Source organism: Periplaneta americana, chromosome 6 (genome assembly GCF_040183065.1).
Source record: "Periplaneta americana isolate PAMFEO1 chromosome 6, P.americana_PAMFEO1_priV1, whole genome shotgun sequence".
Lineage (NCBI taxonomy): Eukaryota > Metazoa > Arthropoda > Insecta > Blattodea > Blattidae > Periplaneta > Periplaneta americana.
Genome location: NC_091122.1, coordinates 106,280,249 through 106,352,337, shown reverse-complemented (window position 1 = coordinate 106,352,337; position 72,089 = coordinate 106,280,249). Strand labels below are relative to the sequence as shown.

The 72,089-nt window shown below is 36.1% G+C and overlaps 1 protein-coding gene across 1 annotated transcript; it reads right to left on the bottom strand.

Annotated features, from left to right (window-relative positions):
* Positions 1 to 24,944: 24,944 nt before the first annotated feature.
* On the bottom strand, positions 24,945 to 71,693 carry LOC138701633 (uncharacterized). Its single transcript, XM_069828734.1, has 3 exons — positions 71,608 to 71,693; positions 36,603 to 37,741; positions 24,945 to 29,258 (listed from the first exon to the last, which is right to left on the bottom strand). The coding sequence occupies exons 1-3, from the start codon at positions 71,690 to 71,692 to the stop codon at positions 28,431 to 28,433; spliced, it is 2,052 nt and encodes a 683-aa protein (XP_069684835.1). The 5' UTR covers position 71,693; the 3' UTR covers positions 24,945 to 28,430.
* Positions 71,694 to 72,089: the final 396 nt, after the last annotated feature.

Below are 72,089 nucleotides of genomic sequence, written 5' to 3'. Positions count from 1 at the left end.
TTCACTTCTCTAAGTGTTATTTACTCCTTTTTTAAGTATGTTGAAAAAAATCAGATACGAGGCGATATACATAAGTCTAACATGAAGATGTGAAAAATTACTATATCTGAAAACAAATATTTTTACTTATTTAACATAGCCAACTTTCAATTATGTACACTTAGCACAATGGTCTTATAGGCTAAACCTTTAAAAAATTGTTTTTGGTTTGCAAACATTCTTTCATATTTAGACCTACACATTACTGCTTCATTCCAAGGAAACATCCTCTTTTTTTTTTTAATACCGAATATGGAGTGTGGTCAATCATTTCGAAGTCGACTTCATCAATTTTCTGCAGCGCTATCAAGGACATTATTTGTGGACGAGTGCATTTCTTGCAAAAACATCATACTTTTGGCAATTTTACCACGCTATTTCACCACAATTCTTTTCAGAAGCTTAGTTAAATGGACAATAGTACGCTATCGTCACAGTTTTACCGTGTGCTATATATTCTGTCACAATTATTCCGTCTTTGTCCCAAAAACTGATGCGAGGATCTTTTCTGGAGATTTTTGAAACCAAACTTTTTGGTTTCCATTCTGTTGATTGATATTTTGTTTCTAGATCGTGATGCTAATGATGAATTCACGTTACAATACGATCCAAAATGTTAGAAGAATTGTTTTCAAAACGCGGTAGAGCGGCTTGAATATTGTTACTAAGACTTGTTTCTCATCAGCGTTCAGGTATATTTAGGGATCCATTTAGTAGATAATTTTCTCATGTGATGTGAAAGTCACGTTTATAGAAAATGTTCAAAATCTCTGTCGTATATTTGAGCCCATTCGTCGATCCTCCCAAAATCATATTATGCACGGCATCGATATTTTCTGGAGTGTTACTGAAACAGTCTTCCAGCACGGCATTCATCTTTCATCACCGATCCTCTCCTCACAAATTGCGCAACCTAAATTTTAGGTAGCACATAAGGACGACGATCTCGTAAAAATTTTGTTGCCTAATAACCCTTTTAAAAATAGGCACTTTTTCACCTACGAATTTATCAAAACTTAATATTTTTCTGACATCATTTCTTAAAAAGTTCACAATATAGAATCGGCTAAACTTTTTCACCAAACAAGGAGTAAATACTAGATGGTCCAAAAAATATCTACCGTTTTCAAATAGTAATATCATCCGCACTTTGGGATATAATGAGGTGAAACTTATACAATGTGTTTATGTTGCCCTGTTTTATTTCAATTTACCGAAGTGATCGTTATACCCTGGAACAACGTGTAGTCGCATCACAGAGCATTGCCAGCCAATTGAGTCCAATGTGGGTTCGAATATGATATTAAACAAAATTTCAAGTGACAACAGCACCTACCAGACACAACGCAACAACGCCGGTCACTAAAGGTACGGTCACACGTTGCTACTTTTGCTGCGCAACTTTTGTACTGCAGCTGCAAAAGTTGCGTGTCGTGTTCACACGTAAGCCAAAAGTAGCGCGCTGCACGCTACTTTTCGTGCTGCGCAACCTGAGCGCAGCAAAAGTTGCAACTGGAGGTTGCGAGTCTGTTCACACACAAGGCGCTACTTTTGCACCCGCACTCATGCTGCAGGTTTCCATCTCCGTGTTGCCTTCTCAATATACATTTTGTGGTTATGTTCGCATTATTAATAAACTCATGCGATAGTTTACTTATCTATTATTTTCTTTTCTGTCCTAACTAGTATTCAGAAATTTGCATTATTTTTACTATAAAGCTTTTAAAAACGCCTATACACTTAAATGATAACCAACAGCATATTCACATAATCAATGTTGGAAACCCTCCTGTTTGAAACTACGCTACAGAAAATTAAAAAAGTGAATTATATCGTCAGCAAATATGGTCAGACTGTGTTGTGCATTTAATAACTGTTACAAATAATTTATTTTCATCACATCTAACATTAAAATACATCCACACAATAAAAGTATCATTGGCACATTTGGGTGGCAACACTGGTCGCAACCGCAGCAAAAGTTTCAACAAAACCGATATCAAAAATGCTGCGGCTGCAACCCTGAAAACCCTGTTCACACGTCGCAACTTTTAAGCTGCGCGCAGCATGAAAAAGTAGCGAGCAGCAGGTTCGGCAGCCGCTACTTTTCGGATTGCACCGTTGTTCACACGTCGCAGTACGAGAGTTGAGCAGTTTTTTGTACTGCATCGCTGCAAAAGTAGCGACGTGTGATCGTACCTTAAGTCCCTCACAACAAGTTCTATTGCAGACGATGTTTCTCACCGTGGCATGCAGAAAGCAGAAAAAAAATATGGCACGGGTCCGGCAAAAAATTCAGAAAAGTCTTACCAAATCAACAAGGAATGCATCATAATACTTGCAGATCAAACGCACAAATGTACTGTACAGAACTACATGATGCTCTACACATGTTTCATGGCGACCTATAAGATTCAGATAGACAAATATAGGGACCAGAAGTGCATTTCCTGATATATTATTAGCCAAAATTGATAACGAGGAGTTTGAACCACGACTCATCTGGTTTTCAGACAAAGCACATTTCCAACTCGATAGTTTTGTCAACAAACAAACTGGCGCATATGGCGCATCAAACATTCTAACATTAGTGTCAGCTTATCTTCGCCCACAACGCGTCACTGTATGGTGAATTTCTCCTGCTCTTGGTGTGTATGGGCCTATTTCATTGATGAAGCTATAAATTCTCAGCGTTATCAGACAGTTGAATTGAATGGAATTGGAATGGAATTTACGGGAGGGGACACTATGTCCCAGCACTGCGACCTTTTACGATCTATTGCGCTAACTCTCGAGCTAAGCGCATTCCTAAACCCGCACCGACTGACTACAATCTTTTCGTTGTAAGAATAATCCTACAATAAACAATGGCACGTGACTGAAGTGAGGTTTGATTGGCCGCAGTTTGGCGCCAGAGATTCTCAGTAATTGATCCCGCCCACTGTTGTACATTCTGTTTCATGTTAAACATTTCCCATTACTCGTGAAAGTAGACCTAACCTCACTACTATGCATTCGTTTGCTTAGGAAACTAGGAAACTGTTACTTTATAATTAATTAATTGGATTCAACTCACTTAACTTACTATATACATTCAACACTATTTCTTTCTCTCTGCTTTTGAGAGGGTTTCCATTCTTATGTTTAGTAACCACACACATTTAGTATGTAGAAGCCATACTATCACGTGCTTACGAGAACAAGCAAGTGGCGCCAAAGCATTACAAGAACAGACTACCTTGGTATTACTCTTAGGATTCATTCGCTTACAACGTAAATAACAAAATATAAAAGTAGCTTTACTTTTACATAGCGTTATATACATGAGTGAAGTTATATGTTTAATCGTATTTAATAACTAGAATTCAATTTTTATTTTCAAATAATACAAGGTTATGATTTCCAAATACGGAATTATATTTTCCTGCGTCGTGTGAATGTTTCGACTGGTTGCCAACCACGGGTATGACAGTCACGTACTTCTGTTAGAAGTAAGAATTCTTGGTGTTTACATTAGGATTTTTCTTACAGCGAAAAGAATGCTGCGTAGCCAGGTTTCGAGTAAGCCACCCTACTCGTCCCTAGGTCAGTCCTCTCCGAGCGTCGCCAACTGACGATGCTATGGAATGATGACGAAATATAGAAATTCTGATGGAATGATGTAGATGCATAATATAGGGAAGAACCGCTGGAAAAAAAAAACAACTGCAACCTTGTCCGCCGTAAGTGTCAATGCGCGACAGACTGAATACCTGACCAATCAGCCACACCAGGAGTGTTATCAGACAGTAGTCGAAGACGAGTTTATTTCTTTCCTGTGTGGTGTTCTTTGTGAGGAAATGGAGCACCACGTGTTCATGCAAGGTGGCACCCGATCACACCGCACAAATTCTGTCTTCTGTGTATTGAATAAGCATTTTGGCAACCCTGTTCTTGCTCTACACTGTCATTGCCACTTCGGAGATGATATAGACTGGCCTTCAGTGTCCTCATGACTTCTTTCTATGGAGATATTTCAAAGACAAAGTGCATCGGTATCGACCAGCAACAACAGATGATCTAAGAAGTACAATTCAGTAAGAAATTTATACCATACTTTTTCGAAAAGTAGCCCCCAATTTTGCAAGATAGGCTACGGTAGCGTACACTGTACAGTGTTGCCAAACCAAGCATGTTAAATTTTGTACCTGTCTACATTAGAAGATGTGCGATGAAATGAAACCTATGTCCTAAGGGTAAAATGAGACGAAATGATTTATAACATCTCGTGTTTACGCAACAGCACATTAAGCGAAACGTGGCGTGAAAGATAATTTTTTACAGTACTAGCGTGTCGTGATAACGTATTGCGCATGTGCATAACTGCATTCTTGCTGAGAAAGCTTATGCTACATCTGTGGCCATATGGACTCAGAAACAAAAGGTTTTCTGCTTGCTTATCCAATGAGAAGTTCTGTTTCATTCAAACTGTCATTATAAGCGGTAATTATACGTTACAGTTTTGTTACCGTATGTATTAGTCAGTTTTTTAAACCCTCACCAAAACCAAATTCTGTCTTCACCACTGTCTTTATACATACATAGCGACAACTGACCGAAAAATAGGAGGTGAAGACTAGTGTGATGTATGTCCAATTACTACACAGCAACTTAACGTTGTTAGTATCATCTTGTTTTCGTGTAAGCCTATAGATCACCACAAATACTTAGGAAATGAACGAACAACTTCTGTATGCGAATGTGTGTATTTCGTATTATTTGTTCATTTCTTTGTTTATTTATATATTGTTGTAAAGTCAACTGTCCGAAGATAGGTTTGAACCTCATAAATGACATCAATAAGACATCACTCATGGGACAAGTAAGCCAGGAGATAATGGGGGTAGAGTGGCAGTTCCTTTTCCCCTTTCATTGCATATATCGCTGACTAGTAACATAATCTAATCAGACTTCAGATGTATATAAATTGTTCTTCCTCTGACATTTATCATCAAGTCGCATGTACTGCCTTATAATAGAATAGATGTATGTATACATATAAGTATGCATATATCAGCCAGGACCTCAATCAGATGTATGTTTATATGTTTTTATGAGATTACTGATTACACACTTTACGATCGGAAATTATTAGGGAAAATAGGAGATGAATTAATACGTAAAACATTATAACAAAAATAAATTATTATCAAGAAGACTGGCTAAACTTTATAGAATTACAGGTTTACGACAACGACAATATTGATAAAATTGTACACATATTTTCAAAGAGTTAAAATCTTAATATTTAAAAGGTTAAAACTATTTGACTATACACTATACATAAGTTATTACTTATTCTATAAATTATGAATGCTCTTATATAAAAACAGATTATGTTTCAATTGAAATACATTTCAAAAGTTGTATTTCAGTACTCCATATAGGATATATAATTATAGATCTAAAGGTATAAAATTAATTAGACGACCTACGAAACGATGAAAATATAATTTCATTTCTTAAATCTTGGAGACGGAACAGATTAAATAAATAAGCCATGATGTTATTAATGATTATTTATTTATTTTTATTTATTTATTTATTTATTTATTTATTTATTTATTTATTTATTTATTTATTTATTTATTTATTTATTTATTTATTTGGTTGGTTGATTGTTCGTTTATTTATTTATTTATTATTTGTTATTTATTTGTCTATTTGTTTGTTTGGTTGCTTGCTTGTTTGTTCATTTATTTATTTATTTAGTATTTTTTTATTTGTTTGTTTGTTTGTTTGTTTGGTTGCTTGCTTGTTTGTTCATTCGTTTGTTTATTTACTTATTTATTTATTTATTTATTTATTTATTTATTTATTTATTTAATGTGTTTGTTTCCAAAGAAGCAGGAAGTACATCTATTTATATTTTTTTATTCGGCGTCCTGCTGTAACCGGAGTCAATCTCTTATCATGAATTAATGGTCACCTGAAAATCCAAGAAAAATGACTAATAGACGACATGTTGGATAACCACTAAAATTTTTATGTTTTTATACTCCAGCTTGCGAACCAAACTCTGTAAATCACATCCCGCAAAACCAATTCTGGGCTTAAAATCCAATCCAACGAACATAATATTATGTTCCATATTTACCCAATAGTTACACGACTTTCCACAAGGGGGCAATATGTTATGGACTACAGTGCGATCTAGCGACAGATTTTGTAAATTCCAGAAGCAGTGGTTCTCAAAGCATGGTTCGTGTTCTTTATGAAAATGATCACGGGATTATTTTTAATTGATTAAAAATGACACGTTGTTCTTATACAGCATTAAGAAAACTGTTCTCAAACTAAGGCTATGATTTCGCTAAGGCGACCATCGCAGAGCGAATAACGTTGGCGATAATCGCTTAAAGTTCAACGTCAGCTAAGCGGTTTCTTTACAGAAAAACATAGCCCTCTTTGCTATCGAAAGTATAGGCCTATACCATGGATAAATTATATATTTATCCATGCCCATACCATCAGAAAATTTAATAGCACTAAGTTTCGAGGCAATAATTTTGTTGAATCATTTAGCGTTGGAGACAAGTTTAGGGCTTATTTTTCTAGAAGAGAAAGAAGAGCTAAATGGTATCAGTGAGATAAATTGTTGTACTTATGCCACTTTAAACAGAGATGTATATTTAATTATCTTCCGAGCAAGCGCTCTGTGACAAAAAAATTAATTACATTGTTCGTTATAAATTGTATTGTTTACAATATTGAAGCTATTTTTCAAGCTGTTCAACTTGGAACTAGTTATAAAACACATTTCATTAGAATTTTAAAATAATCTGAAGTAATTAATTACATTAATCGTCGTTATTACAAGTTGGCATTTCGGCAAAGATATTCCTTTGACATCCTATACAATACGTCTCTGCTCTAACAACACTAAATTCAGCTTTTTTTATATATATAATCACTATCTTTAAAAAGGCATTGTTTTAATTATCGTTTCTTTAATGTAGTACTGGAATATACATAGAATTAGTCTATGTTGAAATAAAGATATATGACTAATCTAACCTACAATTTCACAAACTTCCACAACATTTCCTTTTTATGGGTATATCTGTATTTTTTAAACTTATATCGTACACAGCAGGATGACTGGAAACATTATTAATTAGAGAAACATAATTTGTTTGTGAGAAATTGCTAACTACGCAGCCATATTGTGTTATCGTCAATCGTTTCTTTTCTAAATGAAAGACGATCTTCGTTATCAATTTGAAGCCAAGTCAATCCAGAGCGATGAACGCCAAGTTAGATTGCTACAGCCCACGCTGAACCTCGTAAAGAAACCAGCTCCATATACAGAGTGTAAGGGGTATAAGTGCCATTATTTTAACTGATGATTACTCATGTTATAAGGAAGAAAAAATGTCCTTATAATTTTTTCTAATTGCAATATTTAACTAATTGTTAAAGTTTACAATATTAGACGTTTTGCAAGTTGCTGGATGGGGAGGAGGGGGTTTACAAGTACACAGTACAGCTCAAGCGGATACAGACATACCGGTACAAAACAGAAGCTCTGTTCTAATGCTGAGCGGACCACAATAATACTGTTGTTTACATAAAACGAGCAGCAAATACAAACTTTCAATCTCATTAATAGAACATTATGGTAAATTTCCATTTTATGTAACAATATTGCTCCATTTTTATTGTACGTCTAAAAAATAAACAATAATGGTTTTCTACACAAATTCACAGGAACTTTTTTCTAACGCAAAATTTTAGTCTCTCCCGCTTCCGTAAAGCAGTATCATTTTTAAACAATTTCTGGTTGTGTGATTTTCGAAACGGGATAAGAAACTCCTAGTTTCTAAAAATTGTTGAAAAACTGCTACAAAAGTTCGCCGATTAGGTAACCTTCTTTGAGGAAAACGTCGACGGTACATCCGTCTTGTCTCACTTGAATTACGACGACTTTCTTCATAAATTAATAACATATGATATTCGGAAACTGTGAATGACATTGTAAGTTGTTTATCGAATACTCTGTACTGAGCTGTCATCCGCTCTGCAGTAGACCTATGGACAGGGAGCTTGAACTCAGCTGACATGTACGAACGTCTGTGAGGAGTACTGCCTGCTGAACACGTTGCCACGTCTCTCACGCCAGAATATTAACAAATTTAAGCATGCATTTTTATTTAATTTCACGAAAACTTAATAGAAAACACAACTATTTATTTAAACTAATCTTAACTCTTTGCTAGATATATCTACTGATGCAATTGTTTTCGTAATTTTACTAACTATATAAGCAGTATAACACAAATAAAATAAGAAAAGAAATATTTTTTTCTGGGAAAACTATCAAGTTTTGATCCTATGTTGTATGGACATTTTTTGATCCTGTAGACCGCCCCCAACGACTGTGAAAAGGACGGCATTTATACCCCTTTCACCCTGTATTTACACCTACAGTTAATCGGGAGGCATTGTTCACTTGGCGACGATCGCTATAGTAGAACCACAGCTTAAATACTCCAATACCGGACCAATAAGTCTATGGTAAGAAGGTTTAACAGCGCTTAAAGAAAGTTTCATACAGTCAAAAACTGTTTTCTTTAAAAACTTAAATATTAACAACATACGACGCAATATGTTTAAAATTATACATTTTACTGATGAACCCATCGCATATAAAGAATGTAACAAAAATGCGGGATAAAACTTCAGGATTGTGTAGAAAAAAAATATAATGTGGGACTTGAAATAATTTCTGAGTTATTAGACTCTCAAGTATTACCTCGACAAGCGGTGGAATCACGAATTTTCATGATCAGCACATGTAGGCAGTCATAACCAGACATCGGATTCTAGGGCAAATGCCTATTTTGTTTCTTTAGGAGAAAAGTAAAAATAATTATTAATATTTGCGTTTCATGGAAATTGAAAGGTATTCAAGGAGTTTTATAGTGCCCTAAAATGCCCTAAAACGGTTATTAGAGCCTAATTTGTTAATATTCGCCTAAAAATGCCTAACTCACTGTAAAGTTTCGCATTTTACTCCTACTTTTTATAATTTATACATGCATTCACTGCGAAATTTAAGGCATTTAAAAAGTGGAAAGTTTGCTTCACACCGGCCATGAAACCATTGATAAAGGAAACAAAATGTTTTGAATCTCACGACACTCGCAATAGATTTCACCGAATTTAACATGTTTGGGGGCATAAATGCCGACAATGAACCAACCTTAGTTTTGAAGCAGGCAACAATCACAACATGTGCTGCTACCGATTCAGAGATATACTATACTATACTATACTATACTATAAAAATGACCGATTAGCTGTACTGCCCTTCAGAGTGTCATAAAATCACAATTTTTGGAGGAAGAGTGTTCTTGAAATATTTATGAAAAGTCGTAAAACTGCGAATTAGTAGGGTAAACCGTTACAAAATATTTAAAAGAATGGCCCTCCTAGTGTTAATACTACCAGGAAATGCAACAATAAGTGGAACTTTGTATTTTTGTCCAATTCAATCTCAATAACAACGGTTCATTTGAATGCTCGTTAACAGTTGCTCTTTCCCTCACCTTATTTGTGTTGAGAAGTTTTGAGCGGTAGGACGTTTTCCTGTGAAGTTTAACGCGATAATGCCGAAAAATATAAGTGCAAAATCTACATTGATCCGGCAATGGCTAACAGAATATTCAGAATTCACTTATGATGGAAAAATAATATTCTGCAAAATTTGTAGCAAACAGGTATGTAACAATAGTTGAAATATATAAATTCTATTAATTTTAATGAGTAGGCCTATAATATTTATACATTGACTGAGCTATCCTGAGGTATAATTCTTTTTAAGACCACTACGCTTTAACCTTTTAAATTCCGATAGTTAAAGTATTTGCAGGTCATTAAAATTTTGATTGTTCGAACTCACTAACTTTGTGATGGAAATACGGCAATACAACAATTAGGATTTTATTTTAATTCAGTTTACTTTACATTTTTAGATTTCGCAAGAAAAGAAGTGCCACCTAAAGCAGCATGTGCAAGGAGCGGCTCATAAGGCTAAAGCTCAGCAGAAAAATCAACTGCAACAAACTTTACTAACACAGCCTACTTCATCCAATCTCAGCAGCAATTTCTATGCTGATTTAACCAGAGCGTTTGTTGCTGCTAACATTCCCTGGAATGCAATTGAAAATCCGGTTTTAAGACAGTTTTTACAAAAATACTGCAAACAAAATATCCCATCTGAGTTGACCCTAAGAAAAAATTACTTAGACAGAATATACAATGAAACTTTAGCTTCCATTCGGGAGGATATAGGTGATTCTTACATATGGGTCTCTGTGGATGAAACCTCAGATCCTATGAATAGAAATATGGTAGTAAGAAAACTTAGTCCTGATGGACCTTCGATTCCACACCTCGTATGTGTTAAGGAACTTTCGAAAGTGAATAGCCAAGCCATTGCTTATTTTGTAAATAAAGGCCTACAGTCTGTATACTCGGGTAATATAGACGATTCTAAAGTTCTGTTGTTTTGTACTGATGCTGCCTCATACATGGTTGCTGCAGCTCCACTTCTTAAAACATTTTATCCTAACCTCACGCATGTAACCTGTCTAGCACATGGCCTTCACAGGGTTTCTGAAACAATCCGGAATGAATTTCCTCTTGTCAATTCGTTTATTTCTAACACAAAAAAAAATGTTTTTGTAAAGCCCCACCCAGGATTTCAATATTCAGAGAGAACTTTCCAGATATCCCACTCCCACCTCAGCCGGTTGTTACACGATGGGGAACCTGGATTCAGTCAGTGGTGTATTATTCTAAGTATTTTAAAGAAGTTGTCACAGTTATTGATAAATTACCTGAAACTGATAGTGCAGTGTGTGTGAAAGCAGTGAAGGATTGTCTGAATGACTCACGAGTGAAAAACGATATTGCCTACATAACATCAAACTTTTCTTTCATACCTGCAAGCATTGAACAATTAGAACGTGAAAAACAATCTCTTTGTAGCCAAATAGCAATAGTAAAGGAAGCTCAAGTGAACATACATTCTGCTTTGGGTGAAACTGGGAAAAAGTTAAAAATAAGTGGGACAACGTATTAAATAAGAATGTAGGATTTTCATTGTTGGAAAAAGTATCAAGAGTGATATCGGGGGAAAGTGTAAATGTTCCAGTAAGTATTGATGTTTCTATTGTACCTAATTTAAAATTTGCGCCTCTCACATCAGTTCGGTTGAAAGAAGTTTTTCTGCTTTCAAAATGATTCTCAGTGACAAAAGGCAAAGGTTAACTGTGGAGAATTTAGAAAAAATTCTGGTGGTGTACTGTGCAGATAATTATAATAAAGTCTGAGCATGGAACTGAATTTCAATAACTTAAAATGAGTAATCTTGATATCAATAATCATTATTTCATTAGTTTCAATATATTAAATTTGTGCAGCTCTGTTTATAAATATAATATAGTATTCTTTTTTAATGTTTGAACATACGTTTTTGTGCGTATTTTAGTGTATAACTAAAAATTTCAGTGAAAGAAATAAGTATGATACCTTGATGTGCCTAAAATGCCTATTTTAATTAAAATAGAGCCTAATTTTACAAATTTTGAGCTTATTTTAGGCGCCTAAAACTGCAATTTTTAGTGCCTAAAAATCCGATGTCTAGACTCATAACTCCTAGTAAAATAGTTTAATCTTCTTACCAACAAATTTTCTTCATCAACATGTGGACCGGCTTACAGGGTGGAACTACAGAGATTTTTTGGGCTAATATACCTCCAGCAAATAGACATATTGATAACTCAGAAATTAAGCATTTTCCGATCCATGTTGTTATGATCTGTTTATTCTCTACATAGGGTAAAGGTTGGTAATATTGTGATACGAGTAATATTGTGATAGTTCTTTTTGAGAATTTATTACAATTTCATTGAGCTAGCAGAAACTTGTCCACGAACATTCCCTTAATACGTTGACGCAAAAAAACCGATCTTCCTTTCGCTCAGTAAAATTGTAATAAATTCTCAAAAAGAACTATCACAATATTACTAATATCACAATTTACCAACCTTTACCCTATCAGAAATAAAATTTCTGAATTTGTGCTCCGTACTTTGTTACTCCCTGTAAAATGTTTGTCATGTTTAGTAATAGCATAATTATTAAATTTAGATTAGTATTTGGGAAATAGTTCCTAAAAATTCGTCCATTAAGAAATATAAAAAATTCTTCAGACATTTAAAGACTAACTGATCGAAAAAAATAGGTTTTCCTTGATAGAGAATAGTGGACGAAAATCTAGATCCAAAATGTTTGAAAAGTTACAATTTTTTTTTATTCTATATTTTAGACGTTTTTCAAGGTTGAGAGAGGATTTGGTGTGTACAGTTAGAGTTAGTGCAAACTATAATAACTCACCGTCCCTCGTCGTTATAAATTATATTGGTTACAATATTCAAACTATTGTTCAAGCTATGCAACTTGAAATTAGTTCTAAAACCAGGGGCGTATTTTGCGGACTACAGGGGCTACCGGCGGTAGCCCAAGGAAATTACAAAAGAAAAAGTTTATAATATAACATAATGTAATAATTTTGTATTATTAGTTTTACCATAGTAATTAAAATTAAAGTAATTGTTAGATTTATATGCGCTCTCTGTTCTCGAAAAGAAACAAGTTGTCAAGGCGGCATCGCTGGAGAAACCGCTTGTTACGTGAGGTAGCCTGTGACCGTACCGCGCACGCTGTCCTGTCGCACAACTGCCCGTCCCCCCACCGGTCCCTTCCGTTACCATCGTGCTGTGTAGGCTGGGCGAGTTGCCGCTCTCGTGATCGGTTCTTCGCAGGCGCGAAGCAGCAATACGCTTAGTACGCTAGCAATTGAATGTGATTGTGTTCTTGCAGTGCATTATTTTAAATCTGTGATTTGTTCCAGTATCTAAGAGTTATATTAATTGTGAATTATTAAGTTTTTAATTTCCCAATTAAGTGATATTGTGAAAAATATGGCAGAACAAGTTTCTGGAGAGGTTTGTGTTGAAAATGACTGTGTAATAGAAGGTTTATTAAAAGTGCCTTTTAATCGTCGTACATAACAACGAGAAAGTTGAAATTGTGAAAATGGAAAGACCAAATCCTGAGCTAAATTTGTCCATGGACGTAAAAGAAAAACAGCGAGAGTACACACGCCATTTCACTTCAACATCATATGGTAAGTGGAATTGGTTGTGTGGTACTTCTAAACTGTCTAAACTATTTTGCTGGCCATGTTTGTTATTTAGCCGCGAAACTAATGTGTGGTCAAAAGAGGGGTTTTCTAATATGAACTCCCTTCGAACGGCAGTCCTAGAATACGACAAATCAAAAGCTCATATTTGTAGTAGCATGAACTTTGCAAACTTTGGGAAGACAAGAATTGATTTACAGCTAGATAAGCAAAAACCTCTACACATCAACCAACACAATGCTCTTGTGAAAAAAAAAAATCGGGAGATTTTACTGCATCTTATTAACGCAGTCTGCTTTCTAGGAAAACAAGAATTGGCTTTTCGGGGTCATAACGAGAGTGTGGGATCAGACAATAGAGGAAATTATATTGAATATTTAAGTTCCTTAAGTGAATTTGACCATTTACTGGCCAATCATCTTGAGAGTTCAACAGTATTTCGTGATACTTCTCTCGCAATTCAGAATGACTTAATATTTGCTGTAAGTGGAGTTATGATAAAGAATATAAAACCTTTTGTGGCCATTGTTGTTGATGAAACAAGTTACTGCTCTAATCAGAGTCAATTGTCCACTGTTTTAAGATACGTCGACAGTACTGCCAATGTTCAAGAACGGTTTATAGGATTCACAAATGTCAGTTCGGACAAAACGGCTGCTGCTTTGTTTCAACATGTGGAAGGTGTTATAGCAGAATACAATGTCGGCAATAAGTTAATTGCACAGACATACGATGGTGCTTCAGTTATGGCGGGAAATATTAATGGCTTAAAAACAAAAGTTCAAAAAAAGTATCCTCAAGCACTATTTGTCCATTGTTACAGCCATGTTCTCAATTTAGTTTTGCAACAAACTACTTCATCCATTCCAGAATGCCGCATTTTTTTCAAAACACTGTCGGGTTTAGCTGCATTTTTCTCATCATCTCCTAAAAGATCAGAAAACTCAAGGAATTTATGAACAAGAAACTCCCAAAAGTAGCACCAACTAGATTGAATTTTACATCTCGGCTTGTAAATACAGTAAAGGAATACAGAGAAAAACGGACTGCTTTCTTTAAAAATATCATTTGTAATGACTCTGAATAAAACTGGGATGATGCTGTAAATGTGCAGGCTCAAGGACATTTGAATTTTTTCTCACAGTTTCAGAATATATTTCTTCTTGAAGTCTATGCTAGAGTGTTCGCACATACAGATGTGCTCTACAATATTCTTCAGACAAAAAGTCTAGACATAGCATACTACTTGCAAGAGGTATCAAAGTTAAAAAAAAAAAAAAATACTATATCCGAGTTCAGACGTAGTGGGTTTCCGTCCATATGGAGTAATATGGAAAATGAAAATTCTTCAGCCAATACAATGGAATCACCATTAAAGCGAAGAAAAGGAGATGATGAATTGAAATACAGGCAGCTGTACTACAGCATACTAGATCGTATGCACATGGAAATTACTGACAGATTTTCTGATTATGGAAAGCTTCAGTTCACACATCTTCTAAATTCTCAAAAATTTTCTGCTTATAGAGAAAACTTCCCGAATGAGGCATTAAACAAATTATTTCAGTCCTATAACAGTCACTTTGATCAAGTACGTTTGAAAAATGAATTAAGTGTAATATATTCAGCGGAAGTCTTTGATTTTTCGAACAAATCTATCCATGAAATATTATCTGCCATATATGAAAACCAGCTGAACCAAGTTATTCCTGAAGTCCTTAAATTGGCAACATTAATTGTGACAATACCAGCTACGTCAGCATCGGTAGAAAGAACATTTTCTGCGTTGAAGAGAATAAAATTCTACTGTAGACCAACTCGTACACAAGAACGTTTATCCGGCTTGGCACTAATATCCATTGAAAAGTCATTTCTACAGAAACTTTGCTAGTGGCCCAACTGTAATTTCAAGGACGAAGTCATCAACGTATTTTCGTCCCAATCAAGACGTCTGGAATTCACATAAATATGTAAGGAATTTTATTATAGGGATTTTAAAATATATTTTGTGTAATAATAGGGTCAGTGGTAGCCCAAACCCTTTAACCAGTATACGCCACTGCCTAAAACACACTACAATGTTTTAGCACTTTTATACCTAGATGTGGATGAAATTGCGCGGGAGTGAGGCTCTTGTGATCCTTGAAAAGAGAAAGGACGAGGGTGGGGACGCTTCTGGTAGATGTTGCATGTTCTGCGGCGCGAAGACAAGCAGTTCTTTTTCAGAGTATTCTCTAGTGCGAAGTATAATTGATCTTCACTACAAATTTTATGTAATTTCTATTAATAATCGCCATCCCTAATACAGTAGACTATAACTGTTAAAATTAAATTGTTATTTTAATTATTTATGTGAATTAACTTAAAATATATTTTAGTAGGTAGCTTTTTAAAAGTGCATAATCTAATGCAGTTGCATATATTAAAAATAATAAGGAAATGGATTGTTTTATAAATAAGCCTAATCTGTATTTTGTAGAAGTATTAAATAATTATAAATATTTATATAGGCCTACACCTTCTTTCATAAGTCGTAAAACATTTTAGAAATTCAACTTATTGTAAATCTTATACCAATAGAACGAGAAACTCTTCTAGTTTTGTTAGGAAAAAGCCTGCATCGCATAGTTATCGTGGTTTGCCGCTAGAAGTAGTAATGAATTACATTTGTTAGGAAAAAGCCTGTATCGTATAGTTGCCGTAGTTTACTGCTAGGAGGAGTACGGTAGTAGTGAATTAATTGCTAAGAGACATTTTAATAGCAGTCAATATGGCATTAAATAAACGTGAGAAAGCATTTTGTGTGTTAGAATACGCGAGAACATCGTCCGTTGTGATTGTGCAGCGACGATTTCGAGCACAATTTAACAAAGAGCCGGATTTAAAGCCTTGCGATTTTTTTCTTATGGGGAATTGTGAAGGACATTGTTTTTGTACCCCCACTTCCAGCAAACCTTCAGGAATTTCGCGACCGTATCACCGCGGCTGTATTACTAATCGTTCGTGATATGCTGACAAGCGTGTGGAATGAAATGGATTATCGGCTAGATGTCTGCCTTATCAGCAAGGGTGGACACATTGAGCATTTGTGAGATATTTTAAAAAAACTTCGAGAATTTATCTATAGGCCTATTTCTGTGTAACAAAATGTACTATCCGTTGGTTAGTTTATTTGTGGCGAATTTCTCAAATGTTCCATGAACTTGTTGAAGACCCGGTATTATGTCTTTTGTTAAGTTTATTTATGTACGCTTTAACATCTGTTCAGGATCTATGGGTATGCCAGTAGGCCTATTTTACTGTTTTTGACTTCCTGTTTCTATTGTGTGTTGTAGATGGCTTGTGTTCATGTTACTGATTTAAATTTTGATTAATGCTTATGATATTGGTGATTGAGGCGGTGATGAATCATGGTATGTAAATTTCCAGTCTGGCCTTTTGTGACTGAGGGAAATCATGGTAAACCCTAGTGAGATTGGTCGGCCACGAGGTTTGAACCCGAGACCTCACGAATGGAAGTCTCAAACGTTGAAAAAAAAAAAAAACAAATATTTGCCGCAATATCACACTTGGTTGATCTTAAATTAGGACATAATACCGTATTCTTTGTATGTTACATGCATTAATCTAATAATAATAATAACAATAATAATCATCATCATCACTTGCAGCATCAGTATCATATCACGGCTTAGGCTCAAGAGGCCTGTTCACGCTTCACACTTCTCTTCTCATCTTCTTAGGGATTCCACATTTCTTTTTCCTATTGGCATGTACAATTTTTGGTACGGTAATCTTTATATTCCAGGCTTTCACTGATCTACAGCTATTATAGACTGATATTCTCTTCGCGTTAGAACCTATACTTCAGAGGCATATAGCTCACTAGGTATTGTCATTATCCTACTTTACAAAATTTAAGCTGATTTCTTCTTATGCTCATAATCTTCAAAAAGGAAATTTCAAGGAATACAAGTTTAATTACCTTCCACCTCTCATGAATGGTTACATCATAATTTGCATTGTATGATAATAGAGGACCACTGCAAGGACCTGAAATCATTTTATCCTTTCTCTCAAAAGTGATCTAGCAACCTCATTCTCGAGAGGTGTTCAGTGTGGATGGTGCTATTTATCAGTTCTTCACGTCTAAGACATAACATGTGGTCAGTGAAAGCATTGTCGACTGTAATTTTCATTTATACGTCATTAATTATAGTCTTAAAATATAAATAAATTATTCGTTGATATCGACATTTCCTGTTAAATTCTATATGAGATAAATATTCAGAAATAATGAATGACTATTACGCACCAGAAATTCAGTTGTATACTCCTACGCTTCAAATATTAAGGGGAAGGACCTACAGGAATGACCAAATATGTATCAAAATTAACATTTTCTTTTTTATTTTTAGCCTAAAAATATTTCGTAGCATCGACTTCATTTGAGCGAAATTTCAAGGTCGTTAGAAAGAAAATAATTGCTTTTACGCCATTTTTAAATAACTCCAGTCCCTTTACCCTGTGCTCAAACTTCTCCGTTGAATATCCGGAGTGTGTTTATTTTACATTTTTTCAACATTTAATATGTAATATCTCAGATAATAATAGAGATTTTTAGTGGGTTATTTTACGACGCTTTATCAACAGCTTAGGTTATTTAGCGTCTGAATGAGATGAAGGTGATAATGCCGGTGAAATGAGTCCGGGGTCCAACACCGAAAGTTACCCAGCATTTGCTCACATTGGGTCGAGGGAAAACCCCGGAAAAAACCTCAACCAGATAACTTGCCCCGACCGGGAATCGAACCCGGGCCACCTGGTTTCGCGGCCAAACGCGCTAACCGTTACTCCACAGGTGTGAACAATAATAGAGATAATTGAATAAAATTTTCAGGGCATATTCCCACAATATACATGAATAATTCTGTAAGAGGAAATTGTCAAGTTGCAAATTAAAAAATAAGTTAAAAATAGACGTGCAATTTTTCTTTCTGTTCATAAAAATGTAAAATAAAAATATAAAAATTAAAATTTCTAAAAATCATCGAACAAAATTGATTAGAAATCTTTCAGCTTCAATTTAAGACATGATTTGTGATTCTGTGGTACTCTTGATAGCAAATATATTTTCTTTATAATACTGCATTTTTTTAATTTTTTATGCCTGTGATTGTACCATAAAGGGCAAAAGTGAAAGTTTAAAAGTTTATTTAAAAGATTTCATACATCGACATGAAACTATGTCAGGGAAATAGAGTCTCTACTTAAAATAATATTTGAAAAGAGATTTCTTGTAGGTCCATCTCCTTAATCACATACAATTTTAGACTGAACTTCTAACATTCGCTTCGTCTATAGCGTTTGCATTCAATATGATATTGCAGAAACTTTATGCTAAGAATCATTACAACAAGTGTAAAAATGTATATAGAAGTTGGACGTGAAGTGGTTATAAATACCAGACTTACCCTGCATCTTTGGAAATTTCAAAGACATGCACACAATAATATAACAGGGGGCTTCATTAGCGACAGTTGCATTAACGGACAATCTGAGTCACGACATGATGAACAAAAATTAATTTATTTCCCAAAAACATTTAAATTTGGATGGTACATGTATTTCAACAATATGTCTATTATCATTACTTTATGCAAAAGTTGAACACATTTATGTTGTCAGTACAATGCAGAACATAATATTCACCTCACTTTTCATTCCAACAACAGTAACAACAGTAATAACAACAACATTTAATGGCCACTTATTTCTGAAAAGAAAAAATATATTTATATGTATATTTTTATATAATACCTGTGAAAAATACAATTTTATAAATTATTTTGCTTCTGCACAGTAACAAATGAAGCTCGCGAATAGGAACCACTGCGCTCACGACCAAGGGCTGGGGAGAGTGGATTTATTTTGCAGCAGTACTAACATCATATTGCCTGCCAAGAACACAATCAATTACACAAAGAATTCTTTTGTCCATTAAAAGAAAAACGAACGTTACTTTTTCCCTCTCATGTTATTTAGATAAGCTGGATCTACATACTTATTTTTTGTACCGTTGAAATACTTTTTAATTATACTATGTACTTAATCGCTCCTTGATTTTAGTACTTCGAGAACTCTATGCCAGACCCAATAATTTCAGAATCGAAAATGGTAGGCAATTTTTAACTAGCGGCATGTCAAAACGTTAGAAAACAAATACAGTTGGTACAATAATACAAGAAATTAGTACAACGATGAATAATGTCTTAAGAGTTCCATCTGATAAAATAAAAAAGAGACAACGATTATTTTCAATCATACGTTACGTTACAACGTTAAAGTTTTTAATACATTTCATTTTTATGTCCCTTTGCATCCTGCAATGGAGACAGCGTTCTGTGTTACAAATTTTTCTGCAGAAAGTGTACCACAGCTCTTCAAGTCTCTTCCTCTTGTTTGTTGCATAGTTAATCCCTTTACGTTTACAGAGTAATTCTTAATGAATAGCTCAGTTATTATCAGTTTCAATATGTTTTTCTTTATATTTCCTATATATAGGATAAAGAATGTTGAGAAAACAGCACGTTTATTTGACGACATAGATAAAGACGTAAAAACTGTAAACTTCATTACGCAAGATTAAATTCGACAGGCGTCTTAACTCGATTTATAACGCGACGACATCAGGTCATTATCAGTAGAATCAGAAATAGCCACTCAGAATTGACCCATTAGTACTTTCTTTTCAAAGATTATCTCCTAAAATATATTACATGCAACACCAGCCTTACCATTAAGCACATCATCACCGAATACACTCAAGATAACCGTAAGAAACCGAAGATCTCCCCAGAACCGTAAAAATGAATTTAATTTTTCAAAGCTATAAATTTGTATGATAAACTGTTGCAATCTATATCACAATATTCAGGAATTGTATTTAATCTCATCAAGTAGCAGCTATAAAACCATGCAGTTTTGCGACTATAAATAAATTATATTAAAAATTATAATTCGAGACAATTATTGCAATATATCATCACAGAATAAATTTCTGACATTTCGTTCTCCAAGTGGCACATCAAAATCCCTACGGTTTATACTCTTTCATGACGGTGATGATGATGACGATGATGATGATGATGGTGATGATGATGATGATGATGATGATGATGATGATGATGATGATGATGATGATGATGATGATGATGATGATGATGATGATGATGAAGAATTGGAAATGGTTTAAAAGTATGAGTTCGAGATCTAAGTTTTAGTTTTACCATTGCAACGAGTTGTTATTTCAAATTGAGAAAAGATATTTATATCAATTTAAAATATTATAGCTAAGCTAATTTAAGAATACACAAGTCCATAACTTGGAACAAAAAACGAAAACTTATTGGCAGGCATTATGAATATTACAATGATAAAGCTCGAAAAGAGCTATACACACACACATTCAAAGGGGAAAAGGATTGGGAAAGCACGGTCCTTCATTACATTTTCGTTCCTAAGCATTTTCTTTTCCGAGGAAATCAGAAGCCATGTTTCTCATTGAACACCAAGCAAGTACTAGATGGTCTTTACCTACTTACTGTAGAGATGAACGCAAGTCATTGCAATGACATCAGAATAAGGAAGAAATGTGCTCCTTCATGGGCATCTGCAAGGGTTAGAATGAGAGTGATTTACGTGAAAATATATATTATAATTTAAATAAAGCATTTTCTCATTCTAATTAAATTTGTTGATAACACATCACTTCTTTTGCTAAATAGTATGCAATATGATAAACAGAGTATAAAGAAAATAATATATTATACAATTTTACTTCTATGCTACAGTCTTCAACTTCATTTCTTTCTATTCAGCTGTCCTCGTCGTTTCTTTTTCTTTCTCAATGTTGTTGAAAAACATGGCTTCCTAAACATACATGTCGTTTTTAAAGTACGTACACACATATAAAATTTCTTAAGCGAATGATAACATGTTGTAAACTATTATTCATTGTAACAAATAAAATAAGTATATCTAAAGAGATAGTTAGATATTGAAAGTAAGTCTTTATATAAAATTTTCCCGTTTAACTTTACATGTAAAAATTACATGAATAAGTTTTTGCAGATGCCCATGTTTAGGTTTCATAATTAAGAATGATTGTCACCTAATCTGTAAGCATTAAAACCGGAAATAAATATTTTATCCGTATAACATACAAAAGCCCTTCAATCTGGAACATTTCTTTGTACTGTACCTGAACATAAGTTCACATAATGGACATATATTCCATCATTACCCTACCTCCAGGAAAGGATGACATTGCTCTTGTTACTATATTCTACATCTGAGCACTGAAATATTATTATTATTAGTATTATTATTATTCATTTTGAGCACTTCATTCATATCAGAATATTGGTGTGGACATCTTGCATATATTAATTGGCACATGCTTCACCATAGGATCAGTTTCAAAATAATATACCTTGCATAAAAGCCAACTCATACATAAAAAACTGTATACACATCACAAGACTTAGAACTTAATGTCAGACTGTTGATATTGTTCTTCAACTTCAGATCACTTCAAAAATATTTTAGGTTATTGTTTGTACAGAACATACGAGTATTATCTTGATCGTAAATCTTTCTCAAAGAAAACTGTAAAGGACTGCAAGCAACACAATCTAACAATAAACAAACAATTCTCAGACTTTAGAAATTCCTCCACGAACAGTTTGTAGTTTAAGAACAGGGAAATTATTTCGAGAAGCTAAAAATTGAGGCAAGCAAGGTTCTTCAGGTCTTTACCACAGTAAGGAAGACATGTGATGTACTTCTTAGTTTTGACTTAAAGATAATGGTCAAGTCCGAAACTAGATTACGCAGCAGAAAACGTTCATAAAGGTTATTTAACTATAAATATAATGGGCAATGCAAACAAGATGATGTTCATGAAGTGCTGGAATACTTTTGTTGACTTCTTTTTGTTATAGAACAGTCTTTTTCTCTGTGAAGATTTTTGGAAATGTTCGCCGAGTCCAATCTAATATTGTTCATTTGTTCGTCCCAGTGATCTTACAACTTTGGACTATTGTTATAGTACAATAATACAAAATCATAATAAGAAGTGAATTATAAAATGTCCGTACATGCCTAACGCTAGTTCATATTTTGCTGATTAAAAATTTCGCAGCAGTGCAGTGATAGTACCAACATTACACTCAGCACTTTGATACTGAAAGCACTTGAGCTATTAAAATTCTTTGCTACGGTTCAAACTACTCGTACCTAGTCTATACGGTTTTTCAGGGAAACAGAAGAGAGGTAATAAAGATATTAATAGATTTCAACTACGTGTTATAAATGTCATTCTAACAAATTAAATTAACGAAATAATACATTATTTACAACTGTCTGTCAGAAGGTATCAATTAATGTCAGACACTTTGTGTTAGTTTCTACAAATTGTAATTGTGTTAAAAACAGGTCTTCCTGTAAGTGCTTTAAGTAATATTGATAATCCAAAAAAATAACTAAATGTTCAACGAAACGAATAATTTTGGTCCCTGTTAATTTATTATATTACCTTTTGCTTCATTGAAATGAATTATCTTACCACCAACAAAAATTAGTCATAAGATAATTTTGAGTACCGATACTGGTATCTGAATATTTATTCCGAAATTTGGAGACAATTTACTTTCGAAGTGGTGCGGCCAGAAGATACGTAGGTACGTACAGTTCCAAAAAATAAATGGACTCCCCGAAGTTCCAGATACAAAGCATTTGATGTGCAGTAAACAAGAGCGTCTGTATACAGGGTGGACATGAAATAACCCTGCAGAATTTCAGAATGAATAGCTCATGTTACATGTAACAAAAAAGTATAACACAATATTGGTGGAAAGTTCATAATTTTCTCAGAATTTTTTTGATGTTTAACACCCCTTATTCTGTAACTATTGCGAGTAGGATCGTGATTTTTGTCCATATCGATAGAAAATCTAATAAAGCATCATTTATCCCTCTGACGTATTTCAATAGCGTGGACAGTTTTCGTACAATTTAACTTAAAAATAACTAATTTCGAGGCATTGAACAATACGAGGAGATTACAATGTCGCAGTGAGAGAGGGGGGCTCGCTTACAAGGACAGACCTGAGTTCATTGACCTCTTACATCTTTATGACGAGAAGAAAGACAACATGTTAGCGGCAATGTTGCTAACTTAATTTTCTAATTATCTGTACATTTATTCACGAAATTTAATATAGATTTTCTATTCCTTTAAGGGTACCCTATCGTCTCTTTCAATCTGTAGGGTTATTTCACTTCCACCCTGTATATGCCTACACACAGTAAGTCTGCCATCAAGACTCGGCCCATTACTTTTCTCTGGGACTGTACATACAGAATTTATTGGCCTTTTAACTTACAGAAGCTGTTTGAAAAACTCTTTCCAAGATAATGAGTGATGGTTAAATAAAAGTGATAGGTGAGATTACAATTTCGTTTACTGTAAACTCACTGCATCTGTCATGGATTGAACCCACATCCCTTCGAAGTCGCTAATCAATTAATAGGAGAAAGAAAAAAAAGGGGGGTTTGAGCATTAGTGATAATACTTCTAAGAAACGTATTATTTATATTTTTCTAAACATAAATTATATTATTTTTCTTCGTGAACCATTTCCTTCATACTCTAATTACAAATTTAAGAAAAATAATGAATGCTAATATAATAAATAGACGATCATAAGAAATTTATTATCAGCATTTGATCCGCCATATTTCATATAAAGTAAGTAATTGGATCAAAATTTTTAGCCACTCCTACTACATAACATCGGCAGTGAAAAGTTTAGGGCCTATGCGTTTGTTTCTGAACCCTACTACGAAGTCAGTTAATTGTATCTTCAGTCCTAAAAAAAATTAGAAATGTAAACGGAGTTTAACCGCTAAAGTAATAAGTTAGCAGATTTTACTTGTTCTACACATTTCTTGCAGGTTAGAAGACATTCGTGGGCTTCTTAGAAGACTCAGTTTACTAGTTGACATTGTCTTTTTGATGTGAAATACTGCAGAGAGAACCAATAAACGAAAGTGAGAACGTGAAATATAGCAGGAATTTATGACAGCTTGGGCAAACTTCTTTTGGAAAGTATAATTATTTTTCTTCAGGATCGCGTATTTATGAGGGAATGTAGAACTTTGCTCGAGAGCTTAACACCCTGAATTTGGATTAAGAATCAGTCTGCTTTGTTTTTCAGCAATTGCAGATATGAACTCTACCATGCAGTAGTCTCTGTAATTGTATTAGCAGCTGCAGCGCAATGTAGAACCCTTTATTTTTGCGGACGAAGAATGAACTAGTGGTTATACCGTCAGGTAGGGCTATACACTATACAGTAGGGTGCTACTTGTTTCACCGAAAAAAAGAAAATAATTAATTTCTAAGGAGGCACCCGGTCATTATTTTCTACCTTGTGAGAAAGTAATGCAGTATTTGTTTCTTATCTTCACTTGCATTTTAAGGTTCGTTACCAGATATAACGAATAGCCACTGGAGATGAAACTTGGATCCATCACTTTGAACCTGATAGCAAACACCAGAGCAAGGAATGGAAACACCCCGGATCTCCAGTCAAAAAGAAATTCAAGAGTCATCCCTTCGCAGGAAAAGTGATGTTCACACTTTTCAAGGACTCGCAAGAACCAATACTGTAATATTACTTGGAGAAGGGCTCAACAATAAACAGTGCACATTACAGTGAGATACTGAGCAACGAGCTGAAACCTGCAATTCGAGCCAAATGCCAGGACCTGTTGTCGGAAGTAGTTAATTTGTTTCACGACAATGCTCGCGCACACTGCTCAAATTAATGAGAAACTGGGTTTCGAGGTGTTGGAGCATCCTGCATACAGTCACGATCTCCCCTCATCAGACTTCCATCTTTTTGGTCCACTTAAAGATCCCTTAAGGAGCCGTCTATTCACCACAGACCAATAAGTGAAGGAAACGGTAAATACGTGACTTGCAGCTCAGCCCTAAAACGTTTCTCTGAGGGTTTCAGGAAGCTTGTGCAACTATGGACCAAGTGCATTGAGAAGCAAGGGAACTCTGTCGAAAAATGAGATAATTTATTGTAAGTTTTCTATTGTTGTTGTAATAAATTACGTATAAGAAGAGAGTGTGGATACCTATTAACTTACCCTCGTACTCCAAGCATTTCTGATTCTTTTAAATATATCTCTGGCTCGGCTCAAAACCCAGTCCCGTAAACAGCTATCGTTTCTAACAAGATCTTCATGATGTGATGACGACGGCAACCATAATATTATATATTTCCCCATTTTTTAGTTGGTTATTTAACGACGCTGTGTCAACTACGAGGTTATTTAGTGTCGATGGAATTGATGATAACGAGATGATATTTGGCGAAATGAGGCCGAAAATTCGCCATAGATTACCTGACATTTGCCTTACGGTAAAAAACAACCAGGTAATCAGCCCATGCGGGAATCGAACCCACGCCCGAGCGCAACTCCTGATCGGCAGGCAAGCACCTTAGCCGACTGAGCTACGTCGGTGGTCCCATCTTTTGTTCAAGTAGAATACAAGCTCCCCTCCTTAATAGAGTATTTACTGCAGGATTGTCGACGATCATGCATTTTAGTTGGTCTTAAATTTCCCATCGTAATGCAATTTCATAAACAGTCAAAGCTGCCGATTCTCGCGTTCCAGAAATGACTTTTGAAACAGCAAGAAGTTGATTAATCTTTTTACCAGACATCAGAATTTGAAGACGACCTACAGATTCATGTCCAGTGATTATCTTCTATAATAATTGTTCTATCCCAGTGACGAGCGGTCTACTACTGTCGACAACCGGCGTATTGTAGATTGCATAGAAGGAAGGTAACGGGAAGAGCCAATAGCAAATGACATTCGATAGGGGTAGGGAAGCCATGGTACAGAGTCACCAAGCATTCCTTATCTCGGGTTCTGAGAGGAACTAGCGAATGTCTTCGCATCCAGTTAAAATAATATTTCATTTGTAACTATGATGTACGGTAGCGACCTCTGAAACTTAATAAAATGTGATGAAATTATAGCCAGCGCTTTTTCTCAAGTTAGATAACAAAATGACAGGGTGCCAAAATAACATTTTAAAAGCTGGATTTTAAGAAGAACCGTACTATACAGTATCTTCATATTGTAAGTTGTCTTGGTGTGCAGAGTGAACGCGTCGCCTACTGTGGTGTTTAGTGCAACGCAAAGTGATGGGTAAGACAAGGCCTACTGGTGGAAGAGCGAGACGGCTTTTTTATATAAAGTTATTAAATTCTATGAACGGGAGAATACACTGAATGCAAGTACCATTAAGTAATGTTACACATCGTGTGTATGTGTGTGATGTTACAGTTGTCTAAATGTTCAGATGCAAAAATTCGTAAAGAAGGAGGAGAATCTGAATAAAAAGGCCTTCAGATTTTGACACCAATAACAACAACAATGCCTCATAGCAAAATACTATGTGGTGATATGGATAAAGATATAATATTCGTCCAGAGATTCAAAAACGTTATGAAGTTGGTAAACAAACACCCATTTTACAAAAATTAAACTATTTTAAAGCGGAAATTAATTTGAAGTGTATCAAGTATAACCAGTACACTCAGAAGACTGATAGGATTCAGATTTGAACCCTGCAAAAACAAACGTAGTATCCTTATAGGATGACCAGACATTGTTGCTGAAAGTGCAAACTTCAGATTTATGAGAAATTCCCATAGCTAAAAAGTGACAAGTTACCTGTTGTTTACATTCACCGAACAGATGATTAGGCACGAGTTATTAAACAGTAAAGATTGGCGAACATTGTTGGAGAAGATATGGTCTAATAGAACAAGAGATAGATCGTACTGTAATCAGTGTTGGTATTGATAGCAGTGTCCAATCTTATGACGAAGAAACCTCAGCAGGTTCCTTTCATCAAGAAGAGAAAATGCCAACTTTTGGTACTGAATCTGTGGACAGTTCTGCTACTGAATTTACAGGTGAAACAGCGGGATCATTGGCTTGTGGGTGGAGTTGCTATGAATATAAATAAGTGTTCCACCTTTTATTTACTACTGACTGTACTTGTTTACTATATCTATCACACACCGTAAAGTGGTGCACTCCTATGTGGTCCTACATTTCGCTGCAACGGCTAATACAAGGTTGGAAAATAATGCGATTTTAGAGGACAATATAGCTTTCTTTTGTTTCTGAGAATGACTGCTAGCTTGGTTTCTACCAGGAGGATTAGGGAAAAATTTCTATCCAGCAGTTAAAAGTGTTCCAAATAGACGTTGGTCAGTGCAGCCACTGGAGCCGTTGTCTACAGTGTAATTATTATATAATGAAAAGCAAATATTAATTTAAAACTGGAACTATTTACTTATGTATATTAATGTTCTAGCATGGAAGATAGCCTAAATATGTCATAATTATGATTTATAAGAGTGTGTATCAGGTCTTGACGATTGTGCTGGAATATATATAGGCCTACATACAAGTACTCCAAATATGAGGTGGTCTTATGCGACTTTATTGACACGATCTTGAACTATGCAATATCTCTACTCGAAGTCAAATTTACCGATTTCGTACGATAATGTAGTCTATGTACCATGTAATGTACGTAGGTTTGTCGCATAAGTATGCAGCCATCTCCCCTTTACTAAGCTACTGTCGGTTGTTAAATGAGGGAAGAAATACGAGTATTTCCTGCGTCCTGAATTCAGACAGTTCTTTACATCTGATCACGAGATTACAATGACCGGTTATCATGAGTATTTGTTATAGTTACATGTTTCGTGGAAAAAAATTAGTGCTAGATACAGTTGAAAAGGCTTTGAGTGAGATGCAGTTGCATTTTCAAGCAGCAGGAACGGACCCACGAACACCAACAATAGCTTTCCTGTCACTTTATTCTAGATCATCCTGGTTGTTCTGGCACTGATTCGCCTGTCAACTGTATTGTTAGTTCTCCTCTGAGTCCCAGCCCTTGTACACACACCTGGATTCCGAGTCGCTGGACTGTGGGTACACACACTGCCGCCTGATAGGCTCGCATCGCTACGCGACAGGATAAGCCAGATCGTCGGGTATTACACTATATCGGATAACAGGCGGTGTTGTCTTGCTACCGTCGTCTCCACGCAAAGGCCACGACTGAGGGGGACATGTGACACAGCGCCTCACAAACACGGCCATGCCAAATATCGCAAAAATAGAGAGAGAGAACGCGAAGAACACCAAAGCCTTGATGCCATCCTGCGGCTGGTGATGCTGTAGGATTGGGCCGGTGACTTCGGAGTGGTTCTTCATGTCAAGTGTATGCAGCTCCTCCTTTATAAGACCCGATCCAGAGGTGCTCTCGCCGTGGTCCGTAAGTCGAATAATGAATCTTCCCCTCTCCTGAGGCCAGTACTCGGTGACTTGCCTCGGATTTGGCAAGAGCCATGACTGTCCTGCCATTTGGAGGTTGTAGAATGGGGCATCGAAGCCGCGGAACCACTTGAGAGCACTGCCCCGCCAGATGTTCTCGACAGGTAGGAAGCACGCGTGATCTCCGGTGCGGTCCAGCACCCACAAGTCGAGTAATTTGTCGTAGGCGACTAGCAGTAGCGTCCTGTTGCTGTCGGCCTCCACCGCCTGCAGGACAGTCCGCGTCTCGTCCGCCCACTTGACGTCCCCGTCTCTATACCCGAATACCACGTTCAGCTGCAGTTGCCCTAGTGCTTGCAACGTCGCGTTTCCGGCGTCTATTCGGTACACGAGGCGCGTCGATGTGGCGTTAGTTACTTCGTAAGGAGGGCACAGTATGTATACGGTACTACCGGTGGACGCGTACCGCACGTTGGGCGAACATCCGGGCCACAGTGTGCCTTCCTCTATCTCCACCTGGAAAATACATACATCGTGTTAACATAGAAAGTGATCCCTTAACGAGCTTCTTCAAAGAAAACAAACGGGCTCTTTACACTTTAGGAATCTCTGCGAATAAATAAAGATTCACACCAGTTGCCAGTTATTGACAACATTGGTCAGGATGTATTGATAGTAATTTATCTTGTCTAATTAAACTAAAAAAAACTTTCTATAAAGATATATTTTTAAAATACATTGCCCGCAAAATCAACAGACACATATGAAACAATGTTCGTAAATACATCCTTTGGAATCAATGTCAATACTTTGTAACGAAGTCAGTGTGTATCGAATTAATTGATATCAATTTTCAATTTGTGAGCCTCATCTTACCCGACCATTCTGTCTGTGGAACGGCAGTTGCTTATACTAATACACAGCGCGCCGCTGTTACGTCACCTGTGCAGTACGACCGCTCTCTTATTCTAGTCATAGACTATGTCAGAGTAACAACATAGGATCGCAGCGCCGCTGTTTACATTCCACATATGCAAGATGGTCATCTAATACATGTATGTTGCTGCCCATCGTTAAACGGACGAGGACATTCACCAGTAAAACTTCGAATCGACATAGTATTCCCACTCTCTCCTACCATAGGTTTTTCACAATCGTTATCATGGTAAGTAAGTAATTTAACTGCCATTATGCAGATAGAGTGGACATGGAATATAAATAAGATACAATAATTATACAATCTGACTGAGGATATGTAGCCTACATCTATTATCAGACAATACATCTCACTTGACGATATGTGTCGCAGGAAGAACAATTTTTTGTATGCAACTGAAGTGTGACCCTAGTGTAATATGTAGTTAGTCAGGGATGTATGCAATGGAGGGGGAAAGGAACTGGCCACCCTACTCCATTATCTCCTGGCCTAGTTGCCTCAAAAGTGGTGCCTTCTTGGTATCACTTGTGAGGTTCAGACCTGTCTTCGGACAGTTGACTAAACAATATACTGGAATTGGTGTGGGAAGGAACTGGCCACCCTACCCCATTATCTCCTAGCCTAATTGTCTTATGAGTGATGCCTTATTGGTGTTACTTATGGGGTTCAAACCTGTCTTCAGACAGTTGACTAAACAACAACAACAACAACAACAATAATATACTGGAAGTGGACGGCTTGAAATACTTGGGGTGTAGTATTAGTAGTAACACGAGTTGCCGCCAGGAAATCGAGAGAACAGCAATGGCAAAGGAAGCTTTTAATAGAAGAAAGGAGCATCTTCTGCGGACCTCTGGAGGAAGAAATATGGAAGAGTCTAGTGAAATGCTTTGTGTGGAGTGTGACACTGTATAGGGGAAGAAACATGGACATTACGACAAAGTGAAGAGGAACGATTAGAAGCATTTGAAACATCGATATGAAGAAGAATGGAGCCTGTGAAATGGACATATAGAATGAGAAACGAAGCTGTGCTGGAAAAAATGGATGAAGAAAGAATAAAATGCTGAAATTGATCAGAAAGGAAAAAGGAATTGATGGGACACTGGTTGAGAAGAAAGTATATACTGAAAGGAATGGTGAACGGCAGAAACGTTAGGGACAGAAGAAAATATCAGATGACAGACAATATTACGAAACATGGATCGTATGCGGAGACCAAGTGGAAGGCTGAAAATAGGAAAGTTTTTTATTGGGTTATTTTACGACGCTTTTTCAACATCTAGGTTATTTAGCGTCTGAATGAAATGAAGTTGATAATGTCGGTGAAATGAGTCCGGGGTCCAGCACCGAAAGTTACCCAGCATTTGCTCGTATTGGGTTGAGGGAAAACCCCGGAAAGAACCTCAACCAGGTAACTTGCCCCGACCGGGATTCGAGCCCGGGCCACCTGGTTTCGCAGCCAGACAGAAAGATTGGAGAATGAACTAAAGAATGAATGAATATACTAGAAATAATTTATACATCATAATTAGAAACAAATTAGAATAGAAATACAATCGGCTTTTTAGATGTTTATGAGCAATTGTGAAGTGAGTTAAAAGTTAATAAATAATGTGTACAAGTTGAGTACAATATTTAGATTGTAAACGTAACAGCAATTTGAAGTACAAATAAATGTTTAAAATAATTTAAATAACAAATTACAAGGTAACTAAAGTTATCAGTAATAGAACATACGAATGTTTAAAATAAATATCAAATTAAAGACTAATTATAATTAACAACAACAGTGCAAATAATGAATTTTTAAAATAAGTAGCAAATCATAAGCTAACTAAAATTAATAGTAATAGTACATATGAATGTTTAAAATAAATAGCAAAATCACAAGGCAATCATAATTAAAACAACAATGCAAATAAATTTTTAAAATAAATAGCAAATCACAAGCTAATTATAATTAACAACAGTGTAAATGGATTTTTAAAATAAATAGCAAATCACAAGCTAATTATAATTAACAAAGTGTAAATGGATTTTTAAAATAAATAGCAAATCGCAAGCTAATTATAATTAACAACAATGTAAATGGATTTAAAAAAAATAGCAAATCAGAAGCTAATTATAATTAACAACAGTGTAAATGGATTTTAAAAATAAATAGCAAATCACAAGCTAATTATAATTCACAACAATGTAAATGGATTTTTTAAATAAATAGCAAGTCATAAAATAACTAAAATTAACAGTAATAGTAGGTCTACATGAATGTTTAAAATAAACAACAAATCACAAGCTAACTAAAATTAACAACAGTACAAATTAATGTTTCAAATTAATAGAAATTTACAAGCTAACTAAAATTAACAACAGTACAAATTAATGTTTAAAATTAATAGAAATTTACAAGCTAACTAAAATTAACAACAGTACAAATTAATGTTTTAAATTAATAGAAATTTACAAGCTAACTAAAATTAACAATAGTTAAGACTAGTACTCGTGTATTGTAACACAATTGCGGAAAGGACTCTATTGTAAAACGGCTATGAAAGAATTTTGCCATTGCCATTTCTGCAAGTGTGTTACACTCTATTTCTTCTACAAACGTGACAATTAAGTAGAGGAAGGAAAAATTTATAATACATGTTAAAATGATAGTTTTCAAATTTTATTTCGAAACGCGTATATTGTAATAGTACATTATGCAACGATAGTAATTAAGAAGCGAGTATGCATGTTTATGAAACGAGCGCAAGCGAGTTTCATAATTTTCATACGAGCTACTTAATTACCATTAAAGGCGAGTTTCATATGACTTTTTATGCTCGACCATATTTCTAACTTGAAATTATTCAGATGTATACATTTTATTTGTATCTGACAAGATCGGAAGTGACCTTGTTCTAGGTCGTGAATTGTGAGATGTGCGCAGACGCGAAAGTATTGATTTTTTCCGAGGAACAATAATGTCATTGACCTTGATGTAATCCCGTTAAACTTGGTATAGCCTTGATTATTGAATTCGACATTGAAAAGCGAGATGACAAATTGAATTTATTTGAATATTATTTACAATTAACGCTAATTATTATAGTAAAAGAACATAGAACGTGGACAGGCATATGAGGGAGTACGGTATTCGAAGTGCGCCACATACAGGACGACCACGTGTGCATGTAGAGGACAATGTTTTGGACATGGTAGATCAAGATCCAGCCGTAAGTACTAAGGCAATTAGTGCAGCACTAGGAATTCCGCAAAGTACTGTATGGCGCATGTTTCGGAGACAATTTCACCTGCAGAAAGTACAAGAGTTGACACCTGCAGATCATCAGCATCGTCGACAGTTCTGCCAGTGGTTACTACAGCGCAAGTTCCACGCGAAATGGCGTTAACTCTGGAATTAAAGGTTTTAGTCTTAGTTTCACCTCTACATTACGCACACAAAGTCTTTACATGTAATAATGAATCACCCTGTATATGTTCATATCAGCCAGAACCTCAATCGGAGGTGCTTTTGTATTTAGCTATTCATTATTATTTTCTTTGTAAAAACGAAGGCTCAGAATCACATAATCATGTAAATGATGTTGCTACCAATACGACAATACAAATGTGATACGTTTCCTATATCTATTCGACTGTAAATTTCACAAAATGTAATGGTAAACTGGATTTATAAAATCATTTCATGGCACAAGACTGCCACTCTATATCCATCTACTGTGTTAATAGATTGTAGATAAACCTTCAACGCGACAACTCGGTTCTCGGTCGAGCCCGAAATTTCCGGTTACACAGACAGTTTGCTATGCAGAGCAGTGTCGGTAATTAGACACATCACAATAAAATTAAACAATTAATGAAAACATTACTAAATATAAGCAGTTAAACCATAATTTACTAATCCAAATCAAGAAAGGAGATGTTGAAACTGTCATCTTGTTTCAAACATTTATCGTACTTATTTAAGAAGCATCGCATAACTCGCGACAGTTGCCGTTGAGAAATCGAAGCGTTCTTTCCGGATGATGTTTTTCAGTTCTTACAGCGCATGTTAATTTATACACACTTTGTCTTTTATTAGAATTCTCAGAAATAAAAGTCGGGGAACGAAGGATCACATATCCCTGGTGATAATTATTGTATCCTCGAATGTCACAAGAGATCTGAGATTTGCTGATAAATCCATGAGCGAAACGAGAGGATTTATTTGGGAAATCTCAAACCTCGAGTGACATTTATTAGAACTATTTCGTGAATAAAGTAAAAATGTAAATAATATATCCCTAAAATTCGCTCACAAAATGTTAATAATTGTATATTTATGAATACTTAACGTATTCAGACATTGCGAAGTCTAAATAGATGAATAACAATTTATTGCAATAAAGAAATTAAATGTTATTCAGTAATGCCAATTGAGAAAAGCGAAATACATATTTAAAAATGTTAATTACATGTACTGCGCTTTTCTCTTGTTATTATAACAGAAATACTTTTTCATTATCTGCTGAAATCATAATTTAATTTAACCACTTTATAGTATAATTACAAATAACCTGATTAATACATTAATTAAATGAACAATTGTTATGAAGAAGTGTCATTTTCTTTAGATACAATGGACATGGAATTAGAAGACGAAAATGTAGATGTGGAAATAGGATTTCGCACTTTATTTAGTACAATGGATTCATGCTCATCGGTTTACGTGAAAGCAGTTGGCGACAATGACTAAACAAATGAACGACCATGCGATAAATTGATAGTGATAAATCGAGCTGCAGAAATTATAGCAATGTAAGACTGTGATTGGTTGGAATTCAGAATTTCATTACACTTCATTGGCCGAAAATGGAATGACGTCATATAAACGGAATAGTCTATGAAGTTCGTTCATAGAATAGTCTGCTTTATGTGGTTTCGCAGACTCGTATCGGAAAAGGCAAAATCACTATTCCTCTCCTACAGGATTCTGCGACAGCACATACAGCCGAATGAACTTCATAGAGTATTCGAGGATACAATTCAGCAAGAATGTGGTTATCTCGATCCCCGGCCTACCCTTTTGCTAATTTTATCTCTGGGGAACTCTTGAAAGACAAATTGTACAAAAATAATCCATATACCTAAAAGAACTGAAAGACAGCGTCAGGGGAAACGTTGCCTTCGTTTCACATCGGGAACTACAGCGATTGTTGCATTACTTTTTAAATAAGTGTGACAAATGTTTGGATCAAGAAGACAGATAGTTTCACCATCTCCTTTCCTAATTTTGATGAGTAAATTATGTTTTAAGTGCTTATATTTAGTAATATTTTACATTATAGTTTGTGGTGTGTCGAATTACCGGTGCTGCGTTGCGTGACTGAAGATTGCCGAGAAAAGATGCTGCCGCGTTGCGGTTTCTCACCCAGTAGTGTAGTTCAAAAGATAGATATAGGCTACAATAAACAAAGAAATTTTAAGTCGGCTATTTAACGACGCTGTACCAACTACTAGGTTACTTAGCATCAATGAAATTGGCAATAGGGTCCTTCCATGCAAAAAAAGTATGTTTTTGAACCATGATGTCTCAAAAGTTAAAAATATTGTAGTAGGTTATTTTATATGTTCTAAATATGAATTTCAAGCAATACTATATTTATATCTTTCATAGTTTGGCAGCAATCAGAATTTAAAATATTGGTTTAACAAAGAATACGGTTTCATTCATTAAAGTTTTCTTACTATGTAAAGGAAGATGGAAAAATCATTTCAATGCAATTCAAAAAAGGAGAGCCTTGTTTATAAATGCCCTTAAAATGAAAAAAAAAAAAATATTTTTTTTTAATAGTTACCCACCGTAAAATAATTTTAAAAAATATAGAACACAAAATGCAATTCATTTTTATAGATGAAAAAAAAAAAAAACATATGTTTAATTCTTTAGGGTATATTGATTCCACTGTGAAATTTGCAGAATGTTGACTTAAATAACATGTCAGATTTTAATAAAAATAACTCACCGGAACAAAGGAGCTCAGCAGGTAGGCTCTCCCGTTGTACAGAATGTTGCGCGATCAAGGTCAGGGAGACGGACGTTTGAGATTACTCATCGTTATGAAGTCTCGCGAACCCTGCGACCGCCACACATAGCAAGCGATTTTCAACCGTTGAAATAAAAATTAATAATTTTATTAATTTAATTATTCACAGTTTTTTTTAGATAAATTCATAAAACTTGGGAGATGGATTAGGAATAAGATTTTCTTTAATACGAATGAAATTCGCAGGAATTTAACTTGTTGCATTCGAATATAAAACTATTTATTTTTTCAATGAGGTGTTTTTATGAGTATGCCTTAATATTATTTGGATTAGTCTTTAAGGTATTAAAATATGGTTATTCAGGTTTACAATGGCGTCTGTTTAGTTTCGATGACACTTCATAGAGGGTGTCTAGAATATTTTAAATTATGGATAACATGTAACTGCCACGCATTTTTCAGTCATCCGCATGACTAAAATATTAACGATATGGCGGTCATAGTTGGCAGTTTAATTTATTTTCATAACATTATTATATTAAAAGCCCAAAAAAAAATTCATGACATCGTTGGCATATTCTTAAAATTTTGTATGGAATGACCCAATAACGAAATGGTATTTGGCGATGACGTCAAGGATTCGACATATGATTACCTGATAGTTGTCTTACAGCTGGGGAAAACCTCCACAAAACTCCAACCAGGTAATCTACCCAAGCGGGTATCGAACCCACGCCTAAGCACAAATCCGTGCGCTACAACCTGAACTACGCCGGTGGTCCCAATACCAGAATACAATAATGGAAATTCTCATTGTTGTCGTTAAGTAATACGTGTCCACTTATGAAGGGTATTGTCAAAGGCCACAATAAACTGAGTAGTCACCTTCTGTTGCGCCCAATGCGAGGTCCTGAGGTCGAATTGCCAGAGAGTAAGTGGTAGGGCCCTGAGGTCCAGGGCCACGAGCAGCTCCTTGGTAGTGTCGCACCAGGCCACGGGCTGTCCCTTGGCCCTGCCGTTTCCACCTGCCTCGAAATCAGGACAGAACGCCTGGGTTGCAGAATCGTTGGTTGGCACATTCGTTTCCGTTGCCGTTTGCTTGAAGTCCCTCTCCTGAACACTTCGCCTGCTGTGGCTGTCACTAGCCTCGCTGCGATTCGAGATATCATTGACGGCCCCGTCGGCATTAGGAAGACACTGTTTGCCTTGATCTAGAGACGAGTCGGTGTTTCTCACCCCAGTACTTGAGATATTATGGAAGGTACTATTGTCCCTGCCCTGTTCAGGTTGTGAGAGGGTGACATTACTTTCGTTCACTATGTTATCCACGTGATCATTGTTGTCCTTGTCTGAGAGCAGATTGTTTGGCTTTCCAATATCGTGCTTCGTCGCGCTCTGCTCTGCGATGCCATCACTGATGCTGCTTGTCTTACTATCGTCTGCAACGCGCATGCTTCCATGGACAACGGTGTAGTTTCTGACGACACTGCTCTCGTTCCGAAGGGTACCGGTGGGCATGGCGCTGCTGTCCTTGGGACTCGGCCCCGTGCTATCGCAGCAGCACACATACGCAGTCCACTGCTTGTCCTTGAGTTCGAGCTGCCAGACAGTGTCGCTGCGTGAGCTCCGCGGGCCATACACGGCCAGCGAGCGTTCGTCGAGCCTCTTGCCCTCGCTGCGGCCGCACAGGACCACGCCGGGGCTCCGCACCGTCCCCGAACTCTTCCTCGTGTGTCCGTCACTGAACAGGTTCGTCCGCAGCAGGATCATGCCTCCCACATTGGACCTGAGCTTGTCGTTAGGGAAGACGCGACTCCACCTCCTCGTGTTGGTGTCGTAGCGCCAGAGGTCAGTGTAGATTTTCAGTTTCGTGGAGTTTGACGGTAACTGGCGCCCGCCGAACAGCCACCAGCTGCTGGCCAAACTGTCGAACCAGAGCGACGAGCCCATGCGGGCCCCAGGGCTGCGAGTGGCGTTCTTGTTGTCAGACATCACCTGCTGAGGCCATCGTTCCCACTGCCACTCTGCAACAGAATAGGGTTGTCAACCGCTATATTGACTTTTTTACTTTCTGATTGTATGAAGTAATTATTGTGATGCTCCAAAAATATATTACAGGTTTTTACGAAATTACATATTTACAGCATTCTTGATATCGAAAAAGCGGTTTTGGCATACCGTCTGTCTATCAGTCCCCATAAAGTTTTTTCTCCTATTCTACTTTAGTTTTATTCAGTACCTAGAATCAATTAATTCGGGAAGTGTGCACATAAAATATTAATGTAAACTTGAAATTATTTGATTATTATTCATGTTCCATTTACTATTGTCCACCGTTGTGGCTGAGGGATTAGCGAGTCTAACTCCGAATCCAGCGGTCCCGGGTTCGATTCTCGGTGAGGACGAGTTGTCTGGGTGAGGTTTTTTCGGGGTTTTTCCCTCACCCCTATGGATGAATACCAGGTAACTTTATCAGGCGATTGGAACCTCACTCATCTTCGCCACTTCCTTTCCTCCCCCATCATCCTTTCCTCATCATCCCGTTTCTGGTTTTTCAGATCACTCTACAGGCGGGCTCCCGGAACTATTGGCTCTCTCGACCGGCCTAAGCTAAGCTAAGCTAAGCGACGTTGGATGGCTTCTGCAACGAGCACCCGAGGCGGACCTACTCGGGGGAAGAGTTTCGCCTCGGACCGACAGGGGGCCTTGGGGGATTTTTCCGAAGCAGGAATGATATATGGATTCTGTCGGCTGTAGGGACCGGTCGTTAAGACGAGACGATAAAAGTCACCCTCGGCTCTCTTTTTGCGCATGCGCCATCGGTGTAGTATTTCCGCTTCCGGTGTGATGCTGGGCCTCGTTGTAAGCATAAAAATTGTTTTATTCACCGCATTCTAGATTCACCTTCGTCACGATCATATATTATTTACATTTCGGTGATACAAGTTACGTAATTATAATAATAGTGCATTGATAGATTTCACAATTATTACTTCAGCTCCTGTTATCCAAGTCAAACGTTATTTTCGTATAATTGTATTCCAGAATATTTCCTCATAAGTCTTGATAGGCTATATGTATTAAGAGTTAATTTCTGGTGGTAGTATTGATATTAAACTTGGCTAACACAATATTCCATCTACAACTTCAGAGGGGCGGCAAGAACTAGCGCTGAGGTAGTTCTGGATATTTCAACTGTAAACCAACTTACGAATCTCGTGATATGCAAATAAATATCACCAAACGTAGGTGCCAACTTCAGAGGGGCTGCAAGACACTTTGTGTCCAAATTTATAAAACCAGAGGCATCACATCCAGTAAAATTAAGAGTGATCTCAACCTTGTTAACAATTCGAAGAGATATTCCTATGTAAATAAAGCGGCGAAACTAGCGCTGAAGTAGTTCTGGTGATTTCGGAAGTGAAAATTGTTGAATTTATAAGGGTTTCTTTTTATGTAGACACAGTTGATCGTATATGCATCATAGACAAATATATGCATGGCGTAACAAAACCCTAAACTAACCAAATCTAACCTGTCACAGATTCGTATATGCAACATGTATATAAGCGGGGAACTACTTCAGCACTAGTTTAGCCAAAAATTGAATTAATTTGTTTGAAAGATGAAGTAGGTTATAGGCCAAAGATTATTATTTGAACTCTATTGAGAGTAGTGGTTTGGTTCGACTGGAACATCTCGGAAAAAAGAAGATATATATATTTTTTTTATTATTACCGGTATAGACCTATATTCATTATTATTTATTATTCCACAGTTTAGTAACAAAATGGACAAGGAACCATCCAAAAGAACAAATCGGGACACCCTTAGAACAATAGCATTTTAAATATCATGGTAAATTAGGAAACATACCACTAACTTTATGAGTTCCTGTAGGCCCTAAATGTTTTTATCCATCTAAATCACTGATAGAGGAGGTCAGCTGTCGAACATGTTAGTAAAGCAATTCACAATGCCGCTATCTTTCCTGAATTTGAGATCGGTGAATCTTCACACATGCAACAGAGTGACTCCACTTCTCTATCCATGATCCACATTTTTGTAGTTCAGTTCAAATGTATGAACTATTGGGATCGAACAGTAATGGTCCTAAGTCTTACCAAGCGGAAATAACACAGAGCTAACAGTTAATTAACAGTGTATGGTAATTATGGTAATTATATCGGCCAGGCCTCCATATTCTCGCAATAGAGGTCCAGGGCACCTTCGTTATCATATGTATTTTCTTTTATTAAATTTCGTTTGTATATGATTAACTTGTCATCCAGTATCCACTTTACACCCTGGATCTCTGTTGTAGTAAGATGATGGCCTGGCCGATATGACCTGTCGATGGTTTGTTTCTACACAATTATTAAAATATATGTATATACTTGGTAATGTATCTATCCTGGATCTCTATTACGGGAAGATGACCTGGCTGATGATTACTACTTAATTACCCAAAATTTAAAACTAACCATTATCAACACTCGTTTTTAGGTTGATTTTTTTTGTTATGATCGTCGTCGTAGGTGTGTGCTCGTTAATTGATTAGCAACGGCTATATAACTACTGATAATGGATAAATGCTTAATAAAGAAAATTGTCCCCACTGAAAGTGCAGTGAACGGGAATACAATGATAAATTGGGTTATATTAATGACAGTGAAACTAATGGCCCATCGTCCGGTGGCGATCAAAACCTTGTAATTCCAAAACTGGAAATTTTACAAGAGAAAGATATAATATTACTGATACTATATCATGTTCACGTGCTCTATTTTATGTACAAGTCTTAAATGTCTGTTTAAATTCGACTGTTTACTAAATATGGTACTGCAATGTTTGCATACCACAGGCATTATTACAGAAGTTTGAAAACTAATCCATCAATCTCAAATGAAAGTAAAAGAAATCCAGTTCACAATTACTGCGGTAAATAAAACATTTTTATGCTTACAACGGGGCTCAGCGTCACACCGGAAACGGAATTTCTTCACCGATAGCGTATGCGCAATAAAGGGAGCCGAGGGTGACTTTTATCGTCTCGTGTTGTTAAGGGAGTCATGTGGTTAGGGCGGTGCGCGTAGGGGATCTGTGGCACGCAACTCATTCCATATGGAGGATTAGCGCAATAGAGCTCAATAGGTCGCAGTGCTGGGCCATCCGTGCCCCCCTCAGTTAAATTCCATTCCATTTACTATTGCTCCAATAGATCCTGTTAAGTGTCGTCTTTGTTCTACTACTCTTACATGGGAAGGAACAATTGAGTGTTTTTTTATTAACTAACTTCTCTACAATATAAAGTTCAAAGGTTGTGAAGTCCGCCGTCATGGATATGTAGATAGCTCATGCGATTTTCGACCAAGCGATTCGAGGTTCGATTTATAGCGTGGACAATAGAAGAAATGTATCTTCCGTACATGGGACTGAGTCTTGTGATTGTCCTGTGATGCCTCAGCGATGGCCCTGCGTCATACCAGTGAGGCCCTCATTTGTGAGATATCCAGAGCAGGGATTTCAAAACGCCTGTATTATGTGCTCGTACTACGAGCTATACAAATCCAACAGGTTCACTTATCAGCAAGATTAACTACAATCATCGTTCTTAAGGAAATGTTGTGCGGGTTCTTGAGAGCACGCTTTGGCTCCCTGGTCTAGAGTATGATTAAATGAATCTCCCTCTCTACCCGTAAGTCAGATAAAAGGGAAAGTTAGGAAGAAGACTATTCTGAAGAGCTTTTTAGTTGATTATTTGAAAACGCCGTATCAACTAGTTATGACGGTTCTTTAGCATCGATTGAATTGATGATGGTAAGATGGGATTTGATGAGATGAGGCCGAGGATTGACGAAGAATTACGTAACATTCACGTTACAGTTGGAAAAAACCTCTGAAAAAGTCCAATCAGGTAATCGGTCCAAGCGGGAATCGAATCCACGCTCGAGAAGAGCTCCGGATCAGCAGGAAAACGCGCTACCACCTGAGCTACGCCGGTCGCTATGAAGAGTTTAATTCAATAATATAGCTAATGGAATTTTTATATCAATTAATGCTCTCATGTTAACGACAGATCTATCTTATAGTGCTAATAGTAAATATGCTATTGATCGCATGATCGCATCCTAGCCTGATTATGGATATTTCTAGACAGGCAATTGAGTACAGCTCTTTCTGTGTGATGTTCATCACGACCACGTCGATCGGAGAAGCCAGGTTGAGATCCGATTTCTCTCTCTGGAGTTTGGAAGTAAAACTTCTATCTCTGTGGTATCTGTAGGGCTGCAAACTCACCGAGTTCTCTGACCTCAGTCGTGGATTCCTATGGCATGGATATTTGTTCGTTGCCAGTGTGATATTTGGTATATGCAGTGGTGTATTTCGAAACTGAATAGTGCCCTGGCCCTAGTACTTCGGTAGTACCGGCAGTAATACGGTACTTGTTTTCTTCGTCGCCGTCTTCTACTTCATCATCATTACAATTTCCGCCGCAATACTTATGAAATGTCAGACGAAAGTGCATGGGTTCGAATCTAGATAAAGAAGTTGTTAGATCTGCAGAGCAGATCTCACTATGAAATTGTTTAAATATGAATAAAATATGACTTTTTATAAATGTAAATTTGACGATAATACGAAAATCGGAAAAATGCCCTGGCGCCGCTTGGCCTCGAAAAATAGTAGGCCTCTACCTTGGCGCCCCCAGGGTCCGCCAGCCCTGAAATACACTCCTAGGTATTGTGTAGAATCGTATTGATTCTACGTTATTGAAATCTAGCTATTTGGTCGTCTAAAAACAATAGACAACTATGGACTTAGGCTAGATTCTTCGAGAATTGGAAGCTCCATTGAAAGAAAAGTATAGTACATTAAAATCATTGTTGACAAAACGCATCGTTATCCACTCAGGCGCTTTCCTTGTGAATAGTGTGGGGCCAGTCAAAATCAACATTGCCAAATCTCGTAGGTAGAGCGCGCAGTGGTCTGTTTATAATGATAGTTGAAATTACTCTCTTCGACAACAGTTTGTGCAGTGCACTACTGAACTTTTAAAATATTATAATTATGCACTATTTCGAAGAAACAAGCTCGCATTAAAAACAAAAGAGTAAAATTGCGTGGGATGACAAAATCTAAGGCATTAAATTCGGCAGCAAGGTATTACGAAGACGCAAAAACTTTACCGTTTTTGACCTGGACTGTTCATAATCAGGCGATCACCAAAATTCAGATATCAAATATGAATGGTCCCAATTTAGAAACCTCACCTAATCACAAACAAAAAGAAATAAAATTATCTAATTCACTTTCGAAAATCGATTATGGGTCTACATCCGAGCTGTTTATATGTAATTCCTCCAATGTTTTATCTATTTTACCTATTGTGAGATAATTATTAGCATTTCATACTTCACTTCAGATAATACAAACCCTAGAACTACATCATTTGCATATTGAATTTAGACATTACACATGACAGTACTTCAAGTGACTATCGCTTTAAGCGCTGTTTCGGTTCACAACTGAGGATTTTGAAAGGTTTCGCGCGGGTCTGAGTTCAAGCAACAGGAACGGACCCTAATGTGATTGCTGTCTCTATGGCGACGCGACGCAATCGTGTGAGTCACAAGGCATTTCCCAGCGAACTGTTCAAGATGGCACAGCACATCTCGGCCTCCTAATTGAGCTTTAACCTACAATTTGTTTTACAAATAGTCAGCATTATATATGTCTTCTGTCGACTGGATTTACAAGTCGTCCCGGTTGCATAAAACTCGAGATATCTATTGTTCCATAACTTTATGGAAGAAATTATTCGATTTTTAAAAGAGTTTAGTTATGGAAATATACTTTGCACAATTTGCACTTTTCTGTTCTCATATTTCAAGAATTATTATTAGGAGAAGGTTGTATTCTGTTAATAAAGTTTAAGTTTCTATGTACTTACAGTATATTATCAGATTTGACGATACTTGAATAAATATAGGAACAAAAAGAGCTGACAAAAATATATGAACTATAAAAGACTTCAGTGATACCGAGAAAGAAAATAATTAGAAGGAAAAGAGTAGGAACGGCGCGTACTCTATCCAATAACCTCTCACTGGGGTTTTAAACACGTTATCCAATAGGCTACGGAAATGTTCAGGGTTACAATCCCTTACGCAGCGTCTTATACTATTATAGGGTTGAGGATATAATTCGAAAGTTAAAATCTTGAAAACTGACGCCAATTCGACAGGGTTTTCGGGTGAATATTGAATTTGCTGTATATCTAAAAGTGAAACTCGGTTTATTTTAAGATACTTTCTTATAATATCATGGAGGAATATAATAATTATTGTTTTCCGACATTATTCTCCTATGGTATCGAAATTATAATTAACCTTATGTAATTATTATCACAGTTCAACATAAATACGAAAAATGCTATTTTGCTCCTTAACAAAAATATGTATTAATAGTTCCCCAAGCTGCATTCTCTTGGACATCATCAATTTGTATAACATCAACATTTGGCTGTTCAGTCGCCATATTGAATGTTTTTATGTAGGGGAGAGTGGGGGAATACCGCGCACTTAACAAAAATTTCTAAGTTTTCGACAAGAATTTAAAGTGAAATTTAAAAAAAATATGTATGGCTATTCTCTATCCATTAGGCATCAAATATACATAGACAGAATTCCTCAAAACTGAATGAAACGCGAATAAATTAAATGTAAGGAGAAATGTGTAAATGCGCGGTATTCCCCACCCAGTGGGGTAATTTCGCGCATGGTGCTGAGTGAATGCGGGCAGTGTATTTAATAAATTTTAAACTAGAAACAAAACACAATATATTGAGCAAATGAACAGAAGCATTATTTACTAAATATAAATACAAAATTCACTATTAATACCCCATTATAATTGCATATTTAGTCTCATTAGAAGTTCATGTTATTTTTTCATACACGAGTCACACTGATATCCGTCAGGAAAATCCCACCCACTGTAGACTGCATGAGACCAATATCCACAGGAAGTACACCTGTACCAAAGTTCCCCTTCTTGTCCAAACTCGTCACAAACTAGACATTTGTCACCATTTTCTCCATCCAAACTGTGCATTGCATCATCATCACATAAGTCCATAACTTCATAGTCAGATTCATCGGTTTCTTCAGGCACAATTCTTCGTGATTTCTTTGGCTTTGTTCCCTTCCCAGGCTTCTTTGTATCTCGATTCATGTTCAGTTTCTTTTTTGCGTTCATCATTTCCTTTTTCTTCAACATAGCTTCTCTCTTTTCCTTTTTTTTCCCTCTAATCTTTTCTTTACTGGTGTGCTGGTTAAAATTTCTGAATGCTACTTCCTGTGTTTAGCTCTTTCTACTCGATTCTTCACACTGTGACTCGGAACTGGTGCAATATCAGCCACACTCACATGAGATGAAGTTGAGGGTGTAGGCTCTCCCTCGGGATCTTTCTCCACAACATGAGACGAATTTGGAGAGAAGCCAGAAGTCAATCTTCCGTCAGTAGAAGCATTAGCTTGGTTTGAAGACTCTGAAGTTGAAGGTGTAGTCTCTGCTTCTTGATCTTCTTCCACAATTAGATTACGGAACTCTTGAGCAGGTGCAAAGTCCTCAGCAGAAAATTTATCAGGATTTAGGGGTACAATTCCTGCAGATCTGAAGCCAGAGACTGCCTTTTCCATTGTTGCCACTTTAACATAGGCCTTGTTCAAGAGTTCTGCGATATCAGACATGGTGATTCGTTCATGAGCATGATTAATCATAAACAAATCATACTCTCTGAACAGAGCATTCTTCAGAGGCCCGAAGAAAGTGAGATCGAGCGGTTGAAGACGATGGGATGTATGAGGTGGTAGAATCACCATGGTGATGTGATTGTCTCTACAGAAATTGAAGACTTCCAGTGAAATGTGGCTGGCGTGATTATCACACACGAGGAGCATTGGATCGTCTTCTGTTGCCTTCACGTGCTGTTGGAAGTGCTTCAACCACACAAGAAATAACGTCTCGTTAATCCAGCCATTATCGGAGCAACTATAAACAGCTCTGATTGGACCATCCTTCTGAAGATGGGCTGCCATTCTCTTCCGAGGATAAATTATCATAGGAGGAACATATCCTCCTGCTGCACTCATACAACAAACTACTGTGTTGTTTTTTCCTCGCTCAGCAGAAATGGCAACATCTACTTTCTTCTCACCTTTCGCAGCATAGCCTTTTCCAGATTTCTTTTGTACAGTGGTAATTCCTGTCTCGTCTTGGTTGAAGACTCTTTCAGGAGGGAAGACATGCTTGGAAAAGATTGTCTCCAGATTGGAAAAGAATAGTTTCACTTCCACTTCATTGAAAGAACTTGTCCTGTTAATGCTGGTTCCCTCTGGCTGCCGTAAACTAATGTCTGGATTCCGTTTCAAGTACAAATAAAGCCAGTCTTTACCAGCTAACTTTGTTTCGCTGTTGAACGTATGAGGAATATTGTTCTTTGAAGCAAATTCAAAAGCTATACGCCTCAGCTGAAGTGGCGTTACTCCATAGAACAATTTCGCCAATTTAATAATGTGTTGGCTAAGCTCTCTTTCTTGATCCCTATTAAATACTGGGTTTCTTCCGAGGGAGGATTCTCCACCACTCTTCTTTCTTTGGTCTCTAAGTGTCGACTCCGGAATTCCATACCGCCTGGCTGCTTCTCTTATTTTCAAACCTTCTTTAATAGCTTTTAAAGGTGTTTCTACGTGTTCTTGGGTCAAATTCTTACGCTCCGTTACTCTTTTGTAATGTCTTGGCATCTACAAGGGCAGAGTAAATATGACATTGCTGTCATTAAGAAGAATAGGGGGGAATACCGCGCAGTGTGCGCGCCATTACCCCGCTCATACATGCACAAATATATTCATTTCCTGAGCTACCAAATTATGAGTGAAAGTGATAACAACTTCAGTAAACGAATTATCAAATACGATTTGCATACCTTATAAAGATGAAATCAGTCACAGTTGTCGAACAGCTCACTTAATACCTCCTTCCTTGGCACTTCAGCTTATAAGCAAGATCCACTATACACAACTTTCCACAATAGTTTCTCAATACAGACTGACTGGCGGTTTTCAAACGACTACAGAACTTTGCTTTCTGATCACTATGTGGCAGCAGTAGACGGAAAACGTATTAAGGTTTTCTTTTAGTAAAAACTGGTGTGCGCGGTATTACCCCCTGCGCGGCTTTCCCCCACTCACCCCTAGTCGATAACTGCTATCCGACATTTCAGAAACTCTTATGAAACAAATAGACCTAGTGCTATGGAATAGATACCTGGCGTTTCAGAAACCGGCTAAATCATCACCATGGTGCCATGCAGAATCAACTTCAGTTGGGTCATCACGAACGAAGTCGAAAGTGATCTACAGCTTCATACATTAGTTCTTGAAGTGGACGCTTCCATTAGGTAAAAATAATTAATTACATTTCAGTCACACAATGAAATCGATTATTCCTAGCCTCTAGCAAGAGGGCAATCATGGAAGAAACTGAACTGAGACATACTAAACCTGATGTGAAACATAAGGTTTGTTCCAGCAAACAATTCAGAACGTGTTACGAACTAGTACTAATTCGGAATTTTATATAATACTGAACACAAGGACGAAATATGTAGAAGAGTTATATGAGACAGGGAATTGTCCAGATAAATTAGCCATAGAAGACGAAGCAACCGTATCAGAAGACGTAAAAGGATTTCCTATTTTAAGAGAAGAAGTTGAACTAGCCCTTAGGGAAATGAATGATTTGATTTGATTTATTGATATAGTTCACAGGTACAAGACTTAATAATATAACAAAAGATCTATAAACAAATGTAGTTCTACATACTAAATATACAATTTCATAGACTCATTATTTTATCGCAAATCTCAATAATTTATTGGTTCAAACTTGCACTTACATCTGGTTTTAGTGCATGTTTAAACCAATCGTGATAACCATTAAGACATTAAACCTTATTTTATCTGCTCCTTTTCACAATATAATTGTAATTATTTAGGTCTTATTTTAATAATAACTTATTATTTCAATTAGGTGATCAGATGTCGACATACTGTAAGTCATGAACCTGAATTAGCTGACTCGATACATTCTATATGTAGGTTGTCTTTATTTCTTACAATATTTCCTTGTCAGCAGAAACGTTTGCGTAATTTCAATGAAGACTACCGCATACCTGCTTAAAAGCAAACTTGACAAGTTGCTTACATAATCAACCTCAATTTAGTTTCATTATTGTGTCGCATGTACTCATTATCAATTCATTACTATTATAATGCCTACTAAATTTATTATAAATGCATTATTATTGGAATTAAGACATATTAGTAAAGCAATTTATAAAGTCAAAATCATCTTCTGATAGAGAAATGAATGAGAAAGCAACAGGAGTTGATGGAATCCCCATTGAGTTAGTGAAATGCTTGGATGAAGACAAGAAGGAAATTCTATCATTATGTAACGAAATATATGAGAAAGGCAAATGGGCTGAAGAGTTTATAGATACAGTGTTACTGCCAATACCGAAGAAAAATAACGCCAAGAAATGTAGAGAGTTCAAGACTATCAGTCTGATATCGCACTCGGCGAAGATTCTCCTGCGAATACTGAATCGACGTTTATATTCTAAGATGGAAGGACAGTTGGAAGAAAAGCAGTTTGGCTTCAGAAGATAAAAAGTTACAAGGGATGCAATTGGACTACAATTACAATAGAGAAGAATAAAGAAGTGTATATAGTATTTGTGGACCTAGAAAAGGCGTTTGACAAAGTGGATTGGAACAAATTGATTGACATCCTGAAGAAAATAAGTGTAGATTGGAAAGACAGGAGGCTGTTCAGTAACCTATATATGAAACAACGAGTCAAAGCCAGGATAGGAGAAGAAATTTCTGAAGGAAGTTAAATAGGGAGAGAAGTACAAGAACGTCCTTTTTCATCTATCCTGTTCAACATCTACTTGGAGGACTTGGTGAAGAACTATTTTCAGAACATGGAAGGGATAAAAGTAGAAGGAAGAAGAATAAAGTGCATAAGATTTGTTGATTATATGGCGTTGTTAGCAGAAAAGGAGACGATCTCAAGGGATATGCTACTAGAGCTAAATGACAGTTGTGATCAGTATGGGATGCAAACAAGACGAAGATCATGGTCATAGGAAGAAAAATAAAGAAGGTAAACTTGCGAATTCTAAATGAGGCAGTAGAGCAAGTCAACAGCTTCAAATACTTGGGATGTAGTATAAGCAGTAGCATGAGCTGCTGCCAAGAAATCAAAAGGAATATAACAATGGCAAAGGAAGCTTTTAATAGAAAAAGGAGCATCTTCTGCGGACCTCTGGAAAAAGAATTAAGGAGAGACTAGTGAAGTGCTTTGTGTGGAGTGTGGCATTGTATGGGGTAGAAACATGGACATTACGACGAAATGAAAAGAAAGAAATAGAAGCATTTGAAATGTGGATATGGAGAAGAGTGGATCGTGTGAAATGGACAGACAGAATAATAAGTGTAGTTGTGCTGGGTCACTGGCTGAGAAGAAACTGCTTACTGAAGGATGCACTGGAAGGAATGGTGAATGGTAGAAGAGTTCGGGTCAGACCAAGATATCAGATGATAGATGACATTAAGATATGTGGATCATATGCGGAAACTGAAAGAAAGGCAGAAAATAGGAAAGAATAGAGAATGCTGGGTTTGCAGAACACGTATGTATGTATGTATGCATGCATGTACAGTATGTATGTATGTATGTATGTATGTATGTTGAAACGTTTCCTGAACTGTTCTTTCACGGCCTTCGGAGTTTCTTCTCATATTAAAGTTATATTTATTTTTTGAACTTAATTCTTCGTAAAAATATATCACTATCACCTTCCAAATCACTCATGATCGATTTTTTTTTTAATTTTAACCTGCCCAGCCTCGAACGGGATCAACAGAGAGGTGCAGATGGCTGTTACACATTGGTTCCGACCCCAGGCGGCAGACACAAATACAAAAGTTGATCCCATCCCGCGGTATGACAATGGGGAATATGTTGAAAAATAGCTCAGCAATTGCTTTATTTATTCCAATAAATCTTTCCATGAAATTGGGTTTTTTGTATGAAAACTTACTTTCTCGATGGCCTTCGTAATTTCGCTCGAGTGGCCAAAATTTGTATAAGCACTTCTTTAGGTATTGTTGACATGGTGGAAGAAAAAAATCAACTTTTTTATGTCCCCATAAGAATGTTTGCTTGTGAGAGACGGCTCTTGTACCATTCCTTTTTTATTGTGGATTAATTAAGAACTTTGAAGAAATTGGCTCACTTCATAATAAAATTAAATAGGGGAGACCAAGAATTTGTGATATTCAGGTTGCAGAGGTCATTCACGAAAGTCAGAACGTAACTAGAGCAAAACTCGTTATCAGTCAGCAGTGCTAATATGTTCAGCAAACGCTTCTAAATACATACAGTACTGCTGTCCGGAAAATTTTACGCGAGCGCTCGCGCGCACACACACATACACATACATACATACATACATACATACATACATACATACATACATACATACATACATACATACATACATACATACATACATACATACATACATACATACATACATACATACATACATACATACATACATACATACATACATACATACATACATACATACATACATACATACATACATACATAATTTATTAACATATTGGCGTTGCCATCATAGACTTTCACTTGAACTAGCTCACCAAGTGAACAAATGTTAGCTATCCCTTCAAATACAGATTTTTTTAGATGACATCCTGCAGCTCTCTGTAGCAGCAATAACCAGCTAAACGACATGTCAGTGAGATGAGCAGCTGGCTGTTTCAGCAAGGCGTATTGGAATCTGGAATCGTACTTTTTCACTTCCTGTTCTGCAATGGAACTGAAAACGTTTAAGCGATGAAGTATTAGGCTTTTATATTCAGCGTTCAGAGAAAATATTTGACGTAATACGTAATGTTGGGTCTGGTGCGTTGCGATGCACTCGACAAAGCAGGAATCGATATCTCACTGGATTGGAGCCAAGGCGTGAGCAGCGATCACATTATTTGCACTTTTAGCAAATTATCCGCTCCAATTCACTCCAGCCGCATAAAGAAAGTTTTGTCTCTGGAACCTGGAGTGAAGTCTCATCCAGAAACTAAAAAAAAATACAAGCAGTTAGCCATCAGTTTTGGACATTTTATTGCGTTCATTTCATAATTCCTTGGCAATGTCCACACATTATATGAAGTTAATTATTTCTATTCCCAACTTCCACACAGAAAATGGATTGTATTAAATCGTTGCATTTAAAAGATTTTAAATACCGGTAAATGTGTAATGCAAAAACTGCCCTTTGCTTTATGCATTAATATTACAAACACTATTCAATCACTGAGAGAGAGACAGGCCTATGAAAGTGTTAAGTTGCGCTAAAAGCAATAGAAAAATTTTAGTTCTGTGTAAAAAGGTTCTACATGCAGGAAAATGGTGGAATTATCTACAAGTGAACTATACGCATAGTATACTGAATAGTATACTGTATAGGTCAACTGATGAATTGTTTAAGCTTATAAATTGAATTAATCTACTTCATATGAATTGTATAGCTTAACGAAAATAAGTTTGTAAATTGAACTAATTTGATTGTATATGTTTGTATAGTTTGGCTGATGAATTGTATATGTTCTTAAAATGATTACTAGTCTGTGTAGCTCTACTGATGAATTGTATATAGACCTACTGTAAATTGAATGGTAATATGTATAGCTCAACTGATGAATTGTTTATGATTATAAATTGAATTAATCTACTTGATATTAATTGCACAAATTTGTATAGCTTAATGAAAGTATGCTACTTTGTATTGTATATATTTGTATAGTTTTGGCCGATGAATTGTATATGCTTTAAATTGAATAGTAATCTATATAGCTCTACTGATAAATTTTTTGTGTTTGTAATTTGAAGTAGTTTGCATGATATGTATTATCAATTTCTGTATATCACAACTGGTTGAATTGTTTATGCCTTAAATTTAATTAAATTGTTTTGTATTATAATATAGCTCAACTTATGAATGATCGTTTGCGTTTGTAAATTTAATAATCTGATTGGCTATGTATTGTATACTTTTAGTACAGCCATCGATGTAGCTCAGTCGACAGACTCGCTGGGCTGCTGATCCGGAGCTGCGTTCGGGCTTGGGTTGGATCCCCCTTTGGACTTTGGTTTCTTCGGAGGTTTTCCCCAGCCGTGGGACTGAAGCCGGATGGTCTATGGCGAGTCCTTGGCATCAACCCCTTTGATTTGATTACCCCCTTTGATTTGATTACCTGGTTGGGTTTTTCCGAGGTTTCCCCCACCGAAAAGGCAAATGCCGGGTAATATTTTGGCGAATCCTCGGACCTCATCTCATCTCACTACATCTCGCCAAAATGTAAAAAAAATGTAAAAATATTGTACAAAATTGTAAAAATTGTAGAAAATTACTAAATTGTAAAACTATAAAAATTTGTAACAATTGTAATTGTAATACTGTAAAATGTTAACATGTTCCACATCTTAAAGCTTCATTGCTCATGTAAGATCTATGGAATAAAATAAATGAATGAATGAATGAATGAATGAATGAATGAATGCAAAACACAGTGGTACACTAAATATAAACTGTGATTATGATTTCTTATGATAATAATTATTAACCCATACTTTTATATTACTATAGTTACTACGTTATTGTGCATAACATTAACAATACAGAGTGGACCGTAAGTAATGTCATTAATGCCAGGGAGTTATTCTTTGAGATATTTCAAACAAAATAGTTTAAAACTTATAGGGATATGAAGATTATATGGGTGCAGGAAGAATGTCTAAGAACCAACATCAGAGAGGAGAGATCTAGAATGGCGTTGTGGGGATTGAGTATATTATAGAGATTAAAGAACAGGAGGGGGAATGTGGAAAGGGATATCTACCCCTATGCGGGCAGAAGAAACATGTGAAACACGATAGATTTAATTTGCTCAGAGACTGAAAACTTAGGAAAATGTTAGATTGAGAGAAGGTTTTTTTAATCTTAATGTTAACATACTGTAGTGTTTTTAAAACTTTGTAATGTCCTTAATAATTGTAACTAAAAATAGATACATTTATATTTATAGTAAAGAGTAAATAGGAGGAAACGATAAAGGCAGCCACCGGCGTAGATCAGGCGGTAGTGCGTTTGCCTGCTGATCCAGAGTTGCGCTCGGGTGTGGGCTGATTATCACTGCGTAACAAATTTTAACATTTTTTTTTTTTTGCGCTGGGCATATGTTACATGTTTTGTATACAATTTGAGCCTCCTGAATACGAATATGACAATAAAAACAGTTGTTGGTTACGGTTTTTGAGAAATTTTCGAATTTATATCTTTTCAAAATACTGCTTTATATAATGACAATAAGGTTAAATATTCATAGTTCAGAACATTACAGCTTTCTTTTTCTGCATTTTCTTTTATACTGGGCATCAGGTACATCACGAGCTAAAATCCAAGCCCTCACCATGCTCATCACTGAAATCGCCACAATTCTCGGGGAAAAAGACAAGTTGGGAGTGAAGGAAGTGAATTTTCAGGGACATGTTATCACCCATAGTTTTATACGCCAACAGTAAATTTTGCACTAGTTCTTCATAGTTCTCACTTCTACAGTTACCCAGAAAATTTAATACAACCTCCTTGAATGTAATCCAGGCGACTGTCTCTTTTCCTTCCAACAAAGATTCGAAGTGATTGGCCTTCATTATTTTTCTAATTTGTGATCCATTGAAAACTCCCTCTTCTATTTTTGAGTCACTAATAGCAGGAAATTTTTACTGGATATGTTTAAATGCTTCATTTTTATTATTCATCGTTTTAACAAAATTCTTCATTAACCTTAACTTAATGTGTGAAGGGGTAAAATTACTTCACTTTGAGGTACAAGGGGTTGATGTATAATACTGTATTTTTCTTCCCTGGCTCTAGTGATTGTCATTTTATTTTATAATGCTTATCCCAAGCGCAACTGTCCCATTCGCACAGAAAGCAGCAAAATGATGTGTATCTCAATTGCATTCCAAGAAGCAATGCTACAACCTTCAAATCCGCACATATAAACCATTCGTACTTTGAATATTATCATTAAAGCACATTTAAAAAAATACACGTCTTACACAGAATACTAAATCCACGGAAATCTCCTGGTAAACTGAAGTGATTTCATATGGCGAACCTGTTTCTCCCCCTCCAAATGGAACTGAAAAGGGCAATAAAATAATTTCCGCTTCTAGAAGTGGTTTTGACAGGCTGGTCTATTGAAAAATCTAAACTACAGTAATGTAATTAAAGCTCACAGTGAAAGAAATACACATCTCAAATAAAATCAGGTAAACTCAAGCGAATTCATACCGCGAACCTGCCCCTCCAAATAGATTCGTGAAAGGGCAATAAAATAATTTCCGTTTCTACAACTGCTTCTAACATGATGCCTACTTATACTAATATTGTTTTCACATAATGGATAGTCACATTTGTAAAACAAAATAGTTACACACGAAATACGGTGATTTTTTAATAAAATGCATAGAAAATTAATTATATTGTGCATCTCGAAAACCCGAACTGATGGAACATTTTGCTTGTTATTTTTTAATTCAGGAGGTCGAAATTAGTAAGAATTTGTTAGTTTTATGTCTGGCTCAAAAATTACTAACTGAAATGATTAAATTATCATTATTAATGACTAAAATTAATTATTAATTGAGATGACAATAATATCAATAGTTAAATCAATTAAAATTGGCTAGTTCGACAATATTTACCTTACTTAAAGATCAAAACATAAGTGCGTAATTTGTAAAATATTATCTATATATTTCAAATAAAAATCTTGTGTAATAATTATTAAAACTATTAAATTTAATTGTGATTCCTGGTTTCGAAAATTTCGTTGGATCTGTGTAAATATCGCCACTACAGCCAGTGCCAGCGTTTGTGGTGCGTGTCCTTGAGTAAAAAGCCAGTCAGTGAGCACTTGTTGCCAGTGTAGCTGAGAACGGTAACACCCAACACGTCACGTAAGCAATCTGCCAATCACTATTGTCAGTCTTATTGCCCAATGACTGCGTCAAAGGCAAGACATTCGCACTTTGCTTTTCTGGGATGTGTCCTTGAGTACACTGTCCAGTCAGTGGTAACTGTTGCCACTTCGGTTGAGAGTGGTACCACCGCCTAAACAGATGTAACGTCAGCAATCTGCCAATCACAATTGTCAGCTTTCATGCCCACAGACTGTGGCAAAGATAAGTTATTCGCTCTCAACGTCCCCATTACTTATTTCACGCGCCAGAAACGGTGACTTTGGTTACACCACAGTTACAGAAGCAGCAGCAACAACAACCAAGAGGCGCAAGTTTTAATCAGTGGGGAGTCGCATGTAAAAGTCACCCAGGGCAGGAAAAGGAGCTATCATAATATCAACTCTTTATCAGAAACAAGCGAGAGAGTGTTTAGATAAGGAAAAAACAAAGAAAAGATGCAGCTCGCAAGAAGTTGCTCGAAAAACAACAAAAACCACAGAAAAACTCAGTCCAACAAGCACTGCTTTAGTTCGTCCAGTGATGAAGAATCCGATGTGGAAATGAAATTAATTAACATCATTTGATCGACAATACATACATACATACATAGGCTACATACAGCCACCGGCGTGGCTCAGTCGGTTAAGGCGCTTGCCTGCCGGCTGAAGTTGCGTTCGGGCGCGGTTTCGATCCCCGCTTGGGCTGATTATCTGGTTGGGTTTTTTCCGAGGTTTTCCGCCACCTTAATGTGAATGCAAGGTAATCTATGGCGAATCCTCGGCCTCATCTCGCCAAATATCATCTCGCTATCACCAAACTCATCGACGCTAAATAACCTAGTAGTTGATACAGCGTCGTTAAATAACCAACTAGAATAAAATAAAATACATACATACATCTAATTTATTAACATATTGGCGTTGCCATCATCACCACCATCATCATTATCATCATCATCATCATCATCGCCAACCACCATCAAGGATTGGACCGTTTTTCCGACCTTTGCAAGAATAATGAACCGGCATTAGGCAATTAAAAACAGTTGGATTCCCTTGTAATATAGTAAGCATGGCAGTCTCAGTGCTACAACTTACGACAACACAAGATAGGTTACACATACCCATTTCTTAAAAGGAAAATAATTATACTGGGCATCGAACTTGGGTCGATCCGCTGTATAGTGGCTAGAAATACCACCACTTGAACCAGAGCGATGAACTGAAACATTTATGGCCTTTCATAATATTACATCTCTCATACAATCATAAACAAGGCAATAATGCGCGGCCCCTGCTCGAGACTGACCCGCCGCACTACACAGAGAATTCAGTTGCTTCCCAACCAGGCGGATGTTGCTGTAGGTTACCAAAAAGTCGATAGACTCCGCTCCACCTCTCCAGCAATGAAGTTGCTGGGATGAAGTGGGAAAGGCATGCAGTATGTGAAAATGTATGTGGAATGTATTTTAAGGATAGTCTGATAGCATGGAACTCGTATTATATTTGGTCACAACTTTTCATTTTATTTTCTAATAACAATACTAGACTTGTCAGTTTCATTCCCAGTGCAATTAAATCCATTACTTACACGTCACCATATCATTGAAATAGTTCAGAGAGAATTGAATGACTTTGTTAACAATATTCACAATCACCATATAATTATGACTAATTGCGAATCATCATCATCATCATCATCATCATCAAGTACAGTATGCGTCAAAACAAATTGTAATAAAAATGGATACTGCGTTTTTATGTAACTAGTAATTAATAAAGTGCAGTTAAGTAAGTCGCTTTAATAACATATCTTTGTAAAACTAAATTCAATGTTCCCTAACGTCTTTTTAATAAAACATATGTGTTCAAAATGCTGTCCATTATTTTACATACAACGTTCACCTAAATTGACAAACATGTTTCCAAATAGAGGTTGCTGCAGTTAATTAAAGAAAGTCTAACTTTTTCCCATAATTCCACAATAATTTATCGGTTGATTCTCCATAATAATGAACTCCTTTAGCACACGTAAGGCTTTGGGTGGTGTAAGGTCAGGTGAATGTGATTGATAAGGAAATTGTGTTCCATTGGAAATTATACATTCCTCAAAGTTTCAACGACTTGTAACATAACCGTGTTATTCAGTGGCGGCTTGTGAAACATAAAGCCATCTGAAACGTGTTTCAAACTTAGGCAAATTGCACGTTCAAGTTCGTGTTATGAATGGAAATAACACTCAATAATAAAGACTTTTCCCTCTGTTGTGAGAACTATGCAGTACTATGCCACGAAACGAATCTACGAAATGCCCGACAAATAAATAACTAGGCCTGGCTGGTTGCATGGCAGATACAGGCAGTAGGTGAGCGATAATTTCAGTTCTGTTTGTATGGCGCATGCTGTACGCACTTCAAGGATTGAGTCTTTACGCCTGTTCCGTCTTCAATTTTATAACAATTCTGAATTATCACTAAATAATGACAAATATTCAAGTTTCCTGCCCATGTAGTCAGCACTATATGAGACAACATAGGACAAATACAAGACAAGAAACGCAGATAGTTCATTTACTCTCATCAGCAGAGTTATCTCTAACAATTATCATCATATTATATTCAATGATTATGTGTATCAGCCTGCTACGTCCTAACTTCTATGAGATTTATCAGTACACGAAAATAGTAGAATTTTTAGTACTGTGGTCAGCTCGATGCAAGATCATCGTCCAGAACAATATAAGAGAACCTTAAGACAAGAGATACGCCTCGTCTCTTTAGGAGATATACAGCCCAACTTCCCACTTCTCTGACGGAAATCGATGATTCGCCGGCTGATTCCTAAATGGACATTTTATAAACTGTAGTTAGTGATTTTCAGAGTAAATATTTTAGTTAACGTGAATTATAAATCCACACGAATGAGTTATTTTGGAAACAGAACGATTATTATAAAAAGTAGCCTATAGAGTCTATAAGTTGGCAGGCCTGAGAGGGACTTGCGAATCAATCATGAATCTTGTTGTTTACGACGCGATGGGATGAATGAATGAGCTGCGGGTCACCATGGAAACGGGATGGGCAGATTCTCGCGTGTTGTTATGGCAACCGATCGATGCGACCACGTCACGTGGCTCACCACGTCGCACCTCGCGGGCGTCAGCATCCTTCGGCATCCTCACCGCGAGGAATGATTTGTGTGCTCCCCATTCATCTGCTGAAGTGAGAGATTTCAGCGCTCAGTATTGCTAACTTCATTAAATTATTATGCCTGAACATTATTATTATTATTATTATTATTATTATTATTATTATTATTATTATTATTATTATGCTATGCAGAAATTGTTAACCGTTGATCACAGAATCATTGTTGTCATCATCAGTATCAGCTACAAGCTTCGTTAGGTTTCTTAACTTCCCGATCCGACTTCTGAATAGTAATATTTTAGATAATGATGCGAATAAAATTTAAAACGAGGTTACCGAGCAAAGTCACATTTGGGAGATCCCGGGTTGAATTCCCGGATCGGCCAATCGATTGTGGTTTTTAGTGCTTTCCTCGATCATAAAATAACTAAGAAACCAGTTATTTAAAATACATATTATATTATATTATATTATATTATATTATATTATATTATATTATATTATATTATATTATATTATATTATATTATATTATATTATTGCGATGTACCGATCCTGCATCACATGATAATGCAGAATTCCTGCACGGAAATATCATATGTACTTCAGTACATCACAATAATATAATATGTATACATAATCACCAGACATCGGATTCTAGGGCAAATGCCTATTTTGTTTCTTTAGGAGAAAAGTAAAAATAATTATTAATATTTGTGTTTAACGGAAATTGAAAGGTATTCAAAGAGTTTTATAGTACCCTAAAATGCCCTAAAACGGTTATTAGAGCCTAATTTGTTAATATTCGCCTAAAAATGCCTAACTCACTGTAAAGTTTCGCATCTTACTCTTACTTTTTATAATTTATACATGCATTCACTGCGAAATTTAAGGCATTTAAAAAGTGGAAAGTTTGCTTCACACCGGCCATGAAACCATTGATAAAGGAAACAAAATGTTTTGAATCTCACGACACTCCCAATAGATTTCACCGAATTTAACATGTTTGGAGGCATAAATGCCGACAAAGAACCAACCTTAGTTTTGAAGCAGGCAACAATCACAACATGTGCTGCTACCGATTCAGAGATATACTATACTATAAAAATGACTGTTTTCGGTCTGAAACCGATTAGCTGTACTGCCCTTCAGAGTGTCATAAAATCACAATTTTTGGAGAAAGAGTGTTTTTGAAATATTTATGAAAAGTCGTAAAACTGCGAATTAGTAGAGTAAACCGTTACAAAATATTTAAAAGAATGGCCCTCCTAGTGTTAACACTACCAGGAAATGCAACAATAAGTGGAACTTTGTATTTTTGTCCAATTGAATCTCAATAACAACGGTTCATTTGAATGCTCGTTAACAGTTGCTCTTTCCCTCACCTTATTTGTGTTGAGAAGTTTTGAGCGGTAGGATGTTTTCCTGTGAAGTTTAACGCGATAATGCCGAAAAATATAAGTGCAAAATCTACATTGATCCGGCAATGGCTAACAGAATATTCAGAATTCACTTATGATGGAAAAATAATATTCTGCAAGATTTGTAGCAAACAGGTATGTAACAATAGTTGAAATATATAAATTCTATTAATTTTAATGAGTAGGTCTATAATATTTATACATTGACTGAGCTATCCTGAGGTATAATTCTTTTTAAGACCACTACACTTTAACCTTTTAAATTCCGATAGTTAAAGTATTTGCAGGTCATTAAAATGTTTGATTGTTCGAACCCACTAACTTTGTGATAGAAATACGGCAATACAACAATTAGAATTTTATTTTAATTCAGTTTACTTTACATTTTTAGATTTCGCAAGAAAAGAAGTGCCACCTAAAGCAGCATGTGCAAGGAGCGGCTCATAAGGCTAAAGCTCAGCAGAAAAATCAACTGCAACAAACTTTACTAACACAGCCTACTTCATCCAATCTCAGCAGCAATTTCTATGCTGATTTAACCAGAGCGTTTGTTGCTACTAACATTCCCTGGAATGCAATTGAAAATCCGGTTTTAAGACAGTTTTTACAAAAATACTGCAAACAAAATATCCCATCTGAGTCGACCCTAAGAAAAAATTACTTAGACAGAATATACAATGAAACTTTAGCTTCCATTCGGGAGGATATAGGTGATTCTTACATATGGGTCTCTGTGGATGAAACCTCAGATCCTATGAATAGGTATATAGCAAATATGGTAGTAGGAAAACTTAGTCCTGATGGACCTTCGATTCCACACCTCGTATGTGGTAAGGAACTTTCGAAAGTGAATAGCCAAGCCATTGCTTATTTTGTAAATAAAGGCCTACAGTCTTTATACTCAGGTAATATAGACGATTCTAAAGTTCTGTTGTTTTGTACTGATGCTGCCTCATACATGGTTGCTGCAGCTCCAATTCTTAAAACATTTTATCCTAACCTCACGCATGTAACCTGTCTAGCACATGGCCTTCACAGGGTTTCTGAAACAATCCGGAATGAATTTCCTCTTGTCAATTCGTTTATTTCTAACACAAAAAAATGTTTTTGTAAAGCCCCATCCAGGATTTCAATATTCAGAGAGAACTTTCCAGATATCCCACTCCCACCTCAGCCGGTTGTTACACGATGGGGAACCTGGATTCAGTCAGTGGTGTATTATTCTAAGTATTTTAAAGAAGTGGTCACAGTTATTGATAAATTACCTGAAACTGATAGTGCAGCGTGTGTGAAAGCAGTGAAAGATTGTCTGAATGACTCACGAGTGAAAAACGATATTGCCTACATAACATCAAACTTTTCTTTCATACCTGCAAGCATTGAACAATTAGAATGTGAAAAACAATCTCTTTGTAGCCAAATAGCAATAGTAAAGGAAGCTCAAGTGAACATACATTCTGCTTTGGGCGAAACTGGGAAAAAAGTTAAAAAATAAGTGGGACAACGTATTAAATAAGAATGTAGGATTTTCATTGTTGGAAAAAGTATCAAGAGTGATATCGGGGGAAAGTGTAAATGTTCCAGTAAGTATTGATGTTTCTATTGTACCTAATTTAAAATTTGCGCCTCTCACATCAGTTTCGGTTGAAAGAAGTTTTTCTGCTTTCAAAATGATTCTCAGTGACAAAAGGCAAAGGTTAACTGTGGAGAATTTAGAAAAAATTCTGGTGGTGTACTGTGCAGATAATTATAATAAAGTCTGAGCATGGAACTGAATTTCAATAACTTAAAATGAGTAATCTTGATGTCAATAATCATTATTTCATTAGTTTCAATATATTAAATTTGTGCAGCTCTGTTTATAAATATAATATAGTATTCTTTTTTAATGTTTAAAAATACTTTTTTGTGCGTATTTTAGTGTATAACTAAAACTTTCAGTGAAAGAAATAAGTATGATACCTTGATGTGCCTAAAATGCCTATTTTCATTAAAATAGAGCCTAATTTTACAAATTTTGAGCTTATTTTAGGCGCCTAAAAATCCGATGTCTAATAATCACTTAATGATTTAAGACGGCGCTCATTCCGTCGGATCCCGGCCACTTAGTCACTCGTAATGAGTGCACCTCTGCACATTAGTGTGTTAGACATTGTGCTACTGTCACACATCTGTGACACAGTGCATGAGGGTTGGCCACTAAAGGGAAACTGAGAGCTGGAGCTTAAATGAAGAGGATTCAATCCGGCATCGGAATTGGAATTCGGTATGGCTTATTAGAAAGAGCGTCAGCACGTAGAGCTGTAAATCCAGGTTCGAATCCCGGTGCCGGAGAGAATTTTTCTCTGCTCCACCAATCCTTCATCATACAGTTATTTAAAAGGAAAATTTCACTACAAAAATACAGACATGCATACTGTTTTTCAAGACCTGACGGTGGATATGTCTCAGATATGGCCACTAGATGTCAATAAGTATATACGGACTAGCTGGTTGACGGCAAGAAAATGAAATCCAATGTGTCCTTCCCAACAGACAGTCACGATATGACCTTGTATTTAAATAGATTATAAATACTGTAAGCTAAAATTTATAAAGTTTAGATTGCATATGACATTCACCTTTACTCTTTAAATATAAATCACTTTGCGTTTTGAAGGTCGAATCTATTTTTTTTTTCTCCATAAGAAAAGGTGAAACGGGGAAAAAGATACCGATATCAAATTCGTTACCGTTATAAATGGTTAAATACTCTTGGCCACTAACCACTATCTAAACTAATTCTTTGATCATGTAAATTTATATCATACTCATTAAATCTAACGTTTACTTATTGCAGTCGGTTTATCTAACGTAAGCTTTTTGCATAACTTCTTCTGATATTGCTATTATTATTATTATTATTATTATTATTATTATTATTATTATTATTATTATTCTCCACAAATTTGATTTGAAAATGTTGCTTTCGTATTTTTAAACGACCATATTTATATTAATCTTTTACAACTGCTTATGAAAGTGATTGCATATCGTCACTGTTATTTCAAAACTTCGTAAATGCAATCGAGGTTTCGGGCTTAACGCTTGAAAAAATATCGATTCTGATTGTTTTTGAACACCCATAGAAAAATGAACAATACATTTTCCGCAAATGACAAAATACAAAACTTCGTACACTGGAATGATAGCTTTGTTAATACAAAACCTCGTACAGTTAAGGTTTGAAAATACAAGTTTTTGGTAACTACTTTATTCTGTTAACAGAAAATCTGAAAAATGGTCAGTGCGAGGTTTTGGTAGTTATATTTTGTGAATACAACCTGCTGACGCTCCATTAATTTTCTGTTCTTACTGAGAATGTTGTTTTCTAGAGTTACGAGGTTTTGGAGTGACAGCGACGATATTCTTCATATCATCGCTGCTCTTATGATTTTATAGATAATTATGTAGGTTGTATTGTAAAATTAGGTATTTTATTTTATGTTTTATTATTATTGTGTTAAATTGTATTGTGTATTATTATTGTATTGTGTGTAAAATTGTATATGTGATGTAAAATTGTATTGTGTATTGTAAATTTTATTGTGTATTGGTTATCATTTTATTGTGTATTGTTAATATTATATATACCACTGCCACCGGGTGCTTGCCCACTTGCAGTGTAAATAAATGCATATATACATACATAAAGTAACTTCTTGTTAGATCAAACAAAAAATAATGGAATCCCACATAATTAAGTCTCGGACGAACTCTTTTCAAAAAGACGTGAAAAGTGTAACATGCAGAGGGCCAGAGAGAAAGAGACGTTTATCAATATTTACTTACAATTATTATTTTATTTCGGATGATACACTATATCTCCATTATAATTTAAGTTGTTCCTGGTACGTTGCCAATCTTGAATAGGCCTACTCAGGCACCAGCAACAATTGCAGGGATTCGCATAGTTGGATCCTACTTGTTGCGTAGAATACCGTAAAGATTACATGCAAATGGCCTCTTGTGGAAAAAATATATATACTGAGCAATAGTTTCTCATTAATGTAACGTAAGTGATAAGATATAAATGTTATGGTGAACGTGTAGAATAGGAAACGGGAGTGTTCTGGGAAATAGTTCCGAAAGCTCTTTTTGTCCCCCACTAATTCCACTTGGATTGTTCATGTCCGAAACACGTAAATCAGACGTTTCAGTCGTTTGGCCAAAATAATAGCTACATAAGGAGTGATAGTAGGAGGAAGAAGAATAAAGTATATAAGATTTGCTGATTATATGGCGTTGTTAGCAGGAGAGGATATGATACTAAGGGTTATGTTACTGGAGCTAAATGGCAGCTGTGAGCAGTATGAGATGAAAATGAATGAAAAAAGACGAAGACCATGGTCATAGCAAGAAAAATAAAGAAGATGAACTTGCGAATTCTAAATGAGGCAGTAGAGCAAGTGGACAGCTTCAAATACTTGGGGTGTACTGTAAGCAGTAGCATGAGCTGCTGCCAGGAAATCAAAAGGAGAATAGCAATGACAAGGAAGCTTTTAATAGAAAAAGGAGCATCTTCTGCAGACTAACTAAGCAAGAGACTAACAAAGTGTTATGTGTGGTGTGTGTAATTGTATGGGGCACAAACATGGACATTATGACGAAATGAAGACAAGGGAATAAAAGTATTTGAAATGTGATACGAAAAATGCTGGGTCACTGGCTGAGAGTAACTGCCTACTGAAGGTTGCACTGGAAGGAATGGTGAACGGGAGAAGAGTTTGGGGCGGAAGAAGATATCAAATGATAGATGACATTAAGATAATATATGGATCATATGAGGAGACTAAGAGGAATGCAGAAAATAGGAAAGATGGGAGAATGCTGGGTTTGCAGTGAAAGACCTGCCCTTGGGCAGAACAATGAATGAATGAATGAATATTTATAGCTAATAGATCACAAAATTCTGATCAAGAGATTTACATGATGGTGAAATATTTAGCTGAATCGCATGATTCCATTTCCTATTATGTTTCTTTTTAAAGATATATTCAATAAATACAAAGAGGATTATTTAACGGCACTGTATCAACTGGGAAAAACCTCACAGAAAACTAATCAGCAATCAGGCCCAAGGCAAGAGTCAAACCAAAAGTATTTGGTAACAATGAATTCAAGTAAATAGATAAGTAGTTTTTCTAAGGTTTAAAAAATACATGGAAAAGAATTCAGGCTTTCATAAATACTGGGTTATGAAGAAGATTTTTACAACGTGTGTTGAGAGTTAATTTCTGCAAACTTACAGTTTTCATCCTCAGTGTAGACAGTCGTTTGGAACTAGAGTTTTTCACAACGAACCCAAGAGCGTAGGCAACTGTTTGAGATCACAAGCAGCAGTATACTGAACATTGGATACATTACCTGTATCTTAACACGCGGCTGTAAAATCCAAAATGTTCTTTACAACAGAAGACACTTATTTTTTTTTTAAAGTTCTGAACTGTCTTCTTTATATTTCCTAGGTAAATCAAATACTAAATACTGTATAAGAACAAAATCAGTCCAATGCTCTAAAACAGTAGTACTCACTAGAAATTAGAGAGCCAAAAATGAGAAATGTAATTTGCCGAGAGCAGCAATGCATTTCACAGCATTGAAGCTTAACAAAATGCGCAGTTTATTATTATTATTATTATTATTATTATTATTATTATTATTATTATTATTATTATTATTATTATTATTATTATTATTATTATTATTTCAATATAAAGTAACAGATACTGATATTTTGAAGTTCAAGGGCTGACTCTGCTACTCTTCTGCAAAATCATATCAATACGAGCAGGCTATTTTTCACCTGCACTCTGTTTTTAATTTGAAAATTTAGAAAATAAATTTCCACATACAACTAGAAGGCACTCCGTAACAATCTCTGAATCTGTAAATGCTTAATTTCTGTTTCGTGACAAAATGCTTTTGTTGTCAATTCGTTTTTTTTTTTTTTTTTTTTGTATAGTGGAATACAATACTTCCTGTCCAGATATTATGGATTACATTTTCAGTTTTTCTATCCTTGATTGAGAATGTTTTGAATACTCGGTATCAAAATTTGAATGCACGCTATTGTAATGTCTATTAAGATAAAAAATATTCATGAACTCTTTATTATACCAAGACATAAAGAGGTTCTGGCTGATATGCATGAGTACAAATGTACAGTTTCCCTGGAAAAGGATGAGACGATTGAATATTCCTAAGTCTCAGATGTAAGACATTGAGCATGATCGGAGACCAGAGCACCGATACACAAGATAACGAATATTGAGTTACTTAAATTCAGGCTATTTGGTTTGTTACTAGCATCGTTCCGAAATTCAATTAAAAAACTGCAAAAAATATGATAATATTACGTAAATAAAAGATAAATATATACATAAATCGTGTAGTTAAATCGACAATGGACCTTCATGACTAGATCGACACTCCGCACAGAAAGGAAAACTTTCATGTCGTTTCCATAGCTCAGACGGTAAGACTTCTGCGTGTTGTGTAGAAGAGTGCGAGTTCAATTCTTAGTCTACATAACAATTTTTTTTTGTCTAAATAACGTTGAAATAGCTAAGTCACGTTGAAATATAGTTTTACAAAGTCCTGAGATTAAGTGTTAATGATCGCAAACAACACAAAATTACAAGTTATAATATTATAAACGTTAATCTAATGAATGCATTTATACACACACATATATACAATGTAAATGCATATATATTAAAAACTAACAATTAAAATGAAATTAAAAAAATATATAATAATAGACAAACTTTTACAAAGGTTTAGAGTCCTTAGGCTATGTCATTTGTTGAGTAATTATTGCAATAATTTATTTATAGCTTTCTCATATGTGTAAGAAATGCAGTCGCACAAAACAATTTTTGTTAAAAGTATGGCTTTGGATTATTTCATTCTCACCCCTGCAGTTAATTTTAACTATTTTATCTACGTGTTTGCATTCAATTTTATTCATGTCATGATTGAATGTATAAGCACTGTTGCAGTTACTGACTAATTACATATATTAATAATAATTATTAAATACATCTGTTAAGTAACCAATTGCAGTATCTTTTGCAAAATCTTGAATGTTTAAGTTGTCAATAATATTTCTGTACTATATACTATAATACGTTAAAAGAATTTGCAATAGATTTGGGATCCTCTACTTTATAATCATTGGTTTTAATGAAAAAATATTTTCTTTCTTAGGATATCTACAAGTTTAAATTTAATAATATTACGAATAGGTTTAATTGCATTATCTGAATTTTGTACTTTTCTACTCAAATATGTTCTATTTCCCTCTTTCATAATTTTTGATAAATTACACTGTACTTCTTGCAGTATTTAAGAACATGAAGATCATTACATTGCAACTCATTACATATAGATTCTTCTTTTTAATACATGAGATTTTGAAGTCCCTGCGTTATCTACATGTTTTAACTGTTGAATTTTTTCACAACATTGAGTGGAGAACATCCACTGAAGTGATTATGAAATTAAGTGAAAAATTCAATATATTTACTCTTAATATCAGTAGTACCGGTATCATATATGTTTTTCCAAGATTCATTTTGTAGACATAAATGTAAATAATCACTAGATACAGCAATTACGATCCTTTCTTAGTTTTTAAATTAATATTTTGAAATTGTTCAGTGACATTGGAAACACATAGGATTTGTTTATCATGGTCAGACAACCCATTGATTATAGGTTCTGTCGAATAGGAATTCAGTCTAATTCTGTGTACAAAACGTTTATCAATGGCTGTGTTACTTCAGCTTGTATGCTATGGGAAAATGATCCTACGAATAAGGTTTCCAGTTTCAAGGAGTGAATTTAATTTACTTTTACGGAAAAGTTCCGAGAGATAATCTATGTTTATGTCACTACAGATCACAAATTCCATATGAGATTTCTAAAGTCTTTTCTTTACAAATTCAATGTTGGCTATAAATATTAATAAATAATGTAAGAAATATGAATGATTGTAGTTATAAGTCTGATTTACATTATAAAAAGCAAGAAGTTACATTCCTCGGCAAGATTCGAACTTTCGATGTTTGGTTTTGTCGTCCAACGCACAACCACGGACCTATTCAATGCTTATGTTAATAACATACAATTTAGCTGTAGCAATGTGGTGTCATAACTTGGAGTTTGTTTAGTTAATGTAATTAGATTTAATTTGATTAGTTTCGCAACAATTGGACTTCCTGTTATATCCTGTTATTTAGATATTTAATTTAGGGTTGATTTATTAACTCTTACTATGCAAGATGCCTCTTATTTCAATAATTCTATATCATGTTAAATAGTCATTGTCTACACTAAAGTATTATCGTCATCTCTCATTTCTCATCGTAATGGCGAACCGACGTGACATGAGACAGCGAGTTATAGCTCTAGTTGAGGCTGGATATGGGGCTAGATCTGCTAGCCGTTTGGTCGGTGTTCCTGGAAGTACAGCCGCGAGATGGGTTCATCGTTACCAAAATTTTGGGGAGGTCGAAAATCGCCCTATTCCTGGGCGTCCGCGGATTTCTTCATTGGAAGAGGATGCTCTTTTATTCGAGACAGTTCGACAGGACCCCTTTCTGACTGCTAACGAAATAAGAGCAGCATCTAACTTTCCCGGCTCTTCACAGACTGTGATCAGCAGGTTGAGGAACCGCGGTATTAGCAGCCGGAGGGCTGCGCAAATGGAAATATTGGGGGAAGCACAAGCTGTCGACCGTCTTGCCTTCGCTACCAATCGAGTGGATTTCGATTGGAGAAATGTAATTTTCTCCGACGAAACAACCATCTCGAGTGATTACGAAGGTCCTGTCCGTGTCTATCGTGAGGATGGTCTCCGACATGATCAGCGCTATGTGCACCGACGTGAAAGATCGGGGCGCTTTAGCATATCGTGTTGGGGGTGGATGTCTTACGATGGACCTGGCGTTATAGAACGCATCGATGGCCGGTTTAATGCGGAAACTTACGAGCACATTCTGGAAAATATATTCCTTCCCTCCGCCCGAGAACGTTTTCCCGAAGGAACATTGCTGTTCCAGCAGGATAACCATCCCGTGCACTATGCTGCAAGCATTCAAAGATGGTTTCAAAGGAGACCCGAGATCGAAATCATTAATTGGCCTCCGAAGTTACCTGATTTGAATGTCATCGAACATTTATGGGCGGAATTGAAAAAGAGAAGGATAGCCACCTATGCCCACCGACGCCCTCGAAATCGAGAGGAATTGTGGGATCAAGTTGTTGACACCTGGGAAGATCTCGCCGGGGATCAGAACTTATTCCACAATCTCGTGACATCCATGCCGGATCGACTTAGAGCTGTAATAGAAGCTGATGGCATGTGGACAAGATTTTAAGTTAACAGGTCTCTTTTTGTTTCTTATGATTTTTGTTTGAGGAAGAATACTTTTAACTTCCAAGTAAGATTTATTTTTTTTGACGAGGTTCAGCCCACTTGTAAGACCCAGAAATTGGGCATAAATTATTCCATATTTTTCGACAAATTAGACAGTCGAGGAACTCTGAACAAATTAATTACACCTCAATAAAAAAAAAGTTTTACCTGGGATCGAACACGAGACGTTTCGGTTATACAATGGCACCGGCACGCTACTATATGAGCTACCGAGACAAGACAGTGATAGCAGCAGTCCAGAATGTAGATCCCTTAGCAGGCATTTGCCATTCGGTACAGTGAAGCAATGATATTTTGGGACTCGAGCTATGTTGTGAAATCCTGGCCTTAAATGGCAGTCTTCTTCGTGATCCTTATTCTGGTCCTTGTCCTTGTTGTGGTCCTTGTAACAATTCTTATACTATCTGTCATGTTATGTATCCCTACGTCGATATCGAGTGAACCGCGCTGTAGAACTTTAACTTCCGACGACCAAGAATCGTCTCATTCTTTTTCAGGGTAACTGTACATCTATTATATCAGACAGTGTCTCTGATCTGACGATGTGTCAGAGGAAGAACAATTGTTTGTATCTGATTAGTGAAATATGTTACTAATCAGCGACGTATACAAAAGAGGGAAAAAGGAACTGGCCTCCCTATCACATTATCTTCTGGCTGTATTGTCTCATGAGACCATGAGTGAGTGGTGTCACTAATAAGGTTCCAACCTGTCTTCGGACAGTTGATTAAACAACAACATAATACCCCTAATCACATACATAACAGATTGGCCATTCTCATGTTAAAAACGGTGACATGTGGAAGAGAACAACCACCAGGATCGCCACCATCGATTGGGAACGACCTCTAGACGGAAGTACAGTTGCTCCATGCAATTCAAATGGGAGTTATAACGTGATTTCTTATGCAGTAGCTAGATGGCAGCACAGTGAAATTGATAAAAAGTTGTTGCCGTCAAAGCCTATAAGGCTGAACATTCTGTTATATCCAGGGTGTATCTATATATGCATCCATAAATGTGGCGGCGTATTTCTGAGACCAAAACATAACAAAAAGTTCATATGGACATGGATCCGCAAACTCTTCATTAGGGAGTTATGAAAGAAATTTTCTGTAGTGACCCCTGATTATGTAATTCATCTCAAACTTGCATTTTTTCCACTTTCTTCATTACTATTGGTCATGACATTTGTTGTTTTTTGTCTGATTGCCTTTTGTTTTGTTTTGTGTTATTCACAGCAACATTCATGACATCACAAGATGTATTTAGAGATGTATTTTACCTCTGAGGACATTTAAAATCCTTGGTGTATTCAATACCTGTACCTAAGGGAGTGTATCCAAAATGGATTTGACCAAATCCGTAACACCCCAGGACATTTGCACAGAGTACGGCAAAGCATGGAACGCAGGCTCAGGGCATGCATCGAAGCAGGAGGAAGTCACTTTGAGCAATTTTTGTAAATGTATGTTGTTAAATGTATCACATGTACCATTACCAATAAACCCTTAACTCCCTAACGAAGGGTTTGTGGACCCATGTTCATATGAACTTTTTGTCATGGTTTGATGTCAGGAATACGCCCCCACATATATATATATATATATATATATATATATATATATATATATATATATATATATACACTCTGTATGTGATCAGGGATAATACGGACATGAGACATGACACTACATTTTTTAAAAGAAAACAAATACGTGCCGTTGTATAAAACCATCACTGGCAGTAATGATGCAAGGTAATCAAAGTTTTCTCCAGTTGCACATATTACAGAAATTTAAAAAAATATTTCTCAGAAAAGAGCAGTAATAGGCCTAGTAATATTGGTTCAAGAGCCGCAATAAATGTCTGTGAGAGCCGCATGCGGTCCGCGGGCTGCGTAATGAGTACCACTGCTCTAAAACAATCTGTTATAAACAGATAGACTGACGGAAATTATATCATTAACAGTTATTTGCAGGTGGGTTGTTCAACATTCTGTTTATTCTTAATTTATGAAATAGTTATTTACTAAAGAGAAGTTACTTGCACATATATTAAGAACGTGGGTTTGTTGAGTTATCGAAGTGCTTATGTACCTTTCAGAGTAAGAAGACAAGCTTGAGAAAATAAATAACGTTCGAGCTGTATACGGTTATCCTGGGGAGCTAGTCATACCGGACCAGAATGTGTGAGGTTCTCAATTCTCTGGCGATATTATGCTGAGAACTGAAACACTGAAGAATTAAATCTAACACCATTACAAAACGTAAAATTTTCTTCACAATGAGTATCCTCGACTAAATTCATTAAATTGCTGTGTACACTTCCTCGATAAATCGACTCCTAAACTACGAGGAAAAATAAAATCGGTTCAACAATTTAGAAGAAACGACTATACACCGCTAGACAGATGAAGGCATGTCATACAGCACTTTTCGGCACTGAGGTGCTGAAAATATTATAATTTTTACTAATTTGAAAACAGATCTTTACAAAAAAAAACAGTGTTTGCACTGCAACTCGTAAATGAGGTGACGAAGTACCCAGGTGCTACGCGTAACCGACTAAGACTCAGTGCTCTGGAGATTCATTCAAGTTATTCTCAGCCATGGTATATGCACTGCGGCTGGGTGTGTCGTCTCACCTGCCACGTAGCCCCGGTTGGCCGCACCCGCACCAGCACCCAGCACCAGCACCAGCACCGCGCAGAACGTCGTCGTAACGGACATCGCGACGCTACTGACCGGCCATCCGCGAGCGGCGGCAATACCACAAGCGCCGCGCAAGCGCCCCAAGCTCTCATACGTCTCCATGGCAACTTACATACAGAGATGGACTTCTGTAATCTGTACTACGGAGTAATAATGTTCCAGATGCAATATTTATCTTGAGGAAAATGGCGGGAAAAATACATGAATTTAACATTTCTGCTTATTTCAGATTTGTGCATCTTATAGTACAGGATTTTCAAAAGTAAGAGATGTATTTAATTAGTCATATTTTTTACACAATCTTAAAAATTCTGGTACTGGCATATTACACAAGAAATGGGATTTTTTTTTTGCATCACCACATTGAATAAATTCATTTTGTTCTTGTACAAGTAACAGTCTCTCTTCAATACTG

Excerpts from the sequence above, each read along its gene's own strand:
- LOC138701633 (XM_069828734.1), bottom strand. The coding sequence starts at position 71,692 with ATGTCCGTTACGACGACGTTCTGCGCGGTGCTGGTGCTGGTGCTGGGT. Across the intron at positions 37,742-71,607 it reads CAACCGGGGCTACGTGGCAG|AGTGGCAGTGGGAACGATGG; the intron begins GTGAGACGACAC and ends ATTCTGTTGCAG. Across the intron at positions 29,259-36,602 it reads CGCATTGGGCGCAACAGAAG|GTGGAGATAGAGGAAGGCAC; the intron begins GTGACTACTCAG and ends TGTATTTTCCAG.